Raw genomic sequence first — 68,863 nt, forward strand, 5'->3', positions numbered from 1 at the left:
TGGTCAATGTTCAAGCCCTAGAAAGACGAATTGGAGCTCAGGTCTGGGCCATATTCTAACCATGCCAAAGGAGGGGGACCACTGCAGCTCAGAGCTGCTAGGTGACACTGTCCCTTACCTCGTAGGTATGATCTTCCTCCATCCCTGCCTTGCTGTCATCCTGTGGGAGGGACAGGGAGGGTGGAAGAACATAGTTTTGAGTGTTAGGGTCCTCCATCCACGTACCCTGATGGGCCAGGGATGTGGGTCTGGGTGGGGGAGGGGAAGAAGGAGTCTCCAAGAACCAATGAATGAATGAACAGTAAGCCAGTGGACAGGACTTGGGGTGGGGCCTTCTTGAGAGAGCAGCCACAGAGTCTGAGAAGATGGAGACCCCGCCCGGGTCTTGTCTGCCCTGTGCCCACCTCCCAGCCTTCCCAAGGATCCCCAGTTCCTCTGGGCACCTTGTCTAGTAGCAAGAAGATGGGTACGATGATGAAGAGAATGATTAGGAGGGTCTGGATCATGATGATGCCATCTTTCAGGGTGTTCCGCCGCTTCAGCTGTTCCAAGGTGCTGAATCCTGGGGCAGGGAGACAGGGCATACATAACGCTGGAACTGGAGGTTAACCATAGAGACCGTTTGGACCCCCTCAGGGCCAACTGCCCAGCAGCTATCCTGGGAACTCCAGGGCCATGGCCACCTCCCCTGGTAGGCAGGGGCGTGGGTGTGGATGGCTACATGAACACAAGTCTACCGGGCACACACCTAGGACTTTAAGTTCTGAGCCACAGCTCCAAGCATCCTCTGGGTCTCTGCTGCATTGCTGCTTGCAGAAGTAGATACCATTGTCCTCAAACTGGATGTTTTGGATGGTGAGGACATAGGCAGAGCCATTGCGGAGGTTTGAGATGTGTCCCTCTTCTTCAGACAGCGGCTGGGGTGTCTCTTTCTCTTGTTTTCGGAACCAGGTCACGGTGGAGGAGTCTGAGTAACAGTAAAACTTCACCACGGAGCCCCGCTTTTTGGCTATGTACCTCGGGTACAGCTTGATTTCAGAACAAGAGCCTCCTGCGGACATCAAGGCAAGGTTCAAAATTCGGCTGATTGTCTTCCTGTTTGCCAACCTAGTCCACCGTGGAAGACACTAACCCAGTTTAGCCTGCTTCCCCTGTCTGGAGCTTTAGGTTTACGAGGCAGTGTGAAGGCAGAGCTGTGGGAAAGTAAGCCATGTCGAGAGGCCACACACCAAGCCTCTGCTCCACACCGCTTCCTGCTCAAACCTCTGCCCACTGGTCGTCCCTTAAGAAGGATTCTGGAACTTTCCCATTGCATTCACGTCCACTGTAACAGCTAGATCCCAGACCTCATCTGCAGAACAGCCTTCTTGGCCTCGTTGGTTACTTCAGCTCTTTCCTCTGGACTTTCCTACACTCACCCCAGATCCTGAAGGACTCCCCACTGTCTCCAGGGTGATAAAGGTTGAATCCTTAGCCTGTTACCCGAGACCCTTCTCCCATACCCTCTTGACCCTTCTCATGGACTCACGCTTCTCAGTGTCTAGGCCTGCGGGGTTTGTGGGGTCTTAGCCACACAGACACAGGCCTGAGGCCTATGGAATCCCATCTCGCTGTCACTCTCTTATCTCCAAGCCAGGTTTAGTTCTGACCCTCAGCGGCCAGGACTGGAGCGTACTAGCCTGATGAGGAGTGACAGCCATCCAGAAGTGGGGCCTCCGTGAGAGGCCTTATGGAGGTGAAGGGGAGCTCCAGGGCAAAGATCTGGGACCACAGTGGCTAATGTGAAGTGATGATTGAGGCGACTAACCTTGGAGATTCTGTGACAGGTCACTGTTTGTCACCGCTGGTACCGGCCCACCTGGAGGGTGAGAGGAAGTGGGCAGGGCTAGGTCAGGCCTCTCTACCCTCAGTTGATTGCCCCACCCTTACCCCCTCCACGTTCCCAGAGCCACTTCCTCCTTCCAGAACTACAGCTTCAAGCCCCTTAGTTCTCCCTGTTCCTGTACGAGAGAGGCAGAAATAAGGTAGGGGTACTGGAAGCCCCACTCCCAGATCCCTTCTGCCTTTGCCCGGCAGGCTAGCCTGGAGCTTCTGCAGATAAAGAGAAGAAAGCCACACAGGGAGGGCTTGGCCAGTCTTTCAAAGGGAGGATCATTCCTGGAACATGCTGTCTTCCAGGTTACGGAACCAGCCTTTCCCATGCCATGCCCCCAGGGCTTAGCTGGGAACCACCACATGCTGTCCCTCTTCCTCCTGGGCCCGGCTGGCTCCTCCAGGTCATAACTGCCAACGCGATTAGCCCCTTGCCCCTACCCAGTTCAACCTGAAAGCCTCCAGACTAGAGAGGAGCTGGGCCCTCAGGCCCTGAGCCTCCCATTAAGACCCACGAGCTGGGCATAGGACAGTCAGAGCGAGGCAGACAAGAAGCAGAAAGCAAAAGGCAGGAGGTTGAGCAAGCAAGAAACGGAGCTGAGACACAGAACAAACCGATAGGCCCATCTCAAAGCCAGCATGCCTGTTGTCTGTCGCATATCTCGTACCTGAAAAAAGCAGCAGCAGGAACAACAGCCAGTGGCAGGGCATGGAAGATGGCACCAGTGTGGCCATGGTCAGTGCTCCGTCTCTGAGTCCAGGCCTATCACCACTTAGGAGGTTTTCGGGAGAAACATGTAACTGTATGTCAGCCTGGGCTGCAGCCTGCCTACTCTCCACCTCTTCCCCGTTAGGCCCCTTCCTGCCATGCAAATTGAGACCCAGGGGAGGTACCATTCCTCTAGGGACCCTAAGGGAGGGAGGCCCCATCAGCTGGCCTGCTGGGACTTGAAGGTGGCCCTGCCTGGACAACACAACAACTTGGGGTTCTGAGAAACAGTAGAAACCCTGGGAGGGGAAGAGTGCTCCTGAATCTTCTAGGGATAGCCTGTGTTTCTTTATCTCTCTACCCCACTGAGGGGGGGGGGGTGTCGGTCATCTCCTGGGCCTGCTACCTCTACTGTGGTTGCCTTGCTCAGGAAGGGGAGAGCTTGGTGTATTTAACTAAACACCTCTATATTAATCCTCTATATCAGTGGTTCTCACATATTTATTTGTGCTGCTATTACATAACAGTAATTTTGCTACCGAGAGGTAGCATCAGAAGTATGAGAAGTATGTTTTTCAATGCTTGGGACCCACAGGTTGAGAACTGCTGCTTTAATGAATCTGACCTTGCGCCCTCTGCCCTGGACAACCTTTATCCTGTAGGACGAGGCACGCTGAGGAAGGACAGTGCAGGGGACAGACTCACGCCAGGCTTCTGGAGAGATCCACAGTAGAGCCTGGGGTGCCAGAAGCCGCGTCAAAAGTTGACCATGGGAAGGGAGCCACAGAGGTTCTTGTGCAAAAGTCTGCCAACCGGTAGGGAAGGGTACAGCCTAGGGCCTCGGCAGTACCCTCCTCTCCTTGTATATGACTATGCTGTGGGTTGCCAAAGGGGCTGGACTTAAGCAGAAACCACTCAGGGGAAACCCGCCACTTAACCGTCACGGTGGAGGGAGCTTTTCCAGGGAATTTTGTGGGATACTGAGGTCACTGAAGGGTTGTATGTAACTCTGGGGGTGCAGAACGGGGGATGAGGCTGGGACGGGAGAACCCTTTGGTTCCGTAGGCTCTTTGGTTCTGTCCTGACAGCTTGCATGACCACAGGGCCCACAGCAGTCAGGAGCTCGTTTGAGCTTAGCTTTGTGTCCTGGCCTCAGGGTCTGTGCAACCTTTAGCAGCCCCGCCCCCTTGGTGTCTTGTGTCTCCTCCTAGCGGTTTCTTTTTCTGTCTTGTCTCCTGATCCCAGCCAGGACAGACGGATGCTAAATCTCTGGCAGCCGCTTTACAGTCTCGCTGTCCCCACAGCCCACAAGCAGCCTGTGTGGCTGGCCCAATTGCTCACGTTTGGAGAATAGCTACCCCTTTCTTCCCGCAGCAGGGTTGGAAGGTGGCAGCGGGGGTCGGGGGTGTCTGGGCACTCCTACCTCAGTTCTGAGCCTGTACCTCACTTGACAGGGTGAGGGTCAGCTAATGACGGAGTATAGTAGGCCAGGGTCCTGAGTTATGGAAATTGGGGGTAAGAGGGTTAAATTTTTGTCTGAGAAACAATTCATTCTGGGCAGCCCCGCACGTTTTCGATTCTTTCCAGATGTTCCCAATGGAAAAAAAAATAATTCTCTGAAAAGGTGTCGGATGTTCAGCTCACAGAAGAAACGGCAACTAGGAAAAGAATGTCGCCTAAGGTCAGCATGGGGCTCATGGTCCCTCCCCTGGCAGTGAGTCAAAGTCCAGGGTCCCACCTCTTAGTAGACTTGACCTTGAGGTTCTAGTGATGGGAGCCTTGTTTGGCTTTGGAGCCAGTGAACCTCAAAGTTGGGAGGTTTAATAGCAAAGTGTTCAGGGGTCACATATATGTCTTCTGGGCTGTGCAGGGGCAGTGATTGCTTGGGAGGTGACTCTGAAGGCTCAGGTGTATGGGGGGCTGCAAGGGGTTAGCAGGGGTTGTTTGACATCAGCATCCCCCGTGGGAGGGATGTAGATGAGCCCTTTGGACTTCATTCCCATTCATGCCAGGCAGGGAGGCAGTGGGGCCCCCACCGCTGTAGGGCTATTTGTCACAGTGGGGCCATGTTGTTCCCTTGCTAGTGATCGCATCATTAAGCCTTGTCCGGGGCTTGTGACGCCCATGCCTTCCCAGAACAGGAGGCCTTGCAATCCACCTCCCCCCACCCCCGCCTCTGTCCTGGGCTGTCCTAGCTACATATCCCAACATCTGGCAACCTCTCTCCTCCCCTTTCCAGGAAAACAGCATCAAAACAAGACATGGAGGACGGGAGAGGAAGAAGGTGCTTGGGCATATGGGAAGAAGTCAGGGACTCCAGGATGGGAGAGGTTAGGAACTGTGCTGGAAAAGGAAGAGCTCAAACCTCTCCCATTCTTGCCTTAGTATCCTGGGCCTGCAGTTCTTAGTTACCGGGAGGAGGGGCTGGTGAAGGAGAAGTCAGGTTCCTCACTAGGCATGCTAGCCAAAGTCCCTCACCTAGGAGCACTTAAAAAATGCTTCTGGGCGACTGGGACAGTCTCTGCAGGCGCCCTTGGCCCACAAAGGCTCTGGGTAAGATGGATCATGACCCATGAAGCAGCTTCCCAGCCTGATCTACCAGCTGCACCCAGGGAGACAGCACCCAGTCCTATCTAACCTCTGAGAGGCCAGCACCCAGTCCTAACCTCTGAGAGGCCAGCACCCAGTCCTAACCTCTGAGAGACCAAGGTTTCTCATCTGTATGAAATAGAAGCAATCCTAGTAGCCCGTTCTCCATAAGGTGGCAGTGCCCACCCGAAGCTGCCTTGCATCCTTGGCTGTGGGTGAGCGTGTGTGAGCACTCCACCAAGAGTGGAGTGGGGAGGGAGAATCTTGAGACATAAGCTCCTGCTATCTACACTCCCTGCTTGACGTTTTTTCTTTCTTCTTCTCCCAGAGATCCAGGAAAAGAAGGGCTGGGGGACCCTGCAATCCTTGTATCCTCGGGGCTGGGGAGACCTGAATAAACTCTGGAGAAATAAGTGAGACCTCTTCCCCAGGGCAAAAGGTACAGGAAAAAGACACAGAAACCTTGCGGACTGGGTGAAGCCAAGCTTGGGGGAAGCTCGTACTTAAAGTCAGAGGTTGCTATAGAAAATGGACTCCCGTGTAATACACCCCACCATGGGCACATGAACTGAACTTGTTTTGCAGGAAATGGTCCATGTGGCCTGGGCTCTAGTGGGGAACAAGGGCAGTCCTGAGAAGACAGCCCCTCAGAGCAGGAGCGACAACCATGAACCCTACAAATGCCTTGAGGTCTGGATGAGGGGACGGGGAAGTGAAAGGGGATTCTGGAGATGCAGGGCCCCAACACATATTTGGGGGGCTGCCTGTTAGAAAAAAAGGAGCATGAGGACAAGGCTGAGCTTCCCTTCCTGTCCCGGCTCCCAGAGGCTCTGGTATCATCCCGGCTTGGTGCAGTTGCTGGCTTACCCTTCTTCTTGCTTCCCTCAGCACTCGCCTGCACGGAGGTGCAGAAGGAGACCACGTCCCAGAGGCGCCAGAGGGGAGAGGGTTTATTATAAGAACTGTACAAAGAAGCTTTATCTGACAGCCTGGCTTTGGGCTGGCTCCCACCTAGACAGGGTGGTAGCAGGGCTCACTCGGCAGAGAGGTCCGCCCGCAGCAACGGCAGACTCAGTTCGTGGCTCTTCCTTTGCAGTGATTCGTGCAGTTGGCGGAGAACACCAGACCTAACAGGTTCCTGAGACTTTGGGGGTCAAACCAGGCTGGGCCCAGATGGGGAAGGCATGGTAGCGGGGTGCTGGGCAGAGCACTACTGACGCCCGCTGGGGGAGCCTTCTAAAGAGACAGCTCCCTCTACAGAAGGGACGCTGAGTGGGGATGAGACCATGGTATGACGATAAGAAACAGAGAAAGGGGAAAAGCGAAGCTCAGAAAAGGAAGCCAGAGGGACGACCAGGTGAGGGTTGAGCGAGCAGAGCAAGCAAGGAGTCTGGCCCGAGGTGTGCACATATGTGAACACAGGCGTGTGCAACACGCCTTGTTTGGCAGGCTTTGCCATTTCCTGAGTTTTACTCAAACTGTTTATGAGAAACAAAAAGAAAAAGAAAAGGAATTTAGGCTAAGAGGGGATTCCAAGCGCAAAGTTTAGAATGTACGTTCATCCTTATTTACTCCCTTTCGGCAAAACGCTCTCCGACATTTAGGGATAATGAGATGAACAAACCCGTAGAGAAGACATGAGCAGCATCCGCTCCCTCTGTCATACTGACACACGTAGACACAAACACTCACAGATACATGTGTATCTGTAGACACCGTGGTTCACATACATACAGCCGTGTACGAACACATGAACTCGGACTCACAAGCCAGTGTGTAGTCACACAGATGGACAGGCACACACACAAGTGACCGAATCCAGAGACCTCTGAGCAAAACCCCCACTTCCTCCTCCAAGCCTGGTCTCTGTTCTCTGAGAGCTGACAGAGCCTGGTTCTGGTGAGTACAGCAAAAGACAGTGGCTTTCCAAGGGGTGGTGGTGGCACACGCCTTTAATGCCAGCATTTGGGCAGAGGCAGGAAGATCTCAGTGAGTTTGAGGTCAGTATGGTCTATAGAATGAGTTCCAGGATGGGCAGGACAAACCCTGTCATAAGAAGAAAAAAAAAAAGAAGAAAAGGGAGGAGGAAGGAAAGAAAGGAAGAAAGGAAGGAAGGAAGAAAGAAAGAAAAAGAAAGAAAGAAAGAAAGAAAGAAAGAAAGAAAGAAAGAAAGAAAGAAAGAAAGAAAGAACAGCTTTCCATTCCAGGCAGCAGGAAGCAGGGAGACTGAAGCCCAACCTGGTGAGCCTTCTTGACTGCCTGCCCTAGCCCCAACATCAGCACCTCTCCTGTGAGCTCAGTCCTAACATTCTCAGGGTCACTTTGAGGAAACAGGGAAGAACAAGGAGCAGGGAGGAGATGGGCAGAGATGAGAGGAGAAGAAGGAGCTCTCTCAGGCTTGACAGGGTGCCAAGGAGCCCTGGGGGTCAAAGGAAGGCACAAAGAAAGGAAAAGAAGGAATAGGCAGGTTTGTCTTAGAGAGTACCAAACCTGATCACAGCCAGACCTGGGAGCTCAGGCCCAAGTGCACGAACGCAGCTGGCAGGACCCAGCCTGTACGACCCATCCATGCATCCTAGAGAAAGGGAATTCCCGAGGGGAATCCTTCCTTGGTTCTTCCCCCAGGGGCCAGCCAGGGGAGCTATCCACCGGCCTGGATATGACTGGGTGAGAGGTTTCAAGAAGTCAAGTTTCCAGCCTGATACATCCGGATCCAGCGGCCAATTGGTTCTGTGCAGCAATGTGTGTACCCGAGCTACTTCCCTTTTACAGGGCATTCCTGAGCTGGCTGGGGAAGCTGTGTCTGAGTCATGGGATGGGAGCACTGGCTAAGCCCTGGGGTCAGCTATAGGTTTTTGAGGTTAAGACTTGTCTTTGTCCTGGCTAGAGCTGGGGCACTTGGGCCCTTAAGAGTAGTGCCAGCAAGGCAGCCAACCCCTCCATGATATGCTGGCTTTTCCCCAAGTAGGAAACAGCGTTCTGGTGTTCTGACCAAGAGAATGTCTGTCAGGGCAATGCAAAGATAAAATCAGGAGGCCGGGGCTCCAGCCCCACCTGCACCCTGAGCACAGTTCCCATTTCCCTCAGCCCAGGCAGCAAGCTCTGAACAGCCCCACCTAAAGCCCCATTCCCAGCTCTGCACGCAGCTCTCGTGGGAGCTTCAGGTCCGTGCCAGTGCTCAGCCACCTTGATGCTGCTCTCTAGACGAGAGACTCTTTGACCCCTGGCCGCACAGTCTGCCCCTGTGGTGCTGATTGCGGTGGTGGTGCTGATGGTGGTGGTGCTGATGGAGGAGGAGTCTGAGTGGTGTCCGAGGAGCTGGTGGGTGTGAGCTCCATGGTGGGTCCAGCATCCCCTGTAGAACCTTTCTCCTCCTCTCCCTGACCCTGCACACCACTGTTCTCACTCTCAGGGCCGTACATCTTGTTCATGGTGTTGGCAAGCAATCCCTCCTTCTCGGGGGCCCCGACTCCATTGCCATCCTGGCTGTGGCGGTACATGTAGGAGGCCTGCTTCACAGAGCGCTGCAGCAAGTGGCGGCGGTAGGCCCTCTGGATTTTGATGGCACACACCTCCTCCTGCTTCCTCTTGAGGGTGGTGGTGATGGGCTCGTAGGAGACCTTGGAGGGGTTGGCTGCCATGAACTTTTCCTCCATGGTCTGTTTGAGGGCATCCATCTCCCCAGAGTCACCCAGTACCTCTTTGGTCAGGGCAAAGAGGATGTCCAGGCAGTGGATCTTGTCCCCCGGCACCATGGGCAAGTCTAACGTGATCAGCTTGATCTTGTTGGGCTTGGCGATTCTCAGCGGCTCCTGCAGGGTGTCCACAAAGTCGGAGAGGCGGTTGTAGTCGATGAACTGAGTGGCGTCAGGGTCGAACTTTTCCCAGGTCTCATAGAACATCTCAAAGTCGTCCTCACTGAGGGGCTCGCTGCTCTCCTCAGTGGCCACGTTGAAATTCTCTAGGATGATGGCAATGTACATGTTGACCACGATGAGGAAGGAGATAATGATGTAGCTGCAGAAGAAGCAGATGCCGATGGATGGGTTGCCACAGTCACCCTTGATGTTGGTGCCTGGGTTCTCCAGCGTCGGGTCACAATCTGGAGGCCCACTGTTGAGGATGGGGTTCAGTAGCCCATCCCAGCCAGCTGACGTGGTGATCTCGAAGAGACAGATGATACTGTTGCCAAAGGTCTCAAAGTTAAACATGTCGTCGATGCCCGATTCTTTCTTGACATAGGCGAAGTTGGACATGCCGAAGATGGAGTAGATGAACATAACCAGAAAGAGAAGGAGGCCGATGTTGAAGAGGGCAGGAAGTGACATCATGAGGGCAAACAACAGCGTCCGGATGCCCTTGGCCCCACGGATCAGACGCAAGACACGCCCGATCCGTGCCAAGCGGATCACACGGAACAACGTGGGCGACACGAAATATTTCTGTATCAAGTCAGAAAGCGCGAGGCCTACAGAAAGAAACAGAGGCTGGGTCAGGGCCCTGGGGGCCTGGAGGGCTGGGGGGCCCTGGCCTAGTGTGTGGAACCCTCTGAGTGAATAGGGCCTCTCCTAGAGCTCTTGGGGGCCCAGGGGATTACTTTGTCCTGACAGTTGCAGGTGGGGTATATTAAAATTGATGGGAGCCCGTCCGTAAATCTGCTCGCCGATTCGGCAGGTGAGAGAGAAGGAAGAAGAGAAGAGCTGTGTGGCTGTTCTCATCTGTTAGGAAGGAGTGAGATGGCACTGCCGTGGAAGAGTGAGGCCATAGCTGTTAGCGCATAGCCGATGCCTGGCACACAGTAAACACTCCGTAAACAGTAGCTCCTCACTCTCATGGTTGTAGACATCCCTGCCCTTCTCTCAGTGTATAAAGATCAAGCCCTTTTCTTTTCTTTTTTTTTCTTTTCTTTTTTTTTTTTTTTTTTTTTGTTTTGTTTTTCGAGACAGGATTTCTCTGTGGCTTTGGAGCCTGTCCTGGAACTAACTCTTGTAGACCAGGCTGGTCTCGAACTCACAGAGATCCGCCTGCCTCTGCCTCCCGAGTGCTGGGATTAAATGGAGCCCTTTTCTTACTTGTGTGTGTGTTTACATGCACACACATACTTATTTGTACATATGCATGTGTGTGAATGTGCGTATGTGCGTGTGCATGCACACAAGGCCAGAAGAAAACTGCCTGCCTCATTTCTTCTCAGATGCCATCTACCTTGCTTGTTGAAAGAGGGTCTTCACTGGCCCCGAGGCCCAGTGATTAGGCTAGGCTGGCTGTCCAGTGACCAACAGGGTCCCAACTGTCTCCACTACCTCAGGGCTGAGATCACAAACATGTGCCACCACGCCTGGCTTCTTTACATAGATACTGGGGATCGAACCCAGATCCTCGTGCCTTTGCAGCAAGCGCCTGACGGGCGAGTTACCACGTCAGCCCTCTCTTGTGTTTTTCATTCAGTGCGTGACCATCCAAGTACACGTCTGCAGACAGACCCGTGTTCCTCAGGTGATCTCATGTGTGGGCAGATGATGGGTGGCCTCTGAGCAAGGGACTCCTGTGTGCACTAAAGGTGAAAGAATGACAGACACACGTGTGTGCTTGTACAGATGTGTGCGTATTCCAGGGCCCTAGGAGGTCTGTGTGCGTGAGGTGTGGTCCTGCCAGCTCACCCACGATGGACAAGATGACAACCACGAAGTCGAAGATGTTCCAGCCAATGGTGAAGTAGTAGTGGCGCAGGGCGAACATCTTGAGCACACACTCCCCTGTGAAGATGATGATGAAGACCATGTTGATGTTGTACAGGATGTCCACCTTGAGCTGGCTCTGGTCGTCCGTCTCCACCATCATGGTAACCATGTTGAGGCAGATGAGGATCATGATGGAGATGTCAAACACCTGCTTTGTCACGAAGTCATACACCATGCCCTGGATCTTGTTCTGCAGTGGGGAAGCACAGGCACAGGTGACAGGGGGCTGAGGGGTGCGGTCAAGACCCAGGCAGGGTGGGAATGAGTGGGAGGTGTAGGGTGACACAGGGTGACACAGCAGTGGCCTGGGAGGAGGAGGGGCAGGGAGCAGGTGTAGAGTGTAGTAGTGATGTGTACCGCAGGAGGGAAGGGCCTGGGGACACATCATTCTCTGTGTGTGGGGGGGTGTCTGTGCTCATCAACCCCCACCTTGGGACCCTTCCTCAGTCATCTCTACTTCTCCAGTCATTGCGTGCTGGGCTGTGGACATCCACCTCCTGCTCCTTCCTGGGGCCCCTGTCTCCCAGGCCGGAGGCCTCACTGGAGAAAGTGGGTGGACACTGGGAAGCTGTAGGGCGCTAGGTGAAGGGTAATCTAATAACAGGAGCCTAGAGACATCCACTGTGTTGGCGAGCAGAGCCTTTGTGGCGTTGTGAGGAGAGGCCCAGAGCCTGGTACCTGAGGGCGGGGGATGGGCTTCTGGGGCTTCTTGGAGCCCAGCTTCTTCATGGCGTTGTAGTACTTCTTCTGCTCCTCTGTCATGAAGATGTCTTTCCCTCCAAAGTATAGTAGCACAGAGACAGTAAGACTGGGAGGGTCCCTTTCCCTGCTCCCAGGACCCCCTACCTCAGGCACTACCTTGAAGGTGGACTGTACCCCTTAAGAGGTGTCTGGTGAGAAGGCAGAAGCTCTGGGGGTGGCAGAGGTGGAGGGGTGGGGAAGGGGGAAACTGGACCTAGAGAAGGGTGGATGAGCAAGAGACAGAGGGAACGGGAGGGTTTCAGGCCAGTTTCCCAGCTTCAAGCTAAGTTCCACCAATGCCTCAGCAATGAGCCCTTAGCTTGCATCTACTTAATCTTATTTACTGTTGTTGAGACAGGGTCTCTATAGCACAGGATCGCCTCAAATACACTACGTAGCCCAGGCTAGCCTACAACTCGCGAACTTACTGCCTCAGATCACTTAGTACTGACATTCCAGGTGTGCGTCACCATGTCTGGCTCTACATCCACCCCATTTTATATATTAGGAAAACGAAGCTCAAGGGGCCAAGCCATGGCTCAGTCCCCTAGTGGGATTTAGATCCATGCTTGCTGCCCTGGGCATTCAGGTTGGTGACTGCTCAGGGCTGCTCAGGAAAGAATAAGAGGATGCGGTGGGGCGGGGTCCCTCTGGAGAGGGCCAGATACTTATCTTCTTCTTCTGTTGGTTGAAGTTGTCAATGATGACCCCGATGAAGAGGTTGAGCGTGAAGAAGGAGCCAAAGATGATGAAGATGACGAAGTAAAGGTACATGTAGATGTTCACCTCATAGTCTGGCTGCTCCTCCTTCTGCGGGGCGAGGGACACGCGTGCAGTTTCTCTTTGTCCCCCAAAGTACAGCCCTCCTCCCCAGGCTCCTGGGCTACCAACGAGCTAGCGTGGTCAATGGAGGTGGTGGGGTGAGAGCGGGGATGGCGGAATGGACCACTGTCAGCACTCTTCATCAACCCAGGGACCCAACTCACCTCCCGGGAGTCCACAGCCGCATACATGATATCCATCCAACCCTTGAAAGTGGCCTGAGAGATCATGACAGGTCATGAGGGGAGGGGCTCTCCTAAACACCACCATTCACACCTCCCTCCCTTCCCTAACCAAGCCCTCTCTAAAGACTACCTGCCAGGACCCCAGTGGGCAGCATCAAACAGACTAGAGAGGGATAAACACGACCTCGGGGTCCCAAGGCATTGCTAAAGGGGCTGGCCGCCTCTAACTAGGAACAGTAGTGGGTTCTGATATGATGAGGGACAGCTAAGCCCATCTACCCAGTTCTGAGAAGGCTCCATAGGTGCCACTCACCACCTGAAGGAGGGACAGATAGCCCAGGCCCACGTTGTCATAGTTGACCTTAACGTTCATCCATCGGACCTGGCCCGTGTGCATGAGGCTTTCACACTCGGACTTATTGTTGACCACAGAGATATCGAACCTCTCAGAGGTGGTGGTGTTGACGCAGTAGTAGAACTTGCCAGCGAACAAGTTGACCCCCATGATGCTGAAGATAAGCCAGAAGATGAGGCAGACGAGGAGGACGTTCATGATGGAGGGGATGGCTCCCAGGAGGGCGTTCACCACCACCTAGGGACCAGGGTGGTGGTGGGGGTCATTGCTAGAGCCCCTCCCAGTCAGGAGACCAGGCAGAGCATCTTAGCCAGTCCTAGTGGGAGAGGAGTCTGCTGGGGGTTTTGGGTATAGGGGTAAAGGGTTGGGGGAGGAGTTAGAGACCTGCTCCTCTAGAGGGACTCTCCGCTTGGCAGAAGCCATCAAGGCAGAGTGAAGGTGCCAGGCTTCTCTGGAAGCTGCCAGGTCACGGGTCACAAAGCAGGAGACAAACACTGCCTTCTTAGCCCCCATAGGAAATTCACCCCACATGACCTGGCTTGGCTCACTGCATCAGTGAAAGACACAGAAAGGGCATAAAAAAAAAGAAGCCACCAGGGCCTGCAGAGCAATGGAATCAGGGTCAGCTCCCTGTCCCTTACCAGTCTTGGCCATACAGACTTATCAAACTTGGCTCAATCAGTCTTGGCTCAATCTGAGAACCGTTCCTCTTGTTGCCACCCCCAACCTCTTTTTAATTGCTCTTGAGATGGGGTCTCCTGTACCCTAGGCTGGACTTGAACTTGCTGTGCAGCCGAGGAGGCCCTTGAGCTGCTGTTCTTACTGCCACCTCCTGAGTGCTGGGATTAGGAGAGTGGTTCACCACACCTAATGTATGAGATTCAGGGGATTGTCCCCAGGGCTGTGTGCATGCTGGGTCACCACTCTGCCAACCAGCCACACCCTAGCCTGATCAGTTCCCCTTTAATACGAGTTATCTCATGGTCTCTAGACAGAGCTGGTGGCAGGAGTTGGGGATGCTCTGTTTCTTCAACCACTCAGTCGGCCATGGGCGAGTTATTTCTTCAGTGGACAGAGGTCCCCAGCACCACGATTGGGGGCACAGCCTTGGGCCAGCATCTGAGGTCAGAGCGCTTAGGCTAAGCTTGCTGCTTCTCTGGAATGAGTCTTATTCCCAGCAGATCTCTCGTCTCTGACGGAAGTCCATCTGATCTTGCCCAGACTCTGTGTTCACCTGTCACTTCCGCTCTCACAGGCCTTTGGGGATCGTCTCTGAAGCCAAAGGCATGGCTCCATGCTCAGGAGGGGACAGGCTCAGGGCTGAAGCAAAAGGACTCACTCACGTGTTCCTGTTACAGGACCCTGGGGCCCCCAGTCTGAGGTGGAAAGACCCGTAAACCCACAGGCCTACCTTCCTTCCTCTTGCCTCAAGCCTTCCAGGCCACAGTGGCAGCCTCTGCTGCCCTCTAGTGGTGGCAGGGATAAGTTAACTGTCTTCTAGCACTCGGGGGGGGGGGGTGAGAATGGGGTTTCCTTGGAGATGGGTGACAGCCCTACACTCCAGCCATCAACATTTGAGCCTTTTGCCTGACCCTGGGTGACTGACGTATTGCCATGTACCTTGTAACCTTGCCCCATGGGTGGCTTCTCCCACGCCCTGAGCCCTCCTCAGCGTTCCCCATACTCACCCTCATGCCCTCAAATCGAGAGAGCGCCCTCAGGGGACGCAAGGCCCGCAGTGTGCGCAGGGATTTGATGGGCCCCAGCTCAGAGTAGCCCAGCCAGTTGGCCACCAGGCTGATGATGGAGACCTGTAGAAAGTGTGTGTTCAGAAGGTGCAGGTGCCCTGGCTTTCCTCCACCCTGGGAGAGGGGAACCCCAATTTCTGTTTGTCTGCTTTAGATCCTTTCCCTGGTCGATAATCCTGCCTCACGGAAAGGGTAGCCTTGTGGCCTCTTGCACCCCTAGAGCCTGGGCCCCCCTTAATGATGCCACCTATGACAGGAAATGGGAAAGATAGTACCCGTTCCCTACGGTCCGGTGTGCCTATCAAAGAACATATGAACATCCTGCCTCTACACTGGCAGAGACCATAAGGCCCCACGCCTGGGTTGTAGAAGCAAGAGTCCAGTCTATAGGAAGCGGTGCTGACCTGGGGGCCTGACTCTCTGTGAATTTGGAGAGGTCCTACCTCCCAGAGCCTGGGCTCCCTAAAGGCCTTTGTATGTAGCACTATGACCAGACCCGGGCAACTCACATCCACGATGAGGAAATCGAGCCAACACCAGGCGTTGGTGAAATACACCTTGAAGCCGTAGGCCACCCACTTGAGCAGCATCTCCAGGATGAAGATGTAGGTGAAGACCTTGTCAGCATATTCCAGGATAGTCCGGATCACTCGCCGCTGCTCAATGTATATGTCTTCGAAGGCCTGGGGATACCAGCGTAACCCACAATGGCCAGGGCTCAGAAGCCGGGGGCAGCAAGCTCTAATCTCACATCCTGCCTGCTGCTACTGGCTCCCAGGGGTAGGTAGATTGGGAGGAAGATTGGGATACCTCTGGGAATCTTCCAGCCCCTAGCCTGTCACCGGGAGGGGCAAGCTTCCCGATAGGGAAGGAATTTTATTTCTCAGCCATCTGTTGGGGGTCCACAGTGATAAATCAGCTCTGTATACCTTTAACTCCAAATTCCCAGGGCCCACCTACCTCCCCAATGGCTGAGAGGATAGTCTACAAAACAAAGGACCCTATATTCTACTTTAGAAACTAATGCTGGGCTGGGGAGATGGCTCTGTTGTCTTGTAGGCATAAGGGCTGGAATTCAGATTCCCAGAATCTATCAAAGCTAGATGGAAGTGGCAGCCTGCTTGTAATCCCAGTTCTCAGGAGATGGAGACAGGAGACCCCCGCAGCAAGATGCCTAGCTACCCTAGCCCAAACAGTGAGGTCTGAGTTCAGTGGGAGACCCTGCTGCAACGCAAACAGTGGAGAAAGCTGAGAAAGATACCTAGCATCTACCTCCCGCCTCGACATGCGTGCACACAAACACACATACAAACATGCATACATACACACCAGAGAGAGGAGAGAGAGAGAGAGAGAGAGAGAGAGAGAGAGAGAGAGAGAGAGAGAGAATGCCTTCTAGAACATCTCCCAGAAATATAGGTAAGTCCCCCTTTAGAGTCCCCAGGTTTGGAAGTGTCCTGTTTGCACGCATCCATCCTCGGGGAGCAAGGCACCTGCTTCTGCTCCAACACTATCCCCCAGGGGAGGGTACCTACCAGGGCTCCACTGCTGAGCAAGATCATGAAGACAATGAAGGTCTCGAACCAGTTGTGCTCGACAATCTTGAAGCAGGCCCGGCGCAGCGTCCACCACATTTTCCCACGGCCCTGGGAGATGTCCACATAGAGGCAGGGGCAGCGTTGCACGCAGGCTGGGAAGCAGAGTGGTACATGTCACGGGCCATGGGGTGTTTTAGAAGGTACCTTCCCATCCTCTGTCCCAGACAAGGGCCCCACCCCTCCCCACAACAGGCTCCACCTGGAGCCCATGCCATCCATGTGTCCACTGCTGCTAAGATGGACACAGGGAGGGAAGATGCTTCACAAGCAAGCTCAGGGTGCCAGCTGCCCTGCGCTTCCCCCATGTCGTCCAGCCTAGGTGCCCTGGTAGAAACGCTTCTCGGGCTCGGGTGTTGGCTCCCAGGTGAGGCAAGCTGAACAGGACTGTTGCCCTCCTCTGGCCTGGGTGTGGGGTGAGTCTGTCGATGGCCCTCACCTTCGGTGAAGCATTCCTCAGGCAGCTCCCCTTCAGGGTTCTCCTCAGCCTGTTCCTCACGGTCCTCTTCAGGGGGCTTGTAGTCAGCCGTGCTGCAGACGGAGGAGTTCCCATCGTAGAGTGGCTGTGGTGGCTTCTGTGGGACCACAGGGCACATGATTCCTGGGTCCCAAGAGATCCCCTTATTCTCCCAATAGGTGGGGTAGTATGGGAGACCAGAGGGAAAGGAGAGGAGAGTGGAGCAGATTTCATCCATCCATCCATCCATCCATCCATCCATCCATCCATCCATCCATCCATCCATTCACTCAGCCCTTGCGAATCTAACACTGCAAAAGCACCCTAGTGACAAGGATGTCCTCAGTTCTGTCCTCATGGCCCCTTCATGAGGACAGGGGATAGGCTAAGCTTGCTAGATGGGGGCCCAGCCCAGTGAGGTCCTAGGAGGTATGTGGATATATGAAGGGGGTCAGCAGAAGAGAGGCCTGGAGGTGCTTTTAAAGGGCCAAGGGTAAGAACTAGAGCCAAGATAGATCTGGGCTGCCACAGCTGCCGAGAGCAGGCACACAGCGCCCCCGGAGTCCAAGCCTTTCCACCCCCAGGGTCTGTTTGGCTGAGAGATCCAGAAGGGATGGAAAATTCTCCCCTGCCAAGACTCCAGTGTGGCGCCAGGGGAATCTGATCACTGTGGGGGCAGGGGGTGGGGGTTGGAGCTCTCTCTGGCCTCGCTAGTCCTCCTTCAGCCTCCTGGTGCAGCCAGGCCAGATTCTCGACTGGCTCCATGCTTCACGGAGACTCTTTATGGTGAAATCTCTAAAGAGAAAGATGAATTGGGCAGCCCCCTTCCGTGTGTGTGTGTGTGTGTGTGTGTGTGTGTGTTGTAGCTCCGTATCCAGTGCACTAGCCAGAAAATCAAGGGTGGGCAGGTCTTGTTGGCAGTTGACAGAAAGGAAAACTGAGGCTTAGAGCATTTGGTCAATCAGGGCATTCACGGAACTGCTGGCCTCATCCTTGCATGTCAGCTTCCATTATGACCCTTGAAGCTCTGCTCGCTCCTCAGACCTCTTGCTTTCCCAGAGTCACAGAGGTGCCCCTCTCTAGCCTGCCCTTCCCCCACCGAGTTCCTCATATCGAGGTTGAGGTTGGTGCCATGTTTCCTGGGGTATTTATAGCACAGCAGGCATTCAAGCCCCCAGTAAGTCAACATGCCACATACTGGCGTGTGCTGGGGGTTGGGATAAGGAATCAAGAGGCTTTAGAGTAAAGTTCATTATAGATGCCCCTGCCAGGCCCAGGGTTGAAGGGTGGGTGGGTAGTGTCCCTTCCATCAGGTGGTTCATCCTTTTCCTACTAGGACTGCAGGAAGGGTAATAGGCTCTGACAGGGTCCCCCAGACTCTGAGGGTGACCCGCACCTGTGTCTCAGTAACCCCCTAAGCCCCCAAAGGGAGAGCCAGGAGGAGCGAGCTATCTTAGGCCAGCAGGGCTGAGTGGATCAGGCTCTGCCTTGTTTTTGCCTCCAGACTCCCACTGGGATCTCTTGCTCCAGTCCTTAGATGCCTGTCCTGGACCTGGTACCCTGCCCTACCCTAGGAACACTGGAACAGCCCCGGAGGAATTCTATGGAAACATAAGGGACTGTGCCAGTTTCAGCCAGCAGGGGTCCTTGGGGCTATAGATCAGATCTGAACCTACTTGGGGCAGAGACTTGGCAGGGCCTTTGAGCCCAGGGGGCCTGTTTAAGAGAGACCTGCTGGAGCCAGGCATGGTGGTGCATGCTTTAATTCCAGCACTCAGGAGACAGGGGTGGATCTCTGTGAGTCTGAGGCTAGCCTGGTCCACAGAATAAGTTCCAGGGTAAAAAAAACTGAGAGAGAGAGAGAGAAGAGGAGAGGAGAGGAGAGGAGAGGAGAGGAGAGGAGAGGAGAGGAGAGGAGAGGAGAGGAGAGGAGAGGAGGAGAGAGAGCTCTTGGGTCCCCAGTGGTGGAGCTGAAGTGCCACAGATAGCATCTGTCCAAGAATGCCACCCTGTGGCAGGAAGGGCCCAGGAGGAGCTTTGGCTTGGCCCATTGTTGCAATCCTGATGTCTAAACTAAGAGTCACAGATTGCTCACTAGGTGTGAGCCAAGAACCTTTCACCGACGGAGAAACTAAGGGTCAGAAAGGTTTTATGACTTGTTTAAAGTTAAGTAAAAATTTTAAGCTGGGTCTTATTGGCTGCCGACCCCCGCAGCCAGACCCTCGATGGCCTCACCTTAATGTCTTCAGGCTCCGAGAACGTGTCAGTCTCCTCCTCGGTGGGCATCTCCAGGTCGGACTCCTCGGAAGCAATGGGCACCTGGATGGTGAGGTAGGGGTTGTTGATAAAGTTGAGGTGGTCCAGCTCGATGCTGGAGCGGGGGCCATCGCTCAGGCCCACGTGGTTCAGGATATGATTGTCCTTCAGTTCCTTGTTCTCATCTTCTGGGGGTGGTTCCTTCTTCTCATCCTCAGGAGCGCTCTCCCCCGTCTCCCCAGCACCCCCGGGCTCACCGAGGGTGAGCATTATGTCCTTGGGGCTCAGGATCTTGCCGTGCAGCAGCCCCAGGAGGAAGGCTTTGGCAAAGCCGATGCCCCACTTAATGCGTCCGATGGCAATCTGCAGGTTGTTCATCTCACCGTCTTCGTCGGACGCTGCCAGGCTGTCGGCGCTGAAGGAGCTCAGCAGGAGAGCCAGGAACAGATTCAGAACCTGAAAGCCAAGGGGCAGAGGGTCTCAGGCCAGCCAGGGTCTGGGGGACACCACCTTCATCCCACATGGGGTCCTCAGAACTGTACAGCAGAACTGCCTCGTGTTGGGCCCTTAAAAAGATGCCGTCTGCCAGGTGTGGTGGTACTAAACCCACGTAGTCTTCCTCCCTCAGTCTCCAGAGTAGCCCAACAACGGGCATGTTTGTCCACACCTGGCTCACACAATATTAAATGAAGTCAAGCTGGGGTGCGGCGGTGCACACCTTTAATCCCAGCCCTCAGGAGGCAGAGGCAGCAGATCTCTGTGAGTTTGAGGCCAGCCTGGTCTACATAGTGTGTCCCAGGACAGCCTGGACTGTGTAGAGAGACATTGTCTCAAAAATAAACACATAAATAAATATAAAGGATTTTATCAGGTGGGGTGCTCATGATTGGCAGTGGGAGGGCTACTAATGTCAGTTCCATCTTACAGATGTGGAAACTGAGGCTCGCCTCTGTCGTGAGACCCTGCTGCCCAAGGCAGTGACAGGGTTGGGGAGGTGCACCGTACAGACAGGGTTTGGGGAGGTACACTGGGTGACAAGGGGGAGTACGCTGGGTGACAAGGGGGTACACTGGGTGACAAGGGGATACGCTGGGTGACAAGGGGGTACACTGGGTGAAAAGGAGGGTATGCTGGGTGACAAGGAGGGTACGCTGGGTGACAAGGGAGGGTACACTGGGTGACAAGGGAGGTACACTGGGTGACAAGGATCTTACTGCTTTTACTGTTGGGAAATAAAGAACAAAGGCCAAGTCTAAGCTTCTGAGACTTCTAGGAATCACTTTTTTTGTTATTGTTTTGTTTGCTTTACCAGGCAGGGTTTTTCTGTATATCCCTGGCTGTCCTGGAACTCACTCTGTAGCCCAGGCTGGCCTTGAACCCAGAGATCTGCCTGCCTTTGCCTTCGGACCACTGGGACTAAAGGCATGTGCCACCACCATCCTAATGCTGACTGGGTCTTAAAAGGCTGCTGGTCAACCCATCCATTTCCTCCATTTTATTTTCCAGGGGACAATGACTACATACCTGCCAGGTGACCTCAGGGAGCCCACAGCCTAGTATAAGCAAATCCCATACCATGGGTATAGGTGGCAATAGAACTAGGGGATAAGTTTTGGCACCAAGCTACCCCACTCTACACATCAGTATATTAGGCTATCCGCTGCCTCAGTTTCCTTATCTGTAAAATGAAGGTAATTCTAGCACATTGTGATTGCTAAAAAGAAAAAAAATACAGATAGAATATTTAATAGGTACCCAAACTGGCTGCTATCACACTTGTAGCAATAGATAATTGTGCAAGGCATAGGGATTAAAGGATCAACTCCGAGGCTGGGTCAGCATTTTGTAAATAAGAAAACTGAGTCCCAGAGAGGCGCAATGATTCGTCCTAAGACAGACAGCATAGCCAGGATTAGATCTCGGGTTTCTAGTGTCATTATACAACCTCAGAGGGCACCATTCCTTCATACTACAAGATGGCCGGTATCCCGGGAGGCTTGCAATATGGCGGTCCTTCCTCCCGCCAGCCCACTCATCTTTGAGCGGCAAGATGACGATGAAGCTGTCTGGGTAGGAGGTCATAGCTTCTGCCTGCCAAGGGCATAGCCAAGGTCTTACTCTCCTGGGCATGAGGGAATAAGGGAGCTTATGTGTGAGAATCTACTGTCCTTGACTCTCTTAACGTGTCGCACTGCCTGGCGCTACCAGTGTCCTCCAAGGTCTTAACTACCTTAACATCCTTGCCTTAACTGCCAGGCTAATACGGTATCTTTAAAAACTATATTAAAATCCCCTTCAGAGGAATGTGCTGGGGGTCACTATCCATACCCCATAGCTTCCTGCCATTGCCCCTACCCACATTTACTGGTCTTTCTTCTCCCTTTGGGGAGGGGACATCCAGTTGCCAGAAACACATTTGAGATGGGAATTAGCTGCTCTCTGGGTCAGCAGGGTTTGCGCACAGCTTCTGCTCGGGACAGAAATAGCCTTCTCAGGCAAAGGGGGAGGGGCAGGAGAGGGAGGGTAGTCTCCCTGGGTGCTCTTTGGGGTGGGGTACCCTTGTCCTCACCCCTTCCACTTCTTCACACTAACCTAGAGGAAGTGATCAAGTGCCGTGGATGCTGTGGATGCAGAGGCCATGAGAGCTCGTGAACGCTGGCAGGGTGCCCTGGTACCCACTGGCAGACACCTACTTCTCTGAAGCCTCAGAGGGAGAGGGGTCAGAGAGGACTGTGCCCAAGGGAATGAGCACACTGTCTCCCTGGGCTGCTGCAAGCCCTCTGCGTGAACTGGGAGAGTCACAGAGCTGGGCTGGATGAGTCAGTCAGGGTGTGTGTGTGTGTGTGTGTGTGTGTGTGTGTGTGTGTGTGTAGCAGTACACAGAGGCAGCGCGATGCCACGACTATAGATTCTGGAGCCAGAAAACTTTGCTTAGTTTGCTCTGAGCCCTTGCTTCCTGCTCTCTGAAACAGACACATCAGTCTGCCTGTCCGCAGGTGCTGACGTGGACTGAGTGAACACACAGACTGAGCATAGGACTCAGGGCAAACGCTGAGCAAGTGCTGCCACCAGCATCAAGGGTACCGTGATGGCTGCCAGCCTAACTGGTGTCATGGTTACCAGAGTCACAGACCCAGGCTCTAGTCCCAGCCCAGCATCTCAAGAGCTGGGCATCTCTGGGCATCCTCCAGTGTGGAGATAGTATTCCGGGCCCCCCGGGCTGTGGGGAGGGTTACCAGCAGCTCAAGGCAGTAATGACTGGAGCCTCCCCTTCCCCAAGAGGAGGTGGTTACTGATTTTATTATAATAATTGCTAACCTAAAACGACCCACCTGTAACCTCTGACCTCTGAACTTAGAGGCTAAGCAGTGAGCCTGTGCCAGGTAACCCTCATGATGGCCATCACCCACGTCCTCGTTTTCAGATAGGAAAACCGAGAAGAAAGAGGTTAAAATTATTGCTGGGTGTGTGTCAGTGAGGTAGTTCAGGGTGTAAGAGAACTTGCTACAGAAACCTAAGGACCTGAGGTAAATTATCAGATTCCATTGTGGAAACAGAATCAACCTCCCCAAAGCGGTCCTGTTCTCTCTTTTCTTTCCCTCTCACTCTCTCTCTTTTTCTCTCTTTCACATACAAACAGTATTTTTTTTTCTTTTTTGCATGCTTGTAATCTCAGTACTTGAGTAGCTGAGGCAGGAGTAACCTGAGTTCAAGAACAGTCATGGTTGCAAAAGAAGATCTCACCTCAAAAAAAAAAAAAAAAAAAAAAAAAAAAAAAAAAAAGAGGGACACAAAATGTTGACTGCCCTTCTGCAGAGAGAGGCCCCTGCTACGGACTATTTTAGCCACCCTGGCCTTTAATCTACCCTCACAAAGAATTCCTTCAAGCATGTCCGCCCTAAGTTTGGCCCAGAAAACTACTCTTTCTCCCCATTCTCTCAGCCCCCTCCTAGGAACTGCAGTCCTGAGTTCTCCCGGACTGTAGCCATCCCACAGTCTCCTCCAGCTGAGGGGACACCCCTCCCCCATCAGCCTCTGTCCCCAGCCAGAGCTCAGCATATCTGAGAAGCTCTGACCTAGCAGCCCACAGATTCCTCCAGCCTTTGCTATGACGGCCTCCTCCACTCCCTGTTGCCCAGGGCAAGTGTCAGCCCCTGCAGGGGACAGCTAGGGGCAGCACTAAGGAGCCCCGATGGGAGTGACCTGACCTCTACCCCAAGAAGGGGAAGAGTCGACAAGCCCAGCCACAGAAAAGCTGGCCAGCTGGACCACGAGCTTTGCCTGTCCAGCCTGCATCTCTGCCATGCACAGCCCCACACACCAAGCCCTAGGCTACAGAAAGGGGCAAAATAGAAGGAGTTCCATCATTTCTGGGTTGCCCAGCACTGGATTGATTCTTTTTTCCAGACCACAGGACCAGAGGCAGGGAATAGAGCCAAAGAAAGTGGAAGAAAACCTTCATGGGGTCCTGGTTCCATTCTATGACACATCTTTCTACATACTAGTGAGGTCAACAACCATCCCAGTGACCTCAGGAGTTATGAATTCTTTGTCTTCTATTTGATAGAGACCCCAGCCTGACTGGAGAGCAGCTACGGTTCAATATCACACAGACAGCAACAGTGAGGAAGGCAGGGCTATCTGCCATCCTGCATCAGTTCCCTCAAAACACAGCTTGCAAGGCTGGGAAGTGGAGTGTCTACCACAGGAGTGGGATGGCCTGAGTTAGCATCCTCAGAATCCATGAGAAAAGATATGTGACCACTCAGGTCTGTAAACCCTAAGCTGGGGTGGGGGTGGGGGTCCAGATGGGCAGAGACATGCAGATCTCTAGAGCTCGCTGACCAGCTGGTCTGCGGTCTGCCGATCAGTCAGGGACCCTGTCTCAGAAGAGAGGTAGAGATGGCTGGAGAGATGTCTCAGTGGTTAAGAGCACTGACTGCTCTTCCAGAGGAACAGAGTTCGACTCCCAGCACCCGCATGGCAGCTCACAACTGTCTGTAAGTTAAGTCCCAGTGAATCTAACTCCCTCACACAGAGATACATGCGGGCCAAATACCAATGCACATAAAATAAAAATAAATTACTAAAAAAAGAAGAAGGTAAGTTGGAGAGTGATCAAGGAAACCCCTCCATATCAACCTCTGACCTCCACACACACGTGCATACATGTGTATGCACACCTACACACACATGTACACACGAATATACACAACCATGACACATATAAACAAGGTGGAAGGCTCCTGAGGAATGACACCTGAAGTTGACCTCTGGTTTTCACACTCATACGCACATGTGTGCACCTGCACACACGGAAACAGGGGAGCATGAGCGCGCTCATGCACGTGCACACACCCACACATGCAAACACATACATACACCCGTGTGCACGCACGCACACAAATACAGCCTACAAGCCAGACATAGCACACACCTGTAATCACGGCACTCAGGTACCTGAGGCAGGAGGATTGATGAAAGTTCTAGGCCAGTTTGGGTTATACCGTGAGTCTCAAACCAACACTGTCCCTGAACCAGAGACAACAACAGCATGTGGTACTCAGTTGAAACAGATTCCCAGGCTATGTTCTAGACTTTGCAGAGTCTAGAACTCTAGGGCTGGGGCCAGGGACCCGTTTTAAGAAAGTGCTGCGGATGGTTAAGCATAAAATGCTGAAGCTCACTGAGGGAGGTCTTACAAAACCACCATTTTCAGGCGGGGGCCATGGAAGGTGGAAACTTTTTTTTTTTTTTTTTTTTTTTTTTTGTCAGTGGAAGGGTTTGAGACAGGGTTTCTCTGTGTAGCCCTGGCTGTCCTGGAACTCATGCTGTAGACCAGGCTGGCCTCGAACTCACAGAGATCCGCCTGCCTCTGCCTCTTGAGTGCTGGGATTAAAGGTGTGCACCACCACTGCTTGGTGAAAACTTTTTAAAGTTAGATTTGTTCATTTTATTTTATGTATGTTTTGCCTGCAAGTATATATGTGGATCACATGAGTGCTTGGTGCCCAAGGAGGTAGAAGAGGATCCTGATCCACCGAAACTGGAATTAAAGATGGTTAGGAATTATCATGTGAGTGCTGGACATTGAACCCAGGTCCTCTGCAAAGGCAGCAACTGGTCACAACTGCCGAGCCATCTCTCCAGGCCCCACTGTTTATTTCGAGACTGTCTTGCTATAGAACCCAGACTGCCTGCCCTGGCACTCATTTAGAAAGTCAGGTTCTCTTTGAACTTGCAGAGATCCTGTTTCAGCTCCCTGAATGCTGGCATAGGCTGTCCACCACTGCAAGGCCTGACTATAGAGATCTAAACGCCAACAGTTTTGTACAGCTCTCCCCAAAATAAACAAGCCCCTCAAGTGAGAAAGAGAGGAACTGGACACGCTTCGTGTAGTTCCCGTGTAAGAGTCAGGAAGCTCTCGAAATAGCTTACTTACCACCAGGTTGCCAATGACCATGACCATGAGGAAGACCGTGAGGCACATGGCCTGGCCGGCCACCTCCATGCAGTCCCACATGGTCTCGATCCACTCCCCGCAGAGGATGCGGAAGACGATGAGGAAGGAGTGGAAGAAGTCGTTCATGTGCCAGCGCGGGAGGGTGCAGTCTGAGGCTATCTTACACACACATTCCTTGTAGCTCTTGCCAAACAGCTGCATGCCCACCACGGCGAAGATAAAGACGATGATAGCCAGCACCAGTGTCAGGTTGCCCAGCGCACCCACTGAGTTGCCAATGATTTTGATGAGCATGTTGAGTGTTGGCCATGACTTAGCCAGCTTGAAGACACGCAGCTGCCAGGCAGGGGGAAATAGGAGAATGAATGAGGCTTGGGGACCACCAGCCAACCCCAGGGAGCCTCAGGAGAAAGCTCAGTGTTCAACAGTCTTAACCCCCATCCTCCTGATGAGCAAGGCTTTTGCCTGCCTCTGTTAATGAGGGGGTCTTTGTGTCCTATAGCCTCCTGGCATCCATGTTAAAAAGGGGGAAAAAGGCCTTATCCATTAAAGATACAGACTAAAGTATTTACAGGTGAGATTGGACACCAGAATTTGCTTTAACATCCCCTCCCCCTACAATAAAAATAGACGAGACAGGGCTGGAGAGATGGCTCAGAGGTTAAGAGCGTTGCCTGCTCTTCCAGAGGACCTGAGTTCAATTCCCAGCAACCACATGGTGGCTCACAACCATCTGTAATGGGGTCTGGCGCCCTCTTCTGGCCTGAAGGCATACACACAGACAGAATATTGTATACATAATAAATAAATAAATATTAAAAAAAATAGACGAGACAGATGAAAACAGAACTGCAGTACATGTGGCTGGGGAGACGGCTTAGCCGGTAGGAACACTTAATTGCTCTTCCAGAGACTCCCGGTCCAGTTCCCAGCGCCCACATTCGGCAGTTCCTAACCACCTGTAACGCCAACTCCAGGGGGCCTTGCATCCTCTTCTGGCCTCTACATGTGATAGCATGTAGATACACGTGATTCATGTCTGGCAAAAGACATGTGGCATACGGACACACATACATAAACTTGGAAAAATTGTAAAGATAAAGTTATACTACACTAGTGGCTGTTGGGGGTGGGGACAGGCACCTAAAGAGTCATTTTTTTTTTTTACTGTATGCTTGAAAGCCCTTATGATGAAGTTAAACAAAACAAAACAAGACTGAACTTCAAGGGGTAGAGAAAAAAATAGTAATTCTTAAGTCCCAAGCGTGGTTTTGTCTTCCGTCAGCCCGACAACACGAGCCTGAAGTCAGCTCCATTGCTGCCCGAGGTCATCTAATGTCAGGTCCCCCACCCCAGCCCTGTGTAATAGGAAGGGAGGACTCTTTTTTCTAGTTCTGGGGGGCCAGGTAGCATGCACCCTCTTAGGGTCTCCTCCCATCCCCCCTCAGCCCCTGAATCTTGTGTACCAGACGGAAGGAACGCAGCACCGACAGCCCCTGCACGTTGGCCAGGCCCAGCTCCACCAGGCTGAGGGTGACAATGAAGCTGTCGAAGATGTTCCAGCCCTGTTGGAAATACTCATAGGGGTCCATGGCAATCAGCTTCAGCACCATCTCTGCAGTGAAGATGCCCGTGAAGACCTGGCAGGGGGTGGGACGGGACATGGAACCCCTGTCACAGAGCCTCACGGAGAAAGGGGTCTTGGGAGATCCCCCCAAAGGTGAGGGTTGAGGACCCTGAAGAGAGGTAGGGAGTGAAACCCACAGCCTATGTGTGTGCATACGGTGCCAGGTACAAAGGCCATGTCATATGCCTAGGTGGGTACAACAGAGATCCCATTCCTACCCATTTCTGACCCGTGACCATGGTCAAGCCACTTACTTCTTGGGTCTTCAACCTGATCCTAACATTCAACATTCATGAAGTGCCATCTGGTCCACACTGACCTCATTGGCACGCAGGTCTCTACAAAGCTGGAGGGATTATCACACTCTTTGGACGGATGAGCAATTGAGGCTCAGAGAGGTGCACCCCAGATCCCTTCATGCCGCTCAATTCCTTGTGTCCTCAGCTCAGGATTTCTCCTCTGTACTCCCAGCCTCCCTACGTATATCTAACCCCAGGAGCTAGCAAACTTTGCCTTTTTTTTTTTTTTTTTTTTTTTTTTTTTTTTTTTTTTTTTGATTTTGAAACAAGTAGCATGCAGCTCAGGCTGGCCTTGAACTCACTATGCAGCAGAAGGTGGCCATGGACTTCTGTTGCTCCTGCCACCACCTTCCGGGTGCTAGGGTTACAAGCATGTGTCATCATGCCTGGCTTTATTCAGGGCTGGGAAGGGAGCCTAGGAAGGCTTGCACACTAGGTAAGCACTGTACCAAATGAGCCACACCCTCAACCAAGCCTTGGGTCTTGGCAGGGACCGAAAGGGATGGAATCAGTAAGAAGATTAGCTCTGCCCCCTCAACCTCAGAACAGGCACCCACGGGCCTCACAGTCCCTTAAACTTCACTGGCATAGCCCCCCTCTTACTAGGCGTCAGCTGCTTTGGATTGACAGCATGCCTCTAGGTACACACTGGGTCCCTCCCAAGAGCTGTTTCTGGCCATAGCAGGTGCCCAGACAAGAAACATAGTGTGGACATTGGGTAGACAGGCAGACAGGTCCTGCCCATCACCACACCCTGGCAGCTGTGCCCTTGCCTCTCTAGCCCAGCCTGGCCATGGCTGCTTTGGGCATCTTCACAAGATGGACATACCTGCTTTGAAGACTGGGGATTCTGATGCCATGGTTCTTATGCGCCCTACCCAGTGCTGGTACCGTCCCAGCCTTCCCTCACATGGCACACTCTCTGAGCTTGCCTCTCCCTAGAGATAATGGGAACCTCGGAGCCTCTTGTCCGTTTGCCATGGTGGGTGGGTGGGTGGGACTGCAAAGGGAATTGGGGAGGGTGGGGCACGGTGGAGCAGAACTGGAGGAGGAGGCAGCGGCTTTTCCCTTTGTCAGGCTCCAGTGGGGCTGGCTATGAGGTGCTAATGCCCCTAATGGGCAGGGATAAGCAGGGGGATCAGAGCGTGTCAACAATAGCTGGGCAGCAAAGGGCTCGGGAGAGCACCCGGTGGGGCTGGAAAACGGGAGGTCTCTGGGGTGAGGGAGAACCCCCGGCATTTGGGTGTCTTTGGCTATATGCCCTCACTCCCGAGTCCCTTAGTCTCTTTTAGGACCACGACAGTCTATGAAAGTTGAGAAACTTGTTACCTAGCCCCAGCCATTTCCACGCCCCTACTCCCTCGACCCCAATTCCTAGATGTGGCCTGGATCCCAGACTTCCAGGAGTCCTGGTCTCAGCTCACCCCACTCTCCTGGTTCCCAAATGCCTTGAAGCTCAATCACCATATTCCCCAGACCTCCTCTGCACGACCTGTGCCGGCTGGTACCCAAGCGCCCCTACGTTTCCACACAGCCCAGCCAGGCCCACCCTGCTGTCCTCTTCTCCAGATGCCCGCCCTCTCCTTCTGCCCCTTGCTTACCAAGTTGCCCACGGAGAGCACATTGTCAAAGTGCTCAGTCATGGGGTAATGCTCCATGGCCATGAAGAGGGTGTTGAGCACGATGCAGATGGTGATGCCCAGGTCCACGAAGGGGTCCATGACAATCAGGTGGATGATATGCTTGAACTTCACCCATGGGGCGCAGCAGTTCCAAATGAGCACTTTGTGCGCACACTTGTACCACCACGGCGGGCACTTCTGGTGGGCTTCTTCCAGCTCTGGGGGGTGGGGATGGGGCGGGTGTCTGATGAAGAGTCTCTCCCTGGCTTGACCCTTACTGTCTAGCTCTTTGTTCCTGCTCCTACCTCCCACCCTTTAGAACTCCACGTTCCAACACTGAACCCCACTGCCATCTTCCTCATAGACTGCCTCACAGGATGTCAGTCGTCCGTCAAAGCTCCAGCTTTTCCTATGCTCTGACTCTTGGCCCCACCCCCCTCAGTAAGGCCTTCTCTAGCCCCAGGACCAGCCCCTCACAATCCCACTCACAAGCCCCCTCCCTCCGAGCCCTGTCCTCTTAGAGTTCAGCCCCTCAAAGCACACCGCCTTCAGAAGCCTTACCCTGAAGCCCTCCCAGTGATCTGCTTTGGGCCCTCAGCAAGCCCATTGTTGCACCCCCACCATGCCCTCCTATAGAGGTGCATTATCTGTGTTTTCATAAATAAAGCTTGCCTGAAGATCAGAAGGCAAAACAGTCACACTAGTCAGCCACATAGGCCAGGGAGTAGTGGCACACCTCTGTAGTTCCAGAACTCTGGAGACAGAGGCAGAGGGGTCCCTGTGAGTTCAAGGCCACCCTGGGCAACACAAGATCGAATCTGTCTAAAGGAGAAACAGAGCTCATACAAAGGTGCTTCCAGCACTTGGGGGTCACATGACTTTAATCCCAGCACTAGGGAGGTGGAGAGAGGGGCGGTATGGCTGAGTGTAGAGAGGAATATAAGGAACTCAGCTGAGTGTGGAGTTTGAGGATCGGTGGAGACAAGATCTCTCTCCCTTTTGGCCTGAAGATTTGGAAGAGGCAAAAAGTCTCTCTAGTGGCTTGGCTGCTTTGCTTTTTTGATCTTCTGGTTGGACCCCAATAACTGTCTCTGGGTTTTTATTATTATCCATGCTACACCCTCCCTCCCCTTAGTGTGCTGGAGCTGCGCTACCTGCCATCCTCTCGGGTGTGGGATTCTGCCAGGAAAAAGACATACCGTGGTCTCTGACTGGGTTCCAGAGTCTTTAGGAAGTGTTGGGGTACACTTTAGAGGGTCAGTCCTCAGGGCTGCTGGCCAGAGTTCCTGAAACCTTTCCCTCTCTGATGCTGGTAACACTAGTCACCCCAGACTGTCCCCAGCATAAACACCTTTCCCCTCTGGAGTGACTTTCTGGAAAACCCAGTCTGTGGGGCTGTGGAATGGGGCTGTTCCTTTACCTGGCCTCTGCGGCCTATGGGCGTAGCCTCCCCCTAGGCTGTTTCTCCAGTACTTACTTTTGTAAACTTAAGAGGCAAATACTATTGGTGCCCCCTGTTTTGCAGGTGAAAGAGACTAGGGTAGGTGGCCGTCCCTTGGAGAACCTGGGTAGGGCTGGGGTCCTACCCAGGAATGAGAAAGTGAACCTCTTTCCTTGGCTCTCTATCTCAGGCTAGTCTGCCTGGGCTCCTGTAGGTGTCCCAGCATCTGAGATCTAAAGCCTGAGGAAACAGGCAGGGAGCTTCTTGGGCCACCTCTGCCCAGCATTCCTGGACCATTTTCCCTAGAAGAACACCATCACCTGAACGCAGAGGTAAGTGTGAGATGGAGCCCTCTAAAGGGTCACAGAGCCCTGAAGAACCCCAGACTCTGCCTTTAGCACAAGGCAAGCCCTAGGAAGTGACTGGGTATCCTCCATCTTTGGGTCAGAGATACTTTTTTTTTTTTTTTCGGCAGAGTTTTTCTATGTAACAGCCCTGGTTATCCTGGAACTCACTTTGTAGATGAGGCTGGCCTCGAACTCACTGAGATCCACCTTCTTCTGCCTCCCAAGTGCTGGGATTAAAGGCGTGCGCCACCACTGCCCGGCCCTTGTTACTACTTTATTCTCCTCCTGGGACTTGGGGGCACCACAGGACTTGTGGGGAGTTGTGATTCTACTCGGGGGAATTTAAACATTGACTTTTAGCCTTTACCCAGGAAACACTGGAGTAGGTTCTGGAACACCAGGCCTTCCTGGTTAATATTATTAGCCTGTCCTTCCTCGTTGCCTTGGCAGCCCCCAAACCCTCCCGGAAGCCCCTAGTTCCCTCAACGGCTTGGCCTTGTGGCCAGAAATGAAGCAGGTTGACAGGACTATATTTATCCCAGCTTGTTTCTTTGGTGTCAATATTAAGTTACTGCCCTCCTGAAGCTGGGTCCAAGCAGGCCCCACCCTGCACCTCAGGAGTCTGAGAGGCTTGGTGGGCAGCATAGGCAGAGTGGGAGGAGTGATGGGGGCACAGGGCACTTACCCTCCATAGCATCTGAGATGGCACTGTCTGCGCTGCAGCTCGGCCTTGGGGGCCCCTTCTCCCCGGACGTGTCCAGGCTGCCATTGCAATCTTTGTTGTGGACTGGGTCCCCATCTGCCTCCCCACCTTCCAGAGCCTGGGCAGCCTTAGCCTGTAAGTCAGCAAGGATAATGAATATGAGAAGTCTCACTCTGAGGTAGGGGGATGGGCACGCTGACTCTCAGAAACTCTTACTGAGCCTTTATCTTAGTTGATGTCATATCTAGTGCATGGAGAGAAAGGGGCAGCCTTCAGTGGTGGTGGAGGGACGGGGTAAAAAACAAAAGAACTGAAGACTTTGGCCCAGAAGACTCTCATCCCTATTCTCTGCTGGGCCCTAGACGTCATACGTGCATAAGAAAGCAGGAAGCTGTCCCGTGTACAACCTGGGGACCTGCCTCTGACTCAGCAAAGCCCCAGAAAGCACGAAACCATAGACCTTTAATCTGGAGGAAAGTTCACAGTTCACTGTCCCAAACTCCTCGCTGTGTGATGGGGAAACTGAGGTATCCCTTCCACTAAAGCTCCCAACCTGGAGCTTTCTGTTCCTTTTGCTCCATAACCCTTCCTCTTGCCCCTGCTCCTCCCTTATCCCGCCAGCCTGCCTGGAAGGAGCCAGGAGTTAAGCAGTTCAGGCCAAGGCCAGGGAGACCCTTGGTCCTCACTCCAGACTCCTTGCCTGGATCCCCACCTTTTCTAACTCCTCCTGATGTTTTTTGTATTTCTCAAGCATCTGTTGAAACTCCTCCTCTTTCTCCTGGTCCTCAGCCAAGGTAGCTTCATTCTGCTCTGCATAGGCCATGGCCACCACCGCCAGGATCAGATTGATGAGGTAGAAGGAGCCCAGGAAGATGATGACCACGAAGAAGATCATGTAGGTCTTGCCAGCTGCTCGAAGGGTCTGGGGATGTGGGAAAAAGGAGGGAGGAGTCTCATGGCCTCCATGGGTCCTTCTACATGGTTGTTGCTTAGGTAGATAGGCAGAGGAGGGGTCCCTCACGGAGCCTGGAGACAAGGTGTAGTCATCCTTAGCAACTCAACCTTATTCTGGGAAACCTCAAAATACGTGTAGTGACCTAAGCATTCTGGTGTCCCAGATCAGAGTCGTGGGGAGTCCAGATAGGCACTCTGAGGTCAGAGAATCAGGATGGACAAATAGCAAAAAGGGCTTCAAACCTTGCTTTGCCTCAGAGCCTGGGACCTAGGAACTGTTCAACAGATAGTAGATCTATGATTGCTGTTATTATTAATCTTGTTAGAAACACTGACAAAGATCAGAAGACACCATCCTTCCTTCTCAACCCACCTGCTATACCAGCCATGGACATCAAATGCAGGCATCCCTTGGTATCCTGGGAACTGGTTCCTTGGATACTAAGATCTCTAGATGCTCATCCCCCTTATAGGAAACGGTGTAGTATTTGCTTCCAACCTAGGCACAGCCCCCTCCTCTAATCCTCTCTAGACGATCCATGGTATCTAATACAATGTAAGTGCTACGGGTACAGTTGCTGGGCCTTCTAAATTATGGAATAAAAATCTTTTCCCATAGGATATTTGTGTGTGTCCTCCAAACAGGAGTCTCCAGTATAGGCACAATATTTTTTTTTATCTGAAATACTTTCTCTCTTCTCTCTTTTAGTTTAGTTTGTTTTTTATTTGTTTATTGATTGATTGATTGACTGGGTTTTTTGAGACAGGATTTGTGTAGCCCTGGCTGTCCTGAAACTCACTCACTCTGTAGACCAGGCTGGCCTCAAATTCAGAGATTCACTGCCTGCCTCTGCCTTCAGAGTGCTGGGATTAAAGGTGTGTGCTACCATTGCTACCACTGCTGAAATACTTCTCTTTATCTCTCTCTCTTGCACATTGCTGGGAATTGAACCCAGGACCTTGTACACACTCGGCAAGTACTCTACCATTGAGCTTTATTCCCAGCCTTTTGTTTAGTTTTTCAAGACAGGGTTTCTCTGTGTAGCTCTGGCTGTCCTGGAACTCTCTTTGTAGGCCAGACCGACCTCTCTAACTCAACAATCTGCCTGCCTCTGCCTTCGGAGTGCTGGGATTAAAGGTGTACACCATCACTGCCCGCTCCATTTTTTTAAAAAGTATCTTCAATCTGTAGTTGTTTGCATCTACATAAGTGAAGCCCACAGATATGGAAGGCTAACTACCATTGTGTGGGGGCAGAGTTAAGTTCCTGAGCTGTCCTACCGGTTTTTCTGAGACTTATAGATTCTTGGGTCCAAGTCTATAGCAGGCCCAGACCTCAGTTCATAAAGCAAAAATAGAAAAGGACTGTGGTTTGACTCTGGCCAGGTATTCATAAGAACCCATAGGGAAGTCCCCTAGAGGAGATGGTGGGGGGGCCTGGCCACTGGGGGTGGGCTCTGAGGAGCAGTGGTGTGGAGGGTATGTCTGGGGTGGCGGGGCAGAGCGAGGGCAGCTGTACCAGCTGGAAAAGGTTCTCCCAGTAGTCCTGCGTCATGAGGCGGAAGAGAGCTAGGAAGGCCCAGCTGAAGGTGTCATAGCTGGTGTAGCCATAGTTAGGGTTCCGTCCAGCCTTTATGCATTCATAACCTTCGGGGCAGTGCCTGGTAGTGAAAGAGGGGACCGGATTAGGGAGGGAAGAGAGCTGAGGACCGATGGAGGACTCTGAGTGGAGGATCCCTCATATGTCCTCCAAACACCAAAGCCTTCTATCCTTGCCCACTCGTTCCCCCACACTCCTATCCACCCCAGATACATGGTTCTAATGAAGCCCCACTTCCCAGGATACCCCACAACTCACCCGGCATCACTGCTGTTCCCACAGAGCAGGGCATCATTGGAGCCCTCCAGGAAGTAGAAGTTTCCTTTGGGAACACAGAAGCACAGTAAACACACGCACACAACACACTACTCCATGTGTGACCCCTCCCATCTGTAACAAACAGTCCCAGATTCCAAGCTCTCCAGCAGCTAAACTGCAGGGGTTCAGCGCTAAGCCTCACCTCACCGGCTTGGCACCAACTCTGGTTATGAGGTCAGAACTCACCAGGAGCCGAACAAGGGGCAAGGGTCACGTGTCTGTGTGTGCATTAGGCTACCACACACTTATTTAACTATAGGGATGAGTTAGAATCTAGGGGCCACAGTGAAGGACGAACACCATTCCAATATGCAGACACCGTGAGTACCAGAGACAGAGAATGTGTATAAGTGTTGCCATGTGCCCATAAAGAACAGGCATGTGAACAGGACACGCTCGTTGGCAGCCCTACCAGGAGGGGAGCACAGAGTATGGGGAAGATGGGGAAGGAGAGCAGAGTGCCCAGGCTACAGAAGGATGATGGACTGTGTCTTTGTACAGCGAGAGCTTGTGTGTGTGTGTGCGCGCACGCGTGTGTGTGTCTCAGGGAAAACTCGGTCTTGTTTCTCAGCACCAACTGCACCTTTTTTTTCAGGGAGTCTCTTATTGGAACCTGGGGTTTGCCAGTAAGGCAGGATTAGCTCACTGTACAGGGCGCCCCTGAGATCTGCCTGTTTCTGCCTCTCCAGTGCTGAAATCACAAGCGTGTGCCACCATGCCTGGAAGCTTACAGGGGTTCTGGGGATTGACCTTGAGTCCTCAATCTTGCACGGCAAGCATTTATAGACTGAGCTATTTCCTCAGCCTCAGCAGGTGCAGGGTTTTAGACAGTGTGTTATCATTGCTTAACCCTTGAGGGAAGTTTTGTCATATTTCATTTGATAGGAGAGGATATTTTTGTTTTGTTTTGCTTGTTTTTTTGAGACAGGGTTTTTCTGTGTAACAGGCATGGTTGCCCTGGAATTCACTCTGTAGACCAGGCTGGCCTTAAACTCACAGAGATCCACCTGCCTCTGCCTCCCAAGTGCTGGGATTAAAGGTGTGCACCACCATGCCCGGTGATAAGAGAAGGTTCTGAGGGTCATGACTGACTATTGGAGCCTACCCAAGCTGGTCAGTGATAGATCTAGGCTTATGTTCTCTGCAAGAAGCAGCCGAGACAAGGGCTGCCTCGCTTCTCACCTTCGTCGTTGATGTAAGCATCCCAGTCAAAGGTGTAGTTGCTGGCCCAGCTCTCCTGGCTGCTCCACGTGTCGTTGCTGTACCATGTGTCATTGCTGTACCACGTGTCATTGCCGTACCACGTGGTGTTGGTGTCATTCATGGGCGGGGGCCAGCGCACGCACTTCTGACGCAGGTTCCCCATGAAGAGCTGCAGCCCCACGAGCGCAAAGACACTCAGGCAGAAGACGGTGAGGATCATGACGTCGGACAGCTTTTTCACGGACTGGATCAGGGCTCCTACAATGGTCTTCAGCCCTGGGCACGGCACGGGTGAAAGCGTCAGCGTCAGCGGGGAGAAGGGTGGGATGGTAGCGGACTCCACCCTGAGCCTCAGCCAACTCCATCTCTGAGGCGGATTTTGCTCCTCATAGCGCCTTCCCTGAAGCCTCCCTTTCCTGAGCACCTCCTCTATGCTGAGCTTGGCTTTGTCTGGAGACGAATGACCTCGAAGATGCAATGGGCTGCTGCCTGACCCTCAGAACTACACAAAGGCATGGAGAAATTCTAATAAATGTCACCACGCTAGTGCTCCCAAGTGTGTTCTCCGAGCGTTGTCATTAGCCTAGGTTAGACTCTTCGAACCCGAGTGTTCACTTCTAGGCCTGAGTACTGTGGAGGGGGTATGTTCCCCAGGCAGAGGGTCCCCACACCTCCCAATACCTGGGATAACCGTGATGGTTTTCAGGGCCCGCAGCACACGGAAAGTCCTCAGGGCTGAGATGTTGCCCAAGTCCACAAACTCTGTCACATACCTGTGTGGGAAGTTAAGGTATATGGGGGGGGGTGTCAGAAGTGGGGCAGAAATCAAGTGTCTTTGGGCCCAGAATGAAGAGTCCCAAAGAATTCTTATAATGGGGATTACCATAAGGAATGGCGGGCAGGTCAAATAACCCCCAAAGTTCCTCTTATAGCCCAAGAGTTGAGAAGAACAGTGCTGAGCTTGCTGCTGGAGAGCGGAGAAGCAGGGACAGCCGCGCTCACCCACTGGCTGTGTGGCTGAGTTAGGCTGCCTCCTAAGGTACGAGGAGGGGATGCTGACCTCTGGGCAGGGCCCTGGGAATGTCCTAGATGGTGTGGCTCAGTCTGTACAAGTCATGGCCCGTGCCACCACCCTCCTGTCAAAGCCCCCTTTGGGGCTCACCCTTCTGGCCGCTCCCACCCCAGACCTAGGGTCTCGCTTACGCCATCGTGATGACACTGAAGTCCAGCCAGTTCCAGGGGTCCCGGAGGAATGTGAAGTCGTCAATGCAGAAGCCTCGGGCCAACATCTTAATAAGAGATTCGAAAGTGTAGATCCCAGTGAAGGTGTACCTGGCAAGAAGAGGGCCGGTCAGGGCCACAGATGTCACCTGGATATCACCACAGTGTGTGTGTGTGTGTGTGTGTGTGTGTGTGTGTGTGTGCGTGTGTGTGCATGGCAGCACACACACAACCTTAAAGGAGGGGCGCCAAGATGGCACATGGCTACCCAGAGCTGAGCCCATTGGCGAGGGTGATAGCATACCCTCCCCCACCCTGACTTAAGGCATTAATGGTCACAGGGACAGTGAGTCTTCCCTGAAAGACAAGAGCAGTGTCAGTCTGAGCCCGCCCTCGGGATACAGACCTGGAAGAGGGAATCTGGGGAAGGCAACTTACTCCACGTCCTTGGACCAAGATGGCGGGTTGCTCATGGTCATGAACACACAGTTGGTCAGGATGGTAATCATGATAAACATGCTGAACAGCGTGGGGGTGGGTCAAGGAAAGAGAGGGAGGAGGCAGCTGGGAAGAGGAGGGCACAGGAAGGTCTCCTCCCCACCCCTAACCTCCCGGCCTTTCCCACTGGGGCAGGATATGCGTGAATGAGCACCTTGATGGCCACACGCCTGACGATGCTGAAGGGGCTCAGCATGTAGAGGGCAGGCGTGGCGGAGAAGCGGAAGATGGCCTTGCCTTTGTTGAGCACAATGAAGGTCTGGGGGGAGAGAGAGAATCTGAGTCTGAAGGACAGACAGGTAGGTGGACAGGAGGCACAAGAAAGAGGGAGCGCTCCTACACCCAGACCTTCTTGTCACTGTAGTAAGGGTCCAGGTCCTCCAGGGGGATGCCGATGACTTCAGGTGGGGGGTCCCCGTAGATGAGCGGTAGGTTCTTGCCGGCTTCCAGGTCACTGCGTGGCTTCCGCTCGGGCTCCTCAATTTCCATTTGCTTATTCCGCTGTAGCCGGGCCTCTTCCTCCACTGCCCGCTGCTCTATGGCTGCCAGGGACTCGGGGGTGAAGGGACGCAGGCAGTGGGGACCCGGGGGTACAAGGGTGGGCAGAGATGAGCTGGCCATCCTTGCATCCTGGGCTCAGGGGCCAGAAGGGTGGTAGGCAGTGGGGCAGCTGCAGCCCGTAGTCCTGGGGTTCTGGGGATCACCAATTCCCTGGGTCTACTGTGTTTGCCTCACTTCCTGCCTGCCCAGGGGTTGGGCCAAGGAGGTGGGTGCACAGGTCTTGTTGGGGCTGGGAGATGTGCCTGCAAGACCTGGGCTTGCTGCTGCACAGGTGCTGGGCAGGAAGCATCCCCCACCCCAGGCCCCACAGTGCACTCTTCTCTCCAAAAAATTGCGCCACCTTCGGGATCAACAGAAAACAAACCAGATCGTCTTCAGTCTTGGGAGTTTGGGGCCAATGCCCCAGTGTCCTGACAGTTCAAACTCCAGGAACCGTGTGGCTTCAGCCTATAGGGACACAAAGAGAGAACCTGTACTGGCTTGACCGCAGGATCTCCAGGTGGACCAGGATGAGGGCCTGGAAGGAGGACCGACCCTAAAGCACATCTAGAAAATGAATTGCAGCAGGGCGGTGGCTGCCATGTGGATCGACTGATACTGGGTAGCAAAGGATGTGTGTGGAGACCTTCGAGGTTTCAGCAAGACTCAGTGCAAAAGGATAGCTGGGATGTGTTGATGATGTCTGCCAGGGACCATCTCAGAAGAGCGTGGGCCCTGTCTGTGTTTGTCATCTCTGCCTGGAGAGAAGGGAAAGGAAGACTGTGGGGACATAAGATTTCTTTTCCGACTTATGAGGTACTTGGCAGTGGGCTGGGAGAGGGAACACAGAAGGGTCCTAGTTTGCAGAGGGTCTCAGGAGCTTCCTCCCATGGTTCTGTGGAATCCAAACCTCTGGCCAGATGCAGTGGAACAAGCAGATGTAAGGTGTGGGAGGTGGGTGGTGTCAGGGGACCTGGGAATGCTAACGGGGAAGACCAGGAAAGGCGATGGGAGTAAGAGATGGGCAGTTCCAGCAGCAGGGCAGGGTTCAAGCCCCCAGAGACAGTTTTTGATTGGTGGTCTCTTACGGGCTGGGTATGGGAAAGAAAGTGTGCCAGAAGCCTTGGGATTTATGGCTAGTATGTGGACCATCTCCTGAGCTAGCCCCTCGGCCTTTTCTGGCTCCTGGTCCCATTTGCCCAGCCTGTTCCCCACAGAAGGGCTGTGCTGGGCTAGTTATTGGAAATGGATTTAGGGGAATGATTCCTTCAGCAAACAGAAAGAACACTGGCCCAGCCGCTCACAACCACTGAGAGGCCAGTATGGGGCTGGAGAGATGGCTCAGTGGGTAAGTGCATATAAGGACCTGCGCTTGGATTCTAACATTCAAGAAAAAAGCTGGGTAGCCACATGAACACTTGTAACCCCAGTGCTGGTGCAGGAGCAGAGACTGGAGGATTGCTGGGTCTGTTGCTCACTAGCTGAGTGCTAGGTTTAGAAAAAGACCTGTTTCAAAGAAGTGAAGTGGATAGCAATAAAACAGGACAGCCAATGTCCTCCTCAGACTTCTGCAAGCACACACACACACACACACACACACACACACACACAGAGAGAGAGAGAGAGAGAGAGAGAGAGAGAGAGAGAGAGAGAGCACATTCACACAGACTGATGGATCCCAGAGCCTCTACCCTGACAGGGACTCTGGCAGACCCCCAGAGCGACATCAAGTCTAGTCCTCTCACAGAAGACCCAGGCACAGTGGCTCTGGTTGTACACATTTTTCAGGCCTTGTCAACAGATGGAGCAGATGACAGGGAAAGGCTAGAGCCATTGGGCAGAGATGGCCACACCCCTTGTCCAGTTACCCAGCTGCTTTTTGCCAGGCTCCAGGGAGTCATGTTTCTGGGGGATGACTCTGCTGGTTCCTGTTTCTCAGCCGGTCAGTGACCCTGGTGTGCGCAAGTGCACATCCACACACTCGGGTCTGAGCTGTAAGCCCTTCACAGAGACACTCAGCCAGTCCCAAGCCTTCCCCTGACCTTACATACATGCTTGCATCTTGTCATATGACAGATAATGCTGGCCTGCCAGATGACCTCGAAGGGACCCACCCAGTCTGAAGTCATCTTGGCCACAATACCCCAGTTCTGGTGCTGTTCACTCTCCTCCACTGGAGCCCAGGGGGAGCACAATAACCCAGCATCACAGCCTGGCTGGAGGGACCACAATAACCCAGTGTTACAGCCTGGCTCAGGACCAGCCCTCGAGGAAACTGACCTCACCTGAGTCACTGGAGCCCAGGGACAGTCCAGTGTTTAGAGCAGCCTGCCCTGCTCCCACGTTTTGAAAAAGATGTGGCCCACCCCACTGGCCCACTCTGGTCTCTGCTCTGAGAAGCACCCTCTTCTCTCCCTGGGAACACACACACCTTCCCAGCTCTGCCATCCTTTCACCAACCCTGAAGCCACTTCACGTTTGGAGGTTTGGCTGTGTGAGGGAAATTATCTGCATGCCCAGTCCCAACACAGTGGCTCACGACTGCCTATAACTCCTGTCCCAGGGAATCTGATGCCCTCTTCTGACCTCCACAGGGACCAGCCACACACATGGCAAACATACACACAGGCAAAACATTCATACAATAAAAGTAAATAAAGATACAAATTTTGTTTAAAAATCTCATGCTGCACTGTGAGTGGTGGTTCAATTCCTTTAATCCCAGAACTCTGGAGGCAGAGGCAGGTGGATCTCTGAGTTTGAGGCTAGCCTGGTCTACAGAGTGAGTCCCAGGACAGCCAAACTATATAGAGAAACCCTGTCTCAAAAAATATCCCCCCCCCAAAAAAGCCATGTGCTACCCCCTCTGGCTCAGCTTTGTTTGTTTGTTTGAGACATCGTCTATCCTTGGCCTGGGCTCGATGATCAGACTATCTGTTAGTTGATGGCGAAGATTTCTATGTCCTCGGGGCTGGGATTACAAGTATATCCTGCTACGCCCAATTTTGTCGGTTTGTTTTTTGTTTGTTTTGAGTGGGAACTGAGGAGTGAACTCAGGTTCATTCTCAGGTTGTGAAGCAGTGCGTTACTAGCCCACCTCTCCACCCCAGCGGTGTTTCCCATGGCTGTTGTCCTGCTTTCTAAAAACAAATGCTTCAGGTCATCTCATACTTCTTCAAATGTCCACGGCCTCCCCTTGACATTCCTTCAGATTACCCTGACTCTTCCCCCCCCCCCTCCTGGCCTATTAGAATAATTATAATCTGGCCAGACGTGGTGGTGCACACCTTTAGTCCTAGCACCCAAGAGGCGGAGGCAGTAGCTCGCTGAGTTTGAGGCCAGCCTGGTCTACAGAGCGCGTTCCAAGACAGCCAGGGACACAGTGAAATCACCACCACAGGCTGGGCCTTCCACTTATACTCGACACCTGGGCCCTGTGCTTCCTCACAGCCTCTTCTTGGGGCTCTTTTCTGTCTACCGCTCATGGTTAAAACCAACGACAGTTCCTGTTGGGGAATATTGTTTTAAACTGTGTTGCTTTTGTTTATGCTGCAATTGTTTAACTCTGTGAAGCTGTGATTCTTTGCCTGTCTAAAACACCCGTTGGTCTAATAAAGCACTGAGTGGCCAATAGCAAGACAGGAACAAGGCTAGGCGGGGCTGGCAGGCAGAGAGAATAGGTCTAAAGAGAAAAAAGGGAACAAGGAGCGGAGGGCATGGGGGGTTAGCCGCCCAGCTACACAGTCAGACACGGAGCAGTAGTAAAAGTAAGATATACAGAAGTAAGAAAAGGGAAAATCCCAGAGGCATAAGGTAGTCAGGGTAATTGAAATTAAGAAAAGTTGGCAAGAAACAAGCCAAGCTAAAGCCAGGCATTCATAACTAAGAATATGCCTCTTTGTGTGATTTATCTGGGAGCTGGATGGTGGTTCCCCCCAAAAGACAAAAGAGCAAAACATCACACAACAAGCCACCACACATCACACCTCCCTTTGTCTTCCTGTCTTGGAAAGTGTCTCCACCAGCTGTCTCTACTTTCTTACCTTTTGCTCCCTCCTCAACCCATTCCAACCTGGCTGCCATCACCCAGCTCAACCGGAACTGCTTTTGTCAAATCGGCAACACCCTCCCAGCTGCCAACTCCAGGGCACAGATTTCTCTCCTCACCTCCCTTGACCTCTCAGGAGCAGGCAGCCCACTTGGCCACTGACCCTCTCTGGAATCTTCTATTCTTTCGGCCTCCACGGGATCACTCTGGTGGTTTCTCTTCCTCACCGGTTGTCCCTTAACAATGCCTGTGGTGCGGCCCTTTCTGTGCCCAGTCTCTGGAGTCACACGGGCTCAGCCTTCACATGGCTATGATGACAGAATGTACCATAGGAACAGAGCTCTACACAGGCATAGCTGCTGCCCTCTGGACAGCTCCATGCTGCAGAGAGGTGAGCCCACCTGCCACGGTTCCACACACTCTTTCTCACGCCAGGAAATGCCACCGCTCCCAGTTTCTCTGGTCGATCACCAACATGTGTCCTGAATCCTCCTTTTCTGTCACCATGTGCAAAGCCCTACTAATCCCTTTTCCGCCGCGCATGGAAACCCACCTTTTCCCAGCTGCTCATGCCCACGCCATAACCATTTCCTGCTACCGTGTCTGCCGCTTATCCCCCGAGTCAGTCCCACAAGGCAACCACCGAGATTCCAAAGCAAGAGTCGGCTCCCGTTTCTGTTAAAATTCTCTAATGACCCTCCAATGGGTTTCGAATACAACTTAAGCCTCCTGTGGTGGCCTCACGGGTCCTGGTGCTCTGGCCCCTGCCTGCATGCCCCTCTTTTGTCCACTGCTCTTACTCTGGCCACACTGTTCCAGTCCTATATGGCCACTGGCTTTGATCCTGCCTTTGGGATTTTGCCCAGCTCCCCTCTCTCTCTGGCACCCCACAGCCCCCCCTTCTCATGGCAGTTCCCTTTCTGTCTTCTATTCCAGGGAAAGGTTTTTTTCCTCTATTTTACTTGATATCACTTTTCGTAAGTTGCAAATGCTTGCCTCGTTTGTTTGCGTGTGTTCTCCAAGGGATGGGAATGTCAACACGAGCAGTGACTGTGTCCGTCTAGGTCACCATGGCTAGTCCCAGCACTGGGCATGAGGTAGGTATTTAAATAGAGTTTGTTGCCAGGCTTGGGTGGCACACACCTTTAATCCCACACTTGGGAGGTGAAACAGTCAGACGTCTACAAGTTTGAGGTCAGTCTAGTCTACTTAATGGCTACAAGGTGAGATCCTGTCTCAAAAGAAGCATACCAATAAAGGGCATAGTAAATGAAATGAACGAATGAATGAATGAGGCCTTGGATACAGACCTTCTAGGGATCTCATGGACTTTTCTATGCTTCGTCCACCAACCCATCCAACTATCCATTTATCCATCTATCCATCTGTCTCTCCCTCTATCCATCTGTCCATCCATCCCTCCGTCTGTCCGTCCATTCGTCCATCTGTCCATCCGTCCCTCTATCCATTTGTTTATATCTCAGAAGCTGAGCTGACCATGAGTAGGGCTCAGTGATTCACGGTTCGATGCTGATGGTCTGGGGAAAGTGGACCTGAGCACACCTGGCTGTGACAAGATAATACAGACCCTGTCCTCAAGAGGGGCATCGATGGTGCTAGGGGCGTGGAGGTGAGTGAGCAGTTGCTTCCAAGTGGAAGAGAGATGACTTTTAAAGCTGGGTGTCAGTAAATGAGTAAGTTAGGAACACAGGAAGACAGAGCGGAGGACATCCCAGGGACAGGGGCAGCCAGGGCAAAGGCAGACACTGGGAACCCGTATGGATCGCAGAAGCCATTTAGGGAACGGGGTGGGGAGAGGCCCAATGGGGTTAGGGCTGTTGCCAGGCACAAGGGGACTAGACTTCATCTTGCAGCCTTGCAGAGTCCCCCCCAGTGGGAGGTCAGAGGGAGTCACCGCCCTCCAGTACTGTCCACTACCCTTCCCATGCATCTAACACAGATGGGAAAGTCGTGCTGTTTCTAGTGGCATTGGTGGCAGGAAGAAAGAACAGCCACAATCTGTGGATGTCCCTGGCAGATACAAAGCGTCAGCAGGACTCCATGACACCAGGTAGGCTGGTAGATCTCCTCGTGGCTCCTTGGGATACAACGGAGTGTGAACATGGTAAGACGGTAGCTCCTTCCACCAGACTCTGTCCCAGACTGTGCCTAAGTTATGGCTTAGGTCCTCAGGCAACCCCTCCCCAAGGCATTTGAGAATGGTGATGCTTCAAAGAACTGAGAGAGCAGGCATTCATTCCCTTATTCCACAGCTAAGCCTAAGAAAGGAGCCACGACTTTCCGGTCCACAAATTCATTCATTCGCTCAACAAACTTTCTGAGTTTGTGGTCCATGCCTGGCTCTATCTAATCTTGGTCTAGGGCAGAGCACAGGGGAGGTAAAGTCCCTGGCCTCGCGGAGGTTGCATTCCAGAGGGAGGAGGCAGACGGTAAATAGGGGAGCAAATAAGATAATTTTAGCGAGTGATAAATCAGAGGCCAAGCCAAGACTAAAGCCAAGCCCCGGGAGCCAGGGCTTGAAAGTGCAAAGTCCCATCCAAACCACCTTCAAAGAGGAAGTTTGGGCGGAAGTGGTGGGTAAATCAGGCCTTCCTGGGGGCCTGGAGTTGGTGAGCCGACCAGGACAGAGGTGGGGGGAGGGAAGATCAGGAATGGTGAGCCAGGCTGAGGCCAGCTGTCCCCAGGCAGGGAGCCGAGGGTGAGGCAGCTCCTCCTGGAGCAGGTCCAGACTGGCGTCGTCTCTCCCTGTGGGACGGCCAGATTGGAACACCCAATTTCAGATATCATCTGACCACAGAGGCCTTTTCTCCCTGGCCCGGCCACTCAGGGTGTCTATTCCTCGCGGATGGAGTCTGAGACACTTTGGATCTTCTCCTAAGAGCTGTGGTATAACTCCCCAGCCTGGAAATAATGTAAATTCTTTTCTTCCCAATCTGCATACACCTCAACAAAAATATTAGCCCACTAATACTAACAGTATATTAAAAACTTATGCACCATGGCCACATAGGATTTATCTCAAAAATGCAAGGCAAGCTCAAAAAACTAAGTACTGTAAACTTCTTATCAACAGACTGAAGAAGAAAAGTTACCAGATTGTATCAATGAATGAAAGTAAAGGGTAAGAATAAAACCAAATAAGCCCTAGTCCTCATTCACAATAAGACCTTCTGCAAATTAGAAAGGAGAGGGACTCCCTCAAGTTGATGAAGACAGTCTATAAGGAACCCTACAATTACCACTGACTTCAATGACCAAAGTAACGGTGTCTCCTCACTGCTTTTCAACATGGGACTGAAAGTTTTTTACCTTTGCAATACGACAAGAAAAGGAAATAAGACATGATGACCGGGAAGGAAGAACTACAACTGTCCTTGTTGACAGATGACATAGTCGTCTACGTCCAAAGTCAGAACTGATCGAAAGACTCCTGAGACTGGAAACAATCGCAGAAGAGTTGCTGTGTACCAGCTGAGGTGTGGAACTTCATGAAGACCTTGCTCAGCTGCCCGCCCATGCCTCATTCTCTGTATCTGGACATCTCCAGTCTTTTGAAAGGGTGCTGATTTCTTCTGAGACCGAGGCCATCTACCTATAAGTATCTATAAATACCAATGTCCCAAACTATTGACCAAACAAAGTTCAGGATAGTCTCCAAACCACAGATGTTTTTGTACACTTCCAGAATCTTCCCTTTTGGAAAAGTGATATTTTTTTTTTGGGGGGGGGATGTCTTCAAATATCCAGAAACTCATTCAGCTGCACCAGCCTGAAATCTCTCAAGTGGTCTCAGCTATGCCCCTGCCACTCTGTGATATAAATGCTACTGTAAGGAACTGTCTTGGAAGGGTGACCATGGGTGGGCTCAACCTGTCCTGCACACCCTTCCCATTCCCTTTAGAGCACACCTTCATGAGTACAAAGGTGCCAGGCAGCTAGCTGGCATTGTTCAGGGTCCAACTACTGCTCCTCTTACCAACTAGCCATGTCCTTTATCTCTCACAAGACCGTTCATTGCCTACCACTATCCAGCTGTTTTGTTTGTTTACCAACAAAATGGCAGGGTCAGTTAAATGGCGCAGGGAGTAAGAACACACGCTAGCTACCCAAAGCTGATAATCTGAGACCTATCTCCAGAACCCAGGGACAAGACGTAAAGAGAGAACTGACTCTGGGCCCCACATGCCTGATGTGGTTACATGATACCCTGTCTATACACATCACATACACAATAATAATGAATATAATAGCTAGACATGGTGACAAATACCTTCAATCCCAGCACTTGGGAAGCAGAGGCAAATGGATCTCTGGGAGTTTGGAAGCCAGCCTGGGCTACACAGTGAATTCCAGGTTAGCCTGTGCTACAGAGTAAATCCGTTTCAGACACAAACCACAGACAGACAGACAAACAAACATTACCGAAAGCTCTATGTGCTGGTGGAGATCTGTTTTAAGGGTCCCCTGCAGTGAAGGTTCAAATATAAAACTTTCTGGGAGACTCAACCACACCCCAAACTTCCGTTCTGGTCAATGACAGCACCAGGCATCCGTATAGACTGTTCTCCAAATATCCCAGGTTCCCACTGTGACCCAGCTCCAAGAGTGAGGAGATGGGAAGGGGAGTGGCTGTGTTACTTTTCTGCCAACACTTAGCTTGGAGAGGAGGGAGAAAAAAATGGCCTCAGCCTTGGCAAGTCAGAGCACAAAGGAAGTTCCCGGAGGTGGCCCTCCCCTCCTGGCCTAACACTGTCTGTTGAGAAAACTCTGTTGCAAGGGTTAGAGCTGGGAGCCTAGAGCAGAACCCCTGGGCATTGATGGAGTAGCACACAGAATTCAGGAAACCAACTAGAGTCATAGTGGAGGCTCACGAAGGCCACAGAGGATTAGAATAAACCTTTCCTGAGAGTCCCCACTCAACCACCTGCCCGTGGGCTCACCAAGGGACATAAATGACAGTGATGGGCACACTATTTTGTACTGTGTGCCAAGAGTGTCTGCCCTCATCTGAAAGCTCTTTTTCTACAGTCCGGTCCTGTGGCCTGCCAGGCTCTAAAGACCCTCCAAAAAATGAGGGGTCATTCTCCACCAATGTTAGACCTCTCGGCTTGGGCCTTTTCTTCTACCCGGAGTGCTTCCTGTTGCCTCAAAGCCAATGAAATAAGAACCTAGTAAGAATGGGGCGATGGAGAGATGGTTCACAGGTTAAGAGCACTGACTGCTTCTTCTAGAGGTCCTAAGTTCAAATCCCAACACCCACATGGTGGCTCACAACCATCTGTAATGAGATCTGGTGCCTCTTCTGGCCTGCAGGAGCACATGCAGACAGAACACTGTATACATACTAAATAAATAAATCTTTTAAAGACCCTATGAATGGGCTGTGTTCAGCTTTTGTCCCAGACCCCTCCTCTCCAATCTCCTCACAGCTCACTTATCCCTCACTTCCCCAGGGAAGAGTTTCCTCCCAGGCCTAAACCTTTAAGACAGAAAATGTATATCAAGATACAACATTCCAGGTGTCCTCCAACATGAGAAAAATGCCCCAGGAGTTGAAGGATTGGTTCTTTTGGCCCTAAGTCTTGGGGCACTTGCCTGAGCGTCTGACTTGCATAGAGTGTCAGGAGGCAGCTAAAGAAAAGTCCTTTTTTTTTTTTCTTCACAGGTCTCACAAATTCAGCAACCCAGACTAGGCTAGAACTCCCTGCCTAGTCCAGAATGACCTTTAAGTTCTGATCCTTATGCCTCCACCTCCCAAGTGCTGAGATTACAGGCCTATGTTACTGTGCCTAGCTCAGTGCATGCTGGGAATTAAACCCCCAGCTTTATGCATGTGCATACTAGGTAGGTATGCTACCAGTAGATCTATACCCCCAGCCCTGAGCTATAAACCCTTCTTTTCCCCCTCTCTTTTCTTCCCTCCCTCCCCTCCCTCCCTCCCTCTTACTCTTCCTTCCTCTCTACCTTCCCTTTCTCCTCCATCCTCCTCCCCTCTTTTGCCTCCCCCATTTCTTTCTTTTTCCTTATGTTTGAGGCAGGGTCTCATGTATTCTAGGCTGGCCTTGAACTTGCTATGGAGCCGAGGATGACCATGAACTTCTGATCCTCTTGCCTCCACCTCAAAAGTACTAGGATTACAGACCTGCACTATGTGTATATGCTGCTGGGACTGAACCTAGGACCCAGTGCCTGCTAGGAGGGGCGTGGAACCACCAAGTCACGCCCCCAGACTCCCAGGTCCTTTGATGGACAGACAGCAGAGACACACTCATCTGTACACTGTGTGCCAGGCCCGGTGTCACGTGCTCCATTTTACTGTCCTAGCTAAGGATTTGAACACAGCTGTCTTTTATGCCAACCCCATGCTCCCGCCCCTATAAACACGGTGTCCCTCCAGCCCTCTGGGGCACTGGCCTGGCTCTTCCTCCATGGGCAGGCTGGCGGTCTTGCTCGAAGCCCCTCGTGACTGTGGTGAACACCTGGCAGGCCTGGAAGGATTGCTGGCTTCTGGGGGCATTGTGCTTTGGGTGCAGGGGCTGGGAGCACACCGTCAACACTCTGACAAGGAACCTCTTGCATATTTGCTTCTTTTCTTTCTTTTTTTTAAAGACAGGGTCTCTATAAGTGCCTTGGACTGACTTTGAACTCACTACAGGGTTGTACCACGATCCCTAACTGAAGTTTATTTTTACTGGAACCAATTAATTATCATATATACACAATCTCCACTATAGCTTGTTTGTATGATCCGTTCTCCATTCTCTGTCTCTCTTATCAAGTCTATGACTCATTTCCCAGTTCCCACTATGGCCTATTTACACACACGCACTCACACACACTCAACTCTGACTCATTTCCCAGTTCCCACCATGGCCTATTTACACACACACACATGCATGCACACACACACTCACACACACTCAACTCTGACTCATTTCCCAGCTGCTCAAAGGGTGTTAAGATTGATTTGTTCTATCCAAGCCCAGGGCTTCCTGCCTTCTCTTAGCTCAAAACACTCTGAGAAACAATGCCTAGCACACAGTGGTGGCCCCTCCCCAAACTGCCTCTTGCATACACTGTAGTCATTTGCGAGCCCCTCACCTGCTCTGGACATGTCTGTCTGTGTGTGTGTGGTGCTGCCTCCACCACTGTAGCACCTCCTCCTGGGCAATTCCTTTCAGGAATTCCCCTGCCTCTGCTCCTCTCCCTTCAGCCTCTCTATACTGTACCTTGCTCCTTCTGTCCCTCCTAGAACCCAGAAAATTCCAGAGCCAACCTAGAGCTATAACCCTGCTGTCAGCCCCATCACATGGAAAGCGCAAACTGACAGGCCCTGGGAGTAGGCACTGTGGCCGAAGGCCACCCGGCAACACCTGAGATCGGCAAGGAAGGCTGACAGACTCTGCTCTGGCAACTGCCCCTGTCCTCAGGCAGCCTGTGTTGCCTCCAGCTCCTGCTCTTGGGGACGTTCCCTAGAAGTTATGTTGGGAAAGTCTTCTCCTTTCCCCTCTTTGGACCAACTGAAACCTGCCAATCTCAACAGCAGACCTTTCTACAAAGGACTCTGATGGGACACCCTCGGTCGGCCTTGTTGATGTAAGTCCTCACAGCAACCTAGGTGGAGGTCTCCGCAGCCCGTGCTAAAGAGGCCCCCAACTCTAGGGAGACCAGATCAGACAAAAAACATCCCTGCTTTTCCCTGCCCTCAGTGTGTGTGTGTGTGTGTGTGTGTGTGTGTGTGTGTGTAGTGTATGCATACATGCAGCATGTGTATACATATGTACATATGTGTGTGGGTTAAGGTCAGAGGTCATTATTTGGTGTCCTGGTTTTTGGAGTCTGGAGTTCACTGACTCAGCCGGATTAGCTGAGCAGCAAGCCCCAGGGATTCCCTAGTGCTGGAAAACAGGCACAGCTGACTTTCTACACGGGTGTTGGGGATCCGAACTCAGGTCCTCATGCTTTAATAACAAACGCTTTATGGACTGAGCCATCTCCTCAGGCCCCAGATCTTGGTTTTGAAGGGTTCCCTGAGGCTGTAGCTCCTTTCCTTCTCTCACCCCTGTGGTGAGGGGTTTTATTTTGTTGTGTAGACACAATGAACTAACAAGCGCTTCCGTACAGCTACTGCACTCGAGACATTGCTCTGGGCACAAAGTGTCCGCGAACTCGCTGAATCCTCTCTGTGATTTTGTCGGCATCACTTTGTTGACAGATGAGGCACGGGAAGGGTGAGTGACCCACCAGGTGCTCATGATATAGTAACTGGGATTGACAACTGGGCCCTCAGCTTGTTCTAACCACCAGACTAAACTGCTACCCACAGGCTATAACCTGCTAGTCCCCATCAGGGCTGAGTTCAGCGACTCCTGGATCTTACCCTTCCCTCCTAGGCCAGGACTCTAGGCAGAGGCCCTGAGACAAGGACGCTGCCCCATCTGCCTCCCACTTGCCCACTCTACGGCCTTTAGGACTCCTGGAGCCCCCTCCCTCCGCCGCCACCCTCCCCACCGTCAACACAGGGTGTTGACTGAGGACAGCAGGGAATAAAAATAGCCAATGCTGATGCTGCAGAACGGGACGCACACACGAAGGCCAGGAGTGAGGGTAAAGGTGAAAGAAACCCGGGTCCCCCAGCACCTTCAGAGGGAACCACAGTGAGACCTGCCCTGTCCCTACCACAGTGGGACCCCTGAACGAGTCACCGGATTGACCCAGAGCCCCAGAATCTGCCTGGACCACTCATGGTATCCACAGTCCCAGGAAAGCTCCGTTTTGACTCAGTCCCTCCCCAGAGAGCAGGGGCCTTGACCACTGTGGAGTGAGCCCTGGCCATTCCCTTACAGTGTGCCCCGGGCAAGCGCTATGACCTGTGTGTCCGAGTGTCTGATGAAAAGGTGTTGAAAAAACCTACTGTACAACCCATGAAGTGCCAAGCTGTCACCGGCACATCTGCCTCTGTCCCCTCATGTCTCACCCCTGCTCTCCAGACACGTCTTTCAAGGGACAGTTGCTTCTGGGATCTCCAGCCCCTTCTCTCTTCTTTCTGCCTCTTCCCGGAGGCTTTTGTGAACGCTGCTGGCCTCAGCAGCTCTACCCCCTCACTTCCTTGCCGACCCATGTTTCCTTGCTATTCTGATGCCCAGAATTCTCCGGCCCCCAGGGCAGAGAGCTTGCATCAGGACCGACTGCTCACATCTCACCAGGAGACCCAGTGCCTCTAGTGCCTCCAGTGCCAGCTGGGCTGCATTTGAGTCAGGTCCTGGTCTGGGGTGCAGAGACCCTCTCAAGAGAAGTTACTGGAGCAGACTTATCATCTGTCCGACTTTGAAGAAGGGAGGTGATTCCCCAGTCCTGAGTTCCCCAAGCATATGTATTTCCAAACCAGAAATGACAAGCAGGGCTAGCCTGGGCCACCAAAGGTCCCTCATCCACCTTCTCCTAACTCCCTAAATCTCTGCATATAATCCTTTGGGGGTGCCTGGATTATAGATGGAGGTGGGCTTCTAAGATCACTGGAGGCAAGGCCTGTGGTTTCTGTTCCCCGTGTCCTGGACACTGTGTGGGGGACCAGGCCTGGCTTCCTAAGAAACAGCCTACCTACCGCAATGTCACCCAGCCTCCGCCACTGTTAGGGTCCTCCTGACACAGCCATAGCTATGGTGGCAGATGATGGACGACATCCGTTGCTCTTGACACCTCCCCAAAGTTCAGCCCCTTCTCTCCCCAAACTTCCCAACCTTCTCACTGGCAGGACCTCATCAAAGGCTCCCCAGGCCTCCAGCCTTTCCAGGCTCTGCTGAGTGATTTGCGCTTGTGCAGACTTCAGCAGGAAAGGGTGAAGAGGGAGCAGGTGGAAGCCCCCCTCCTGGTGGGGGAGTGGGGCAGCCCCCCTGACAGGAGATGCTCTAAGACCCCGGGACATAGCCTAGCCCCACACTGCTCTGACCTAGGGATCTCAGTCTCTACCTATACAAAGTCATCTGTGGCCCAGGATGACCTCAAATTCGTGGCAATCCTCCTGCCTCGGCCTTCCAAGTGCTGGAATTACAGGTGTATAATGCCCAGCTAAGATTGGGATCCCTTCATAACTTTATGTAAGTTGACGCTTCTGATAAACAACACCTGGACATCCAATTAGCTCTAGCTTCTCCAACCTCTGCCCACCCTGCCCTGGGGTCTGTCCTGAGGGCAGAGAGGGCTGGGGTCTGCTGGACACTGCTTCCCTGGCCTACATTGGGAACCCGTGTGTCCTCAAGTCTCCTAGGGACTCTCTCGTTCCCCTGAGTTCCCTAAGTGCTGAGACCCATCTTCCCTCTCAAGGCACGCCTTCTGGCTCCACATCCCACATCCCTTTTAACTATACGGGGTTGCGCCCCTTGGGCCCCCTCTGCTATGTGGGGCTACACCTCTTGCCCACCCTCACCCCCCCCCCATTTGCCAGGAAAAGAGGCCTGAGGCTGGCAGAGAGGGCTGGAGGAGGGCGGGACAGTGGGCAGAGCCTAGACTGGTGGCAGCCGGGATGTGTCCTCCGCTGGCATCTCATGGATTCCTCTTTCAATAGAGCAAAGAGGCCGACACCACCCCCACCCGGCCTCCAGCCGCTCTCCTCCGCCTGCTTCTCCCGGCCTCAGCAAACAGGCCAAGCCGACTCACTGTTTTGGTTCCCCCTTATGTCCCTTCCTGAAGAAACCTCAGCCTGGACCCTGTCCTTTGGGTCACCCTATGCCTGCCTGGAGCTAACCTTTGGTCACATGGTGTTTGTGACCAGAATGAAGACCCTTGATCAGGGAAAGGACAGCTAGGCAGGGGCAGAGAGAACCGGACAGAGAAGGCAAGTCTGGGGACATACAGGGTTAGGGCACAAGGAGGGTTGACAGGCAGATAGGCAGCGTGGGGTCCAGGCACAGACAGCAGAGTGGGTGCGGAGAGGTCAGTGGTGCCAGAGCAAAGTGGCAACTTCCTCCGAACCATGCTGGGGTTGAGACCAGGGTCACTGTCTCTTGGGGTGACCCACCCGTTGGGGTACCAGGCTGGGCTGGCGCAGACAGGCATGGTACTCACCGTTGGTCAAAAGCAGAGCGGAGTGGTGGCGGACGAGCCCTGGGTGCCGTGCCCACCTCGGGCTGGGGCTGGAGCTCTGGGGGACTTGGCTGGGGGGCCGGGCCCGAGAGGACAGCTGCTGCCGCTGATGTCACAGGGTCATGAGTGAAACCTGAGGACTGGGCCAATCTTCAGGTGGGTGCCTCAGCCACACTTCCCTCTTGGCAAACTCCAGGCACACGCTGACAGTGCCTGGGTCCTGGGACCACAGTGACCCAGGGTCCAGACCAAGACACACCCATCCACACATGGGGCTCACACACACACACACACACACACACACACACACACACACACACATTTCCCCCAACCAGGATCTCTCCCAACCTTAGTAAACATAACGCAGGCTCATTTTTGTACCCGATCTCCCTCAATCTCCCCCGCAGTCACTTCTGCAAGCACGTCCAGGGAATAGGCTGCTTCACACACACACACTCACACACTCAGCCTGGTGCACACTCACATGTGAACTCTTCACACACAAATGCTTCATGTCCGTGCTCTCAGCAACACATACAAATCACTTCATTCACACACACACACACACACACACACACACACACACTCCCAGGCTCACACCATAGGCTTCTGCAAATCTTCAGGTTACACCTCCCCCTAAAACCCTATATTTTCAGCAACATCCATGCCAGATAACACAAATGCCGCATGTACGGACACAGGTTTTTATGGAGGGTGTGTCTGTGTTTCTGTCCGTGCGTTCTTGTGTTTTCACTGACGTGACTTGTCCGTGCCAATACACTCACTCCCGTGCCCAGGAACAGGGACTGCCAGTGCAACCAAGAGATTTTCATCCGGTATTTGCCCACATCCCCGACATCTCACACACACACACACACACACACACACACACACACACACACACACGAGTGTGCACATTCGCACCCAACTGTTTAAGAGGACCACACAGAGGTCTCAAGTGGCATTTGTCTGCCTCCTCCCCCACCCCACTCCCCCCCCAGCTGGCAAGACATCTGTCCTTGCAAGCCTAGGGAGGGGTTGTGGTTGGGAAAAATAAGATTGTCTTAGCTCCCCTGGTCACTCTGTAGCTGTGGTGCCCCCTAGAGGAGCTGTTATGAAGTGCTCCATCTCACCATCTCCAGCCTACATAAGGAGTTGTGGATTTCTGCTCCCTCCTCCCTTTCAGACCTTCCAACACAGCCTGTCTTGGCCATGCTGTGCCCATTCCTCCTGCCACAGGCAGCTGCTTCTAGCCCTCAGCAGACTGAGCTCTGGGGTGGCGTGTGCCGTGGTAGGCTCAGGGAGGCCTGGCCAGTAGCCACCCTCATCTCCTACAGGTACCTCTGTGGACAGAGCCTCGGATGTCACCGGGCCCCTCCTCGGGGACCAGGCCCGACTGTGGTTAGAGCATTTCTGGGAGTCCTCACCTCTCTGCTCCCACGGTGTGGCTGCCACAGTGATCAGGAGAAGTCACTGACATTCTGAGCATCTTGTAAGCCAGGTGTGCGCATTGGTCCCCTCTACCAACATCGTCTCCTCTACAGATGCCTCCCTGGCTGGGGTGGGGTGCATTTCTGAGGGGCAGTCCTGCAGGCATCTAGCACTAAAGAAACCTGGGCTTCCTCACAAGGGGCAGTTTGTAGGTGGAGCCACGAGAGTCCGCTCAAATGGGTATCAAGGATTTGTTAGAGAACACTCATGGAAACACAGCAAGGTCAAGGTCGGCCATTCTGCCCAGGGGTGAATGGAACCAGCAGGTCGACCTCTGACTACCACATGAGAGAATGAGTGACCGCCCCCCCCCCTCTTTCCTTTATAGGGGTCACATTGGCAGACAAGAAACACCACCTCTACCGGGTCAGGTAGCCCGAGGTCATGGGCGAAGCGAATACCCTACTAGAGCTGCTTCCAACATGTGGGGGCAAAGTACAGTTTCTTCTCAGACCCTTCACAGATGGTCTCCCCAAAATTTCCCCTCAGGGTCTCTCTCATCACTCCCAGCCTGGCGGTGGTTTCAGTTCCCTCGTCACCATCCCCTTGACAGGACATGGCTCCTTGTCTGTAGATGATGGATGGGTGATGTGATGGTTGAATAAGGATGGCCTCCATGGGCTCATATAGTCTAATGCTTAGTCACCAGGGAGTGGAACTCTTTGATAGGGTTAGAAGGCTTAGGAGGTGTGGCCTTGTTGGATGAAGTGTGCCACTAGGGGTGGGCTTTGAGGTTTCAGTAGCTCAGGCCAGGCCCAGTCTCTCACTCTGCCTACATTCGGATCAGGCCATGGCTCTCAGCTGCTGCTTCAGTATCTGCCTGCAGGCCACCATGCCTCCTGTCATGATGACAATGGACTGTGGTGGTTCGAATAAGAATGCCTCCCATAGGCTCACGGATTTGAATGCTTTGGTCATCAGGGAATGGCACTATTTTAAAGGTGGAGGAAGTGTGTGACTAGGGGTGAGTTTTGATGCCAAGCTCAGAGTCTCTCTCTTCCTGTTGCCTGCAGGTCTGGATGTAGAACTCTCAGCTTCTTCTCCAGCACCATGTCTGCCTGCACGGCCGCCATGTTCCCCACCATGATGACAATGGACTGAACCTCTGAAACTGTAAGCCAGCCCCAATGAAACTGTTTCCTTTATATGTCATGGTCATGGTGTCTCTTCAAAGCAACAGAGCACTGACTAAGACAGGTGATAATGGGCGCCATCTGTCCCTTCTAATTGTCCAGCCCTACACCTTTGGTCTCTGTCTTTTTCTGCTCAAAGCTCCATGGGGTAGAATATTCCCTAATGAGGGACTGGAGGGGGCAAGGCTGTGATAGTCAATTGTTTGAGCTGTGTAGGGCACAGTTCTGGGCGCCGGTCACATTTGCAGTATAAAGGCTGGTAGATTTAGCATGATTATTTTTTTTAATATTTATTTATTTATTATGTATACAATATTCTGTCTGTGTGTATGCCTGCAGGCCAGAAGAGGGCACCAGATCTCATTACAGATGGTTATGAGCCACCATGTGGTTGCTGGGAATTGAACTCAGGACCTCTGGAAGAGCAGGCAATGCTCTTAACCACTGAGCCATCTCTCCAGCCCTAGCATGATTATTTTGCTGCAGATGGCGGTAAAACGTCGAGGAGATGGAGCTAAGGTTTCTATTTTGTATCCAGTATCATTTGGGTCACTTAGATCAGGAGACAAAGGCCCAGCTGGAACCACATCTCCTTCCCTTAGTAAGAGGATTTTTCCTCCTTCGGGCAACTGCTCCCGCTCCAAACACACGATCTGAAGGGCTGCTGATGCTACAACAGCCACTCCGCTCTACCACAGGGATGGCGATGACGTTTCTGCTTGGCCAGTCCCTGAGGCTGCACGTCCCTTCTCTGAGACCGTGAGTACCCGGAGGAGGCGCTAAGCCTGTGAGAAGTAATGAGGTAAACTGAAGATACCCGAGGAGGAAACCTGGCTGTGGGAAGAGGAAACAGGAACCCCAAGTAGACGAGAGGTGCAGAGGAGGGACTCGGAAGTGAGGGGTCACTACAGACCGCATTGGTTGGCCTTTGTCACCATGCCCAAACACCTGACAAGGGGAGCTTACGACAGGACGGATTCTACGGGCTCACTGTTGCAGGTACTTCAGGGCGAGGAGGGCGCGGTGGAAAAGAACAGCTCCCATCGCATGGCTACAGAGAAAAGGGGGCATACAGGAAATGTACCCCAAGGACACACCACCCCAATAACCTACTTCCTCCAACTAGGTGCTTTTTACCACCTTACCCCCAAATACCACCATACTGCGAATTCATCAAGGAATGAGTCCATCTATGAGTTCGGATTCCTCATGATCAAATCCTCCCCAGAACAAATGTCCTTACAACAAACACAGAGCTAAGATGCATTGGTCTCCTAAGCATTTTTTATTTTATTTATTTGTTTTTTAATATTCTTTCGTGTTTTGCCTGCATGTGTATCTTGTGTGATAGCGTCAGAATTTCTGGAGCTGGAGTTACAGACAGTTGTGAGCTGCCATGTAGGTGCTGGGAATGGAACCCAAGTCCTCTGGGAAGAACGGTCGGTGCTCTTAACCTCTGAGCCATCTCTCCAGCCCCAACCCTGAGTATTTCTTATTCCAATCAAGTTACAGTATAAAAGTCATCACAGACCCTGAACCAAGCAGCGTGTATACCTGTTTCAACCCCATCCTATCACAGGAGCAAACCAAAGACAAACAAAGCCCCTTTCCCCCTTGTGCTAATTTACAAGTTACAGTCACCCACACACAAGTGAATTCTAGAAAGTCCCACTCTGGCCCACAGTGAGCGAGCATGCCACAACCACTTCGAGTCTCGGCACTCGGTTTCTTCGCTGGGTCCTTGGTCAGGATGATTTCCCAGGACCTTCATTAGATGCTCCCTCGTGGCTGGTGGCACCTCAATCCCAGAGGTCCTGGGTGGAGCAGGGAAGGCTCTGAAACTCCATTTGTAGTTCCAATGGGTGGGACTCTGGAAAGATGTCCCCATCCCTGGGCATCCCCTCAACACAATCCTTACATGCCTCCAAAGTACCACCAGCTACACGCTGAACAAAACCACACCCCCACAAACCACTCGAGGACAGTTGCAGTTGCTGGAAGTGTGCAGTGAGACCTGGTATGCAGGACAAACTTCCATCGCCAGTACGGTTCCCAGAGTCCTGTTCCGCCTCAACTAAAGGGCAGAGAGCCTGAGCTTATTTTTGCTCTTTCAAAGTTGTTGACAACAGGTGTGTCTACAAACAGGGTATCCTGACCTAGGGTGTGGTTATTGGTGTTTTGGACAGTAAGACAGCCCATAGAGGTGAATTCGCTCAACCTTGACCAAAGGTCAGAGAATTCAAGCCTATCCCTGCCCCTTCATTTTAAAACAGGAGGTTTGACCCAGCAAGTGGCTGCCTACAGGATACAGGTCTAGGGTGTATTTGCCTAAACATCGTATCTAAACATGTATCTGCCCAAAACATCAGAATGCTTAACTCAGGAAATAGTGGCTTGCTGTCTCAAGCATTGAAGCAAACAATTCTTCTGGTTGTCTTTTGCCTTCTTCCTCCCCTCCTTCTTTTTGTATTGGGGTATGGAAAACAAACACAGACAGATTCACTTTTTACTGAGCTGCCCTCCTGGTACTATCCTCTGCCTCTGTGTTTCTTTTGTATCTCTGTCTCTTCTGCCTAACATTTCTCATCCACACGCCCCTACCCTGGAACATATGGATTCATCGAGGCTGGACCCCGACAATGCCCCCATCCCCAGGGAACAAACAGGCTAGGAAAGTGGGCTGTGCAAAAATGAGGACCTGAGTTCAGATCCCCCAGCACCTGTGTGGCAGCTTAGGGAGGCGTGCTCAGTGGTGGAGGTGGGAACAGATGGAGTCCAGGGGGCTCAGCCAGTCTAGCTGAAACAAAGAGCAACGAGTTTAGGGAGAGACCCTGTCTCAAAAAACGAGGTAGGACTAGAGAGGTGGTTCAGAGGTTAGGTGCACCTGCTCTTGCTGAGGACCTGAGTTTGGGTATCAGTACCCATACAGTGATTCACAACCATCCATAAGTGCAGTTTCAGGGGACTTGATGTCTCACACACACACGTACACACACACACAATGCACGCACACACACACACATATCTATATATATGCAAGCAAAACACATACATATAAAATAAACAAGTCTTTTAAATTGTTTTAAAAATTAGGTGAAGGCCAGGTGGTTGCTGCGGACTAATCCTTGAGTACACTGTGAAGATGTGTGGATCTCATTGCTAATAAAAAGCTGATTGGCCTATAGCTAGGCAGGGTAACATTAGGTGAGAGAACCTGGCTAAGAGAAAGAAGGAGGAGGAGTCTGAGGAGACGCCGTGAGGCGCAGAGCGAGGATGATAGGAAGTGCACACGTGAGGTGAACGAGTCTCAGAGCAGTAGATTAATAGAAATGGGTTAGGTTAGAAGACCTAAAAATCAGCTGAAGCTAAGGCCGGGCATTTATAAGAAAGAGTAAGTCTCCCTGAGATTACCTGGGAACTTCCTGGTGGGACAGAAACTTCTGCCTACAGGTGGTGGTGGCGGTACACACCTTTAATCCCAGCACTCAGGAGACAGAGGAAGGCAGATCTCTTGAGTTCGAGGCCAGCCTGGTCAACAGAGTGAGTTCCAGGATGGCTAGGGCTACACAAAGAAATCCTATCTTGAAAAGAAAAATAAGTAAGTGAAGAAGTGTTTGAGAAGACATGCCAATGTCCACTTCTGGCCTCCACAGGACACAGTATGTTCGCCGCCACACAAATGTACACACACACATACACACACACTCCACAAATGTACACACATACACAAGCATGCACACTCCACAAATAAACAAGCATATACCTATGACTGAATCCAGGGCCTCACTGATCCATGGAGCTACTTCCTAGTCCCGGATATGTGATTTAAAAAAATAAGTAAATGAAAGATCTTATCATTTGTAGTTCTCTCTAAGAAGAACTGGCCAGGGATGGAGTCTGTAGTGAGGAATCCAAGCACAAAAGGTCACCAAAGGCAGTCATTAAAAACAAACACAAAGGGGCCAGAGAGATGGCTCCCTGAACTCCAAACACCCACACTGTGGCTCACAACCATCTGTAACTCTAATCCAGGGGGCACAATACCCTCTTCTGTCCTCCGGGGACACTAGGTACACATGTCGTATACAAACACACACGCAGGCAAAACACCAACAAACACAGATCTTACTCTGACATCTTTCCACATCAATACAGATAAGCTGTGGCTGAGCAGTAGTGTATCGAGAGGCAACGTGTGCACAAAAGCTTCCCTATTTAGAATTGGGGCAGTTGGGGCCGTGGTTCTGATTTAACTGATTGATTGAACACTTGCATTCCTGAAATCCTGCCCAGTACCACATATGAGACACACCTGTGATACCAGCATTTGAGAAATACAGGTCAGGAATTCAAGGGCAACCTGGGCTACCTGAGACCCCATCTCAAATGTGTATATGTGCCTGTATAGGATTGGTGTGGCCTGAAGATGTGAGGAACAAAAGGGTTCCCAATCGTGGGTGTGCTTGTCACCCCTGCTCTCGCCCCTGCTGGCACCTGCCCATCATCCCCACAAGGGGATCCATCACTCACAAGGTGATACCTACATTCTGCATCTTGGAATTGCAGCCTTTATCAAGCGGTTCTAAACCCATGGGTACGGCCCCTTTGGAGGCTGGACAACCCCTTCACAGGGTCAAAATAGCAATGAAAACAGCTTTATAGTTGGGAGTCACCACAACATGAGGAACTATATTACAGGGTCACAGCATTAGGAAGGTTGAGAACCACTCTTTCTCGGGTCCGACCTGTGCCTGCTGGTTTTGTATGGTCCCCGGGATGACCTACAACAGCCACACTTTCAGTTTTGGATGAGTTTGTGATGTATATAGCAAGCCAAAGGGGACGACCTCAGCAAGCTGGGGGCTGACAAATTCCCAGTAGAAACTGAGAAAGCCCCTTGAGGAACCCAGCTGGAGTCCCCAATAGAGCAGAGTGTCCCTCTGGTGAGGCTGCCAAGTCAAAGAACAAACAGCTACTGAGGAGATGACATCATAAATCAGACACAACATCTAGTAGAAACCAACTGGGGAAGTTGAGGCAGGCAGCTGAGTTCCCGATTGAGTTTTCTCTCCATAGACGAACTTCCAGGTCGCCCTATCTAGTTTTATGTCAACTTGACATAGGCTAGAGTCATCAGAGGAGGGGACCTCAATTAAGAAAATGCACCCCCAGAGCCGGGCAGTGGTGGCGCACGCCTTTAATCCCAGCACTCAGGAGGCAGAGGCAGGCGGATCTCTGTGAGTTCGAGGCCAGCCTGGTCTACAAGAGCAAGTTCCAGGACAGCTAAGGCTGTTACACAGAGAAACCCTGTCTTGAAAAACCAAATAAATAAATAAATAAATAAATAAGTAAAAATCGGGCTGTAGGTAAGCCTGCGGGGAATTTTTAAAATTAGTGATTGATGGGGAGGGCCCAACCCATTTTGGGCTGGGGCTATCCGTGGGTTCTGTAAGAAAGCAGACTGAGCAAGCCATGGGGATCAAGCCAGTAAGCAGCACCCCTCCCTGGCTTCTGTATCAGCTCCTGCTCCAGGCTCCTGCCCTGACTTCCTCCAGGGATGGACACCGATGTAGAGGTGTAAGCCAAATAAAACAAACCCTCTCCTCACCAGGTTGCTTTGGTCATGGTGTTTCATCGCAGCAATATAACCCTAAGGCCCCCCTTCTCTTCCCCTTGGGCACTTCCTTCTACAGTCTGGGGTGAGCAGTAGCAGCCTCTGTGGGAATGGCTTCCTTCTAGCTGATTTCCAGGGCCCAGTGCCTTCTCTCTTGGCCTGTTTTTCTGTTCTCTCCCCTAACCCTCAAGCCAGGCCCCTGAGGACGGAGGGGATGGTACGGTTGCCACTGGATCCCTTTGTCCTCTCCTAATGTGGCCACATTGAATGAATCTCCTTTTCCCACATTTTTCCTATTATTATTATTTATTATTATTAATTTTTCTCTGTGTCGCCCTGGCTGTCCTGGAACTCACTCTGTAGACCGGCCTGCTCCTGCCTCCAGGAACGCTGGGATCAAAGGTGAGCTCTACCACCACCTGGCTAATTTCTCTTTTTAATAGGTTTATTGAAGGTGACTGTCTAGGGCTGAGAGGGCAGAGGCTCTGACCCTGGTAAATCCAGTGACAGGATCACCAGCAGACAGGGACAAAGGAGGAGCTGGGACCGTTCCTTCTGGCTCTACACTCCGGGACTGCGGAAAGGGGAACAGAAGTGGGGAAAGGGTGAGTCTCTGGTGCTAATCCCTGCTTCCTGTCGGGATTGTCCTGACTGCTGCTGGGGCCTGTCTTCGGATGTCACAGCTGCGGAAATAGATCTCCCCTCTTCACCTGTCACGGCAGCGGCCTCTTCTCTAGCTTCCTGTCAGAGGAATGCCGTGGTGCTGGGGCCTCAGAGGACTGAATGCCCGCCCACCTTCCCACCTCTGAGGGCGCAGGGTTTGAGGAATTGAGCAAATCTACAGGGGAGACGTAAAGAGCCCCAGGCATCCTGGGCTATTTGCCTCATGTCTGCCTGGTCCCCCCTCCAGAAACCTCTGGGTCCTTAGGACTCCCCGCTCCTAAGAGTGAGCGACAGAATGGCAGTGAGTGGCTCCTCTGCCCTCCAAACCTGCCTCACACCCACGCCCGGTCCTATAAAATCTTCTATTCCCGTGGGACCAGGGAACCGGGTCACCCTAGCTTATCACTCAACAAACGTGGGTCCTCCCAGGGTTAGCATCAGCGTCAGGAGGAGCAGAACCTAAGCCTGGGGAACCCCAGCCAGGGGCCTGAAGGTAGATCTCCAGAAGAGAGGGACCCCACGCTGCGGAAGAAGAGGAGGGCCAGGGCGGAGGCTTGCTTTGTTTCCCAGGCACCGGGCATCCTGGGCTGGGCGGGTCAGTGTACTCTTGGGAGGAGTCTTCTCGGGCGTCCCCAGAGCTACCTAGGTAACTGACTTGCTAAGCCATGTCCTCCCCCAGGAGCGGGAGCTGGAGTGGCGCCCCATCACAGAGTGCAGCCCCTACGGTGAGACCTGAGCCCAGGAGCACAGACTGTTTGGAATGGGCGCTGGGATGGGGGTAAACTCTAGGGGAGGTCCCAAACCAAGAGGAAGAGACTGGACTGGGAGGAAGGAGGCCATGGGGTGCAAAGACACTGAGCAGGGAGTGGGGGGGCTCCCGACATGCCTTACCCCTCTTCTGTCTGGTTGGGCTGAATCCCCACCCATGTCCCCAGCCCTGGGTGACCATCTTGCAGCCTTTTCCTTGGACTGTCCCGTCTCCTCTGCCTCAACCCAGCCGTGTCAAGGAAGGTAACTTCCCTGGGTCACTCCCTCGACACCCCGCTGCCACACATCCCTGGGGCCTCCTTTCTGTTCCGTCCTGTATAAATGCTGTACGGCGAGGGGGATGGGTCTGTGTGGCGGTGGGCCGGGTGGGCCTGCTGAAACCTGTTCCGCAGATCTGCTGGAGCTCATGATGCTGCAGAACGCCCAGCTGCACCAGCTGCTGTTGAGTCAAATGGTGGCGGGAGCCCTGAACCTGGGGCCAGAGGGGCCCAGCCCACAGGTGTGTGAAGGTGGGGCCCAGGGTGGGCTCTATGTGGGGGACCCCCCACCTGGAATAAAAAGACTGAGCATAGAGTAGCAGCAGAAAGCTAGCCCACACCCTCCCTGCCCGGCTCAGTCCCTTTGGCATCTACTGTGTGCCAAGGCCTGGTGTCAGCTTCTAGTAGGAAGGGAGTTTCCAAATCTCCACTACCACCCAGACGTTGTGTCCAAGGTTTTCCTTCCAGGTATTCCTCTGTGTTCCTCAAGTCCCAGGAGCCTGGTGCAGAACTCTTTTTTAAGGGCTCAACCGCTATTTGTCGAACAAAAGAATGAATAAGGGACTGGCTAGGTAGGCTGTGACAGGCAGGTGCAGAGATGTGGTATTGCTGCACACCTGGAGAGGGAGGGAGGAAGAAGACAGACTCCTTGGAGGACTGCAGGAGGCCTTAGGGCAGGCTCTTGAGGACCAGGTAGGATGTGAACCCGGGATGGAGGGAGTAAAGGGTGTGGGGTCTGAGAAAGGAAGACCCAACGGAAAGGGGACTCTGGGAGACCTGGAGGGGTTCAAGGAGGGGCTAGTTGGGGAGTTTAGGGAGGTGGAGATCCTGAATTAGGGCTGCTAACTCACACCCCTAGGCCCTCTGAGGCCCTGAGGTGAGCATCCCCCTTCCTCGAGGGATGCACAAAGATGCAGGAACAAAGGCAGATTGCTCTCTTGGATGAGTTAGGCTCTTCAACGAGGAGTCATTTCACCTCCTAGAGACTCAGCTCTCCCCTCTGCAGAGAAATGGGGTGAGCATCTCCAAAGCGCCTTGGCTGCACGCAAGCGCAGCTCACTAAACAGTACAGCCTTTACACCGGTGACGATGTGCAGAAAATAATGGAGGAGGTGGAGGAGGCGGGGCAGTGGGGGCAGGGAGGGCTGAGCCTGCCTCATCGCCACCCCCATCCACTTTGCACCCTCCCAGGTCTATACAGACAGCCAACAGGAACAGGTGGAGGAAGAGATGGAGGCGCAGGAGCAAGAAGAACCTGTGGTGGTTCACCATCACTATTTGCCGGGCCCCATGACACTCTGGCCAGTCTCTTTCCTCCCTGTTCCCCCACATCAACCTCCCTGGCAGGGTGCACCCAGGATTCAGCACCAGCTGCCTGCCTCCAGGCAAGGGGAGGTGTAAGTGAGACTGTGTGTGTGTGGGGGGGGGGGGGGGGGGGGGGGGGAGGGGGGGGGGGGGGGGGGGGGGGGGGGGGGGGGGGGGGGGGGGGGGGGGGGGGGGGGGGGGCGGTGGTAAAGCCTCAGAAGCCACCCTGGGTCTCTGACAGGGTCTTCTCTCTCTCCCATCTCAGGAGAGATGTGCCCCCACCGCCACCCCCCAGTGCCACAGGGACTGTTGGTGTGGATGTACCCCCAGCTTCAGGTAGGGGATGGGTGGATGGGCCTTGGGACCTGACCTGGGGCAGACTGAGGTGTCAGAAGGACCGTGTGCCCTTGTGGATGGGGGCTCCTGCCAATTGCTGCCTCGTCCCGTTCTATGTTTCTCTTTGGGGGTCCACCAAGGCAGGAAGGAGCAAGCTGAGGGTTCTGTCTCCCTAGAGTACTATGATGCTGAGAGCCTGCCATGAAGACGGATCATGATCCGGCCTCACCCGCTTCAGCATGGGGCTGCCAGCATGCTGGACCCTGCATCCATGCTGAAGCCCTTCCTACCCACCCCGTCCCAGTCAAGCCGTCTATCCTGGGGCAGCAGGCTCTCTGCTCCACTGCTGTCTCAAGCTGCCTGTTCTGGAGAGAAAGCTCCATAAAACCCCTCCCTGACCCAGAAGCCACGTAAACCTGATTGATCCTGTTCCCTGTCTGGACCAGAGCAAGGCCCTGATACCAGAGCCCCAGCTGGTCTTTGTCCCTCTCTCCCCTCTGTGGAGTCCCCCTTGGGCCTGAAATAGGGCACGAGAGGAGAGGATGGCTCCTGTCTCCAAATGCCTGAAAGCCCCTGGAAGGCAGCATGGTTGGGGAAGAAGGCTGGCTCAGGAGGCCCCTGCGGCGGACTCGGCTTCCTTGGGGCCTCCTTTCCCTGGATTCTGTTGGCAGAAAGGAGAGCCAGGGCAGAGTCCTGATCCAACCAGGAACAGCCTGAGGTCCCCAGGGCCATGTGCATACAGAAATTCCTCCCCGTCACGGGACCTCAGTCGGAAATCAGTTGCTAATGGCGTGGGTAGACGTCTGGGGTCTGGGCTGCAGAGCAAAGAGCAGGGAGATGGGAAGGGCGGAGGAGACAACGGGGTGAGCAGGTCACAGTTAGCACCATTGTCACAGGGTCACAGGTGCTGCTGTTATCCCAGGGGCAGACATGGAGAGCACAGGGTGAAATCCAGGCATTTGTATTGAGGTTAAGAAGAAAGGAAATGTCCCCAGTGTCTTGTGCCACGGCCAGAGTCCTTCAGCCAGTGCTGGACCATACCCTGAAGGCGCCATGTTGAATTCCAGCAGCCACCAGAGGCCTGGGAACATCGGCTCACCCAGGACGTTGCCGCAAGGCTCGGGGCAGCCTCCTCCAGGCAGCCAGCACCCCGTAGGTGCCCGTCCGCTTCCTGTGCCAGTGCTGGCCGAGGATAAAGCAGAGTAGGACCGATGTCACAAATAAGACCAGCAGTATTGTCACCACTATGATTATGATGATTATCGGATCGTTCGTAAGCTCTGGGAAGGGAAGAGGCAATGCATTTAGAGATTTTCAGGTGCCAGGCACCCCAGGGAGTCCACCCATCATGCCTTGGCCACTCATGCATTCCACAGCCAGCCTGGTAACAGAGAGAAGTGGCATAAGGTGTCTGCCCCCCGTGTGACATAGAAGAGGAAGGTGGTCTGCAGTCCAGGCTCTGTCAGGCAGAGAGCAGCTACCCCTCTTCAGCAGCTCCCGAGACCAGTATGTAGAGCCTGGACACCAGGGTGTTGTGGAATATTAGTTAAAGATGTGTTACATTTGTTTATGCTGCGGAACGTTTGTTTAATGGTGCGAAGATGTGTTGCATTCTTTTCTGTTGCATTTGTTTAACTCTGTGAAGCTGTGTTACTTTGCCTGCCTAAAACACCTGATTGGTCTAATAAAGAACTGAAAGGCCAATAGCTAAGCTGGAGAAAGGACAGGCAGGGTTAGCAGAATAGAGAGAATAAGTAGAAGGAGAAGGAGGAGGAGAGGAGGGTGCAGGGGACCAGCCACCCAGTCACACAGCCAGACACAGAATAAGAAGGAAAGGAAAAGCCGGGTGGTGGTAGTGCACACCTTTAATCCCAGCATTCAGGAGGCAGAGGCAGGCAGATCTCTGTGAGCTTGACGCCAGTCTGGTCTACAGAATGAGTTCCAAGAGAAGCTCCAAAGCTACACAGAGAAACCCTGTCTCGAAAACCAAACCAAAACAACAACAAAAAAGGAAATAAAATATATATAGAAATAGAAAAAGATAAAAGCCCAGGGGCAAAAGGCAGACAAGATAATTTAAGAGAAGCTGGCTAGAAATAAGCCAAGCTAAGACTGGGCATTCAAAGAATGCTCTGTGGGAGCTGGGTGGTGGACTCCCAACAACAACGCCATGGCCTGGAGGATGTCATGGTCAGGTTTATACCATGTCCCTCGTCAGGCAGGAGCTGAGTGAGCTTCAAGCAAGCTCATTTACAACAGGCTTTGGCCACCACGAGTCACAGACCAGCAGTGCTCCGGGGAAGCTGTGGGTCAGGCCAACAAGCCTTCCCACTGTAGAAAGGGGCCATAGCTAGAGAGAGCTCACTACCACGGTTAAGGCGACACAGCTCAATAACGGCCCAGCCACTAGTTGAGCTCTCCTGGCTTCTGGAAAAGTTGGGGTTCAGCTTGGAGCTTGGAGAGAGACCCAGTAAATCAGGAAGAGGGAGCCCTCAGGATTCTACATACACATCAAGCTACCTAGGAGTGGGGCTTGTGGGTTTTCTTTCCTCAAGGTGCCAAGAGGGATGCCATCTCTGCCCCTCTGGGCCCAGCATCTCCTTACCGTTGACTACGAGGATCTGGAACTCTGAGATGTTGCTGATGATGTGCCCCCCATGGGGCCGTAGGTCCAGCACAGCCTGGCAGGATAAGTTGAGGCTATCCTTTGTTAGAGCTGTCCTGTTGAATATGGCTATGGCCTTACTTTCAGTTCCCTCAAAGGTCTGGTTCTGCAGGGTCTGTCCTTCATGGAGCAGGCTGAGGGTGAGGCTCTCAAGGGGCTTCACGGCTTCTGCCGTACACTCAATGGTGAAGGTTTCTCCCACAAACACCTGCGAGGGCTGCAGCTTCAGTGTGACCTTAGCTGGAGGCTCTGTAGGAGACAAAGGAGGAAGACCACTCAGGATGGAACTGTGACCCTGCAGGCTCAACCTGGCCAGGGCCCATCTCCTGGCATCCCAGGTCCATAGCTGGACTTGAAAGAGAGGGAGTGGGCTGGGCATTGGCCTACTCACTGGAAGAAGAAAGAGGAGGGAGAAGGGTATGGTGGAGGATGATCTGGGTGATAGTTCTGTGATCATGATTCGGAAAACAGAGAAGGGGTCTACAGAGAGGAGATCCAGATTGCAGAGCCAGCTAGAAGGATATACAAAAACATCTGGGCCTGTCTCCATCCCCTCCAGATACCAAACACAGATGTTTGAATTAAACAGGTGGGTGGTTGTCCTGGGAGCACTGGAAGGGAGCTCCTCTATGTGAGGACTCCATGACAGTCTTCAGACCTGACTGTGAGCCTCCTCCTGAAGCCCGGGCAGGAGGCGCATTTGCCTCACTTCTCCAACTGGTTTCGTGACCAGTGTCATTGCGGATCCACTGAGTAAGGACTACAGAGGTACCCTGGTTTCCGCTTAAGCTACTCCACCCATCCTCACCCCACCTAGGACTCAGAACATCTTTCCAGCTTTTGATCCATCAATGTCGTTAACCTGTGGCAGGGAAACACCTGGAGCTAAGATTGAGCAAATCCTGCCAGGCGTGTACACAATGCTCACACGTTCGCCACGGGTGCTTGGGGGGGGGGGGGGGGGGGATGAAATGCTCCACGTTCTCCCACTTTCCTGGTATTCTCTAGTAGCTCCTCCATCTCACGATGCTTCCCTGATTCCCCCACTGCTTGTGATGCTTATGGAGTGTTCTGGCGACAGAACCGGGGTGGGAACTGACTTCCAGATCCATGCAAACCCTGGCTAGACTGACACTCTTGGAGAAAGATTCAAAACCTGCGCTGTCTGCTTCCGAAGTATAGGAGGACTCGTGGAGCCCAACCAAGGGTGTAAGCAGATCCTGAGCCCCCAGACCTGACCTGCTTGTGGTTCAGGAGCCCCGAGGAGATGAGGACCATGATGGGGAAGCCCAAGAGCAGTCACTGAGCAGATGTGGGAGTGTATAGTCGAGGAGTGGAGACCCAGGCAGAGACACTCACTGTATACTCTGACGTCGAGATGCTCTGAATGCTGTTTCTCCTCACAGGTGAAGTGGCACAGGAGGCTCACGTCTTGGGAGATATTTAAGACTAAGAACTGCTTCCACTTCCCTCGAGGGTGCTCCTCCAACACTTTCTTACTCAAGGTGGTCTCCAGACCACCCACTTGCGGATTCTCACAGCTCGTGCTGCAGTTGACTTTCAAAGAGCCTGTG

The 68,863-nt window shown here is 52.8% G+C and overlaps 4 protein-coding genes across 7 annotated transcripts in view; 1 reads left to right on the forward strand and 3 right to left on the reverse strand.

Moving 5' to 3' along the window:
* The window catches only part of Cd79b (CD79b molecule), a 3,173-nt gene extending 495 nt beyond the window's left edge, over positions 1-2,678 (reverse strand). Inside the window, exons 1-6 of the mRNA XM_050164294.1 lie at positions 2,541-2,678; positions 1,808-1,858; positions 749-1,051; positions 444-562; positions 119-160; positions 1-17 (exon numbers count right to left, since the gene is read on the reverse strand). The exon at positions 1-17 is cut by the window's left edge and continues 495 nt beyond it. Coding sequence (XP_050020251.1) covers positions 1-17; positions 119-160; positions 444-562; positions 749-1,051; positions 1,808-1,858; positions 2,541-2,607 — 599 coding nt within the window. The 5' untranslated portion in view covers positions 2,608-2,678. The remainder of the gene's footprint in view (positions 18-118; positions 161-443; positions 563-748; positions 1,052-1,807; positions 1,859-2,540) is intronic.
* Positions 2,679-7,372: 4,694 nt separating this feature from the next.
* On the reverse strand, positions 7,373-37,987 carry Scn4a (sodium voltage-gated channel alpha subunit 4). Its single transcript, XM_050164276.1, has 24 exons — positions 37,715-37,987; positions 37,507-37,625; positions 37,307-37,396; positions 36,851-36,979; positions 36,329-36,420; positions 35,627-35,923; positions 34,385-34,448; positions 34,046-34,187; positions 32,285-32,494; positions 31,555-31,705; positions 29,061-29,299; positions 27,000-27,173; positions 25,513-25,869; positions 19,050-19,526; positions 16,797-16,932; positions 16,298-16,452; positions 15,272-15,445; positions 14,703-14,825; positions 12,973-13,251; positions 12,639-12,692; positions 12,325-12,462; positions 11,590-11,694; positions 10,831-11,101; positions 7,373-9,638 (listed from the first exon to the last, which is right to left on the reverse strand). The coding sequence occupies exons 1-24, from the start codon at positions 37,985-37,987 to the stop codon at positions 8,371-8,373; spliced, it is 5,517 nt and encodes a 1,838-aa protein (XP_050020233.1). The 3' UTR covers positions 7,373-8,370.
* A 24,602-nt stretch (positions 37,988-62,589) lies between these two features.
* On the forward strand, positions 62,590-65,422 carry Prr29 (proline rich 29). The gene is made up of 6 exons (XM_050164314.1): positions 62,590-62,683; positions 62,894-62,969; positions 63,119-63,225; positions 64,175-64,380; positions 64,554-64,624; positions 64,801-65,422. Exons 1-6 carry the CDS (start codon positions 62,624-62,626, stop codon positions 64,827-64,829), a joined length of 549 nt encoding a protein of 182 aa, XP_050020271.1. The 5' UTR covers positions 62,590-62,623; the 3' UTR covers positions 64,830-65,422.
* A 147-nt stretch (positions 65,423-65,569) lies between these two features.
* Icam2 (intercellular adhesion molecule 2) overlaps positions 65,570-68,863 on the reverse strand; it is a 10,755-nt gene continuing 7,461 nt past the window's right edge. For all 4 annotated transcript variants that reach the window (XM_050164311.1, XM_050164312.1, XM_050164310.1 and 1 more), the window contains exons 3-5: positions 68,649-68,863; positions 67,230-67,538; positions 65,570-65,904 (exon numbers count right to left, since the gene is read on the reverse strand). The exon at positions 68,649-68,863 is cut by the window's right edge and continues 58 nt beyond it. In XM_050164311.1, coding sequence (XP_050020268.1) covers positions 65,720-65,904; positions 67,230-67,538; positions 68,649-68,863 — 709 coding nt within the window. In that variant the 3' untranslated portion in view covers positions 65,570-65,719. The remainder of the gene's footprint in view (positions 65,905-67,229; positions 67,539-68,648) is intronic.

Source organism: Alexandromys fortis, unplaced genomic scaffold (genome assembly GCF_014885135.2).
Source record: "Alexandromys fortis isolate MF-2015 unplaced genomic scaffold, M_Fortis_MF-2015_v1.1 scaffold_156, whole genome shotgun sequence".
NCBI lineage: Eukaryota > Metazoa > Chordata > Mammalia > Rodentia > Cricetidae > Alexandromys > Alexandromys fortis.

Bases quoted from the DNA above. Each gene is read 5' to 3' on its own strand.
- Scn4a (XM_050164276.1), bottom strand. From the start codon at position 37,987: ATGGCCAGCTCATCTCTGCCCACCCTTGTACCCCCGGGTCCCCACTGC. The intron at 29,300-31,554 runs GTAAGTGCCCTG...CCCACCCCCCAG, and splicing joins CATCTCAGATGCTATGGAGG to AGCTGGAAGAAGCCCACCAG. The intron at 16,933-19,049 runs GTGAGGCCATCG...GTGGTCCCACAG, and splicing joins CGGAGCCTGAAGACATTAAG to AAGCCACCACAGCCACTCTA.
- Prr29 (XM_050164314.1), top strand. From the start codon at position 62,624: ATGTCCTCCCCCAGGAGCGGGAGCTGGAGTGGCGCCCCATCACAGAGT. The intron at 63,226-64,174 runs GTGTGTGAAGGT...GCACCCTCCCAG, and splicing joins CAGAGGGGCCCAGCCCACAG to GTCTATACAGACAGCCAACA. The intron at 64,625-64,800 runs GTAGGGGATGGG...CTGTCTCCCTAG, and splicing joins GGATGTACCCCCAGCTTCAG to AGTACTATGATGCTGAGAGC.